The 69,429-nt window shown below is 55.0% G+C and overlaps 1 protein-coding gene across 2 annotated transcripts; it reads left to right on the top strand.

Moving 5' to 3' along the window:
• The first annotated feature begins 27,978 nt into the window (after window positions 1-27,978).
• On the top strand, window positions 27,979-62,419 carry SMOX (spermine oxidase). Of its 2 annotated transcripts, XM_062203910.1 has the most exons (8): window positions 27,979-28,135; window positions 50,026-50,259; window positions 53,551-53,777; window positions 57,405-57,578; window positions 57,728-58,487; window positions 59,046-59,206; window positions 61,432-61,521; window positions 61,916-62,419. In XM_062203910.1, the coding sequence occupies exons 2-8, from the start codon at window positions 50,052-50,054 to the stop codon at window positions 62,051-62,053; spliced, it is 1,758 nt and encodes a 585-aa protein (XP_062059894.1). In that variant the 5' UTR covers window positions 27,979-28,135; window positions 50,026-50,051; the 3' UTR covers window positions 62,054-62,419. The 2 variants fall into 2 exon arrangements, with proteins under 2 accessions (XP_062059894.1, XP_062059893.1); XM_062203909.1 differs by lacking the exon at window positions 61,432-61,521 and having other exon boundaries at window positions 61,916-62,416.
• The last annotated feature ends 7,010 nt before the right edge of the window (window positions 62,420-69,429 follow it).

Below are 69,429 nucleotides of genomic sequence, written 5' to 3'. Positions count from 1 at the left end.
GCCTGGGGCAGGGTGGACAGGGAGGGCAGGACATAAAAGGTCGAGATGGAAATGCAGTCAGGTATTTACAATGTTTATTTTTTTCCCTGAGAGCTGTGATTATAACTGATATCTATCTACATCTTTGTGTTTATTTTTGAAACTTTCTTCAATGAGAGTGAAGTACATCTACAATAGCAAAAAATGAAACAGAATAATTGTAAACACTCCACCTCTCTTCTTTGAGGACCAGCTTCCTCTTCCACTCCATGACCACGGAAAGACTTTTACTGCCACAATTTAGTGGCATAAGAAAAGTGGAAAAGACAGCATACTCACCCTTGTATGTATGCAACATACCACCACCGCGATCTGGAAATCGGTGGGAGTTGTTCATATTCCCAAAGTTTTAAAATATATACTGTTTTGGGGCCATCACTGTGGCTCGGCAAGTTAAAGCTCTGGCCTGAAGTGCCGGCATTCCATATGGGTGCCGGTTCTAGTCCCAGCTGCTCCTCTTCCAGTCCAGCTCTCTGCTATGGCCTGGGATAGCAGTAGAAGATGGCCCAAGTCCTTGGGCCCTTGCACTTGCATGGGAGACCTGGAGGAAGCTCCTGGCTCCTGGCTTCAGATTGGCACATCTCTATCCATTGCGGCCAATTAGGGAGTGAACCATTGGATGGAAGACCTCTCTGTCTCTGCCTCTTCTCTCTCTCTAACTCTGACTTTCAAATAAAATATATATATATATTTATATATATACTGTTTATATATATGTACATATATGCATATATATATATATACTGTTTCCCGAAATACTTAAAAGTAAATTGCCGATATCATGAAATCTCCCCTCTATACACTTCTTTTTTTTTTAAGATTTATTTTATTTATTTGAAAGACAGAGTTACAGAGAGAGGTAGAGACAGAGAGTGAGGTCTTCCATCCGCTGCTTCACTCTCCAGATGGCCTCAATGGCCAAAGCTGCATCGATATGAAGCCAGGAGCCAGGAGCTTCCTCCGGGTCTCCCATGCGGGTGCAGGGGCCCAAGGACTTGGGCCATCTTCTACTGCTTTTCCAGACCATAGCAGAGAGCTGGATCAGAAGAGGAACAGCCGGGACTAGAACCGGCGCCCATATGGGATGCCCCTATACACTTCTGAATACATGTCCTGAGAATAAGGACTATCTCTTTGTTCTCAACATAGCATTTTATACCTAAGATAGTGATGAGGCCACTGTTTCTCCCAGAGCCAGCGGATATTCCATCTCCCCAGCTGACCTGAGAATCCTTTGTTGCTGTCTGGCTTCAGCTGCAGGATCCAGTCGAGGTCCACCCATGGTGTCTGCTCGTCATGGATCTCCAATCTTTTTTTTTTTTTTTTTTTTTACAGGCAGAGTGGATAGTGAGAGAGAGAGAGACAGAGAGAAAGGTCTTCCTTTTTGCCGTTGGTTCACCCTCCAATGGCCGCTGCGGCCGGCACATCGTGCTGATCCGAAGCCAGGAGCCAGGTGCTTCTCCTGATCTCCCATGCCGGTGCAGGGCCCAAGGACTTGGGCCATCCTCCACTGCCTTCCTGGGCCATAGCAGAGAGCTGGCCTGGAAGAGGGGCAACCGGGATAGAATCTGGTGCCCCAACCAGGACTAGAACCCGGTGTGCCGGCGCCGCAAGGCAGAGGATTAGCCTGTTAAGCCACGGCGCCAGCCTCCAATCTCTTTTAATCCAACACACCCTCCCTCAACACTTTCCCCCTGAATACAAGAACTTTTCGAGGGATCCAGGCATTTCTTGTAGAATATTCTGCAATCTGGATTAGCCTGTTTCCTTGTGATGATGTTGTATTGACCCTTTATCCTTTGAATTCTCTGTGACCTGGAAGTGATCTTCAGAGGTCTGACTACATTCAAGCCTTACGTATGATTATGGGCTGGTCAGGCTGCGTGTTTTGGGCACAAAGATTCCATGGGCGGCTCACAGCGTCGGCTGTTCCTCTGCTTTTGATCACCTGGGGAAGTTTGTGATTTCTCACTAGCAAGGTCTGTTTGCGATTGTATTTTGGCGCCTTGTGAATATCTCATTCATGTCAACCTTTCACCTTCCAACTTTAGCATCTGTATAGGCCCATAGTGGTATATAGATAGAATTAAATAAATGGTGATTTTTTTGGGGGGATATCATTATGAATCTATGCATTATGATTCTTTAGACTATTACAATCATTGATCCTTTTGATATTCAAAATACCCCAAATTTTGCCAAAGGAAGCCCCTTCATGCTGGGTTGTATGTCTTTTATTTTATTTGAGATGCAGAGGGACAGAGAGACAGAGAGCTCCCATCCACTGCCTGTCCCCTAAATGCCCACAGAGTTGGAGGCTGAGCCAGGCTGATGCCAGGAGCCAAGAACTCGATCCAGCTCTCCCACATGGGTGGCAGGCACCTGCTACTTGAGCCATCACCATCTGCCTCCCAGGGTCTATGTGTGCAGGAGGCTGGAATCGGGAGTGGGGCAGGGGCTCTCCGACACCTGATAAGGTGTTCCAACCAGTGGCTTAGCTACTAGGACAGATGCCAGACTCTGCGTGCCCTTCTGACATGAGCCAATTAAATCTTTGCGTGCTTCCTTGCTTTCTGGGACACCATGCTCTAGGCTCACTTTGTATTTTCACAGAATCAGCCATTTCTTCAGAGTCCCAGTTCTTTTTTAGTGCAGAGTGGTACTTGGGACGCAAGATCTGGCTTAGAGAGGGGCTGATTACTATTGTGGAGGGAGTTGTTATTTCTAGGCCATTTCTTTGTATAGTGTTTGGAAACATATTTTTGAAAGCTATGAGGTCAATATATCCAAAAGAACTGAAATCAATCTTTTGAAGAGATGTTTATTGAGCCGTTATTCACAATAGCGAAGATATGGAACCCAGCTGAGTGTCCGTCAACGAATAAATGGAAAGAGAAAATGGGGTATATACACAATGGAATACCATTCAGTCATGAAAAGAATGAAATGCTATCACTGTAGGAGCATGGATGAATTCTGCGAAGTGAAATAGGCTGGCACAGAAAGACAAACATTGAATGATCCCCCCCTCCCCCTGGTGTGGAATCCAAAGATGCTGGTTTCATACATACAAGTGGAGAGAGGGATAGTGCTTCCAGAGGCTGGGGAGGGGGAGGGGAGGGGGATCAGAGAGGGATAGAGATTAGGCAATGGGTACAAAGTTACGGTTAGCAAGGAGGGGTAAGTTCTGGGGTTCTGTTGCACAGCAGGGTGGCTATAGTTTGCAATAGTGAATAGAATATGTCAAAATAGCAATAAGAAAGGGTTTGGAACATTCTTGCCACAAAGAAATGATAAATTCGAGGGGACAGGTATCCTAAATGCCCTTATTTGGTTATCACACAATGCATAAATGTAATGGACTGAAATATCACACTGTATCCTATAAATATGTGCAATTGTGATGTGTCATTTAATATGGAAAGAAAAAATTAAAGATTTTGAGTTCACATTGATATTTCTCACTCAAATATTATAGGGTTTTCTTTTCTATGGATTAATGTTTTAATAGAATTAAAATATATTTCCAATATAAAATAAGACTTGGATTTTATTCAAGGTTGATTTCCCAGTTACAGTATTAACTTCACTAATTCACTCTTTTCAGAGGAAGAGTAGAAATTCTGCTAAAATTTTACTAAAAGAGTAAAATTCTGGCCATTTGGGGAGTGAACCAGCAAATGGAAGAATCTGTCTCTCTCCCCCTCTCTCAGTAACTCTGCCTTTCAATAAATAAGTAAATGGGGCCGGCGCCGTGGCTCACTAGGCTAATCCTCCGCCTTGCGGCGCCTGCACACGGGGTTCTAGTCCCGGTCGGGGCGCTGATCCTGTCCCGGTTGCCCCTCTCCCAGGCCAGCTCTCTGCTGTGGCCAGGGAGTGCAGTGGAGGATGGCCCAAGTCCTTGGGCCCTGCACCCCATGGGAGACCAGGAGAAGCACCTGGCTCCTGCCACTGGATCAGCGCGGTGCGCCGGCCATTGGAGGGTGAACCAACGGCAAAAGGAAGACCTTTCTCTCTGTCTCTCTCTCACTGTCCACTCTGCCTGTCGAAAAATAAATAAATAAGTAAATGTTTAAAAAAATTAGTCTCTCTCCTCTCCACTTCCTCCACTAGTCCTGCCACTTCCTATTAGTAATTTTCATTTATTTATTGGTGTTTACCTCTCTGGTGTTTATGCAAAGTTAGCACAGACACTCAATATCTGTATATTTATCTTATTCACCTTTTATTCTTACATGATGTAATGGGACACATATTTTATATACTATTTCCACTTTGCATTTTTCACTTAGTCATACATCCCATAAGACATTCTATATCATACAAGAGCTCTTCAAAAAGTTAACAGAAAATGTCTATGATGAGAGAATTATGCGTGATTTAAAATTATTTGCAGCAAAATAATTTTATGTCCTTTAATTCCACTTTTCCATGGACATTCTGAGGTGTCTGGTGTATCGTTCTGATTCTCTTCTATGTGGATGTAAAGAAGTTTTATGTCTAATTCTTCAGTGGATTTCTTGTTTTGTGCTGGTGGAACTCCAACTACAGGGTAGAGTCTAAGGAGCAGAGTGCTGGGTCAAAAGCACATTGAATTTCATAGAATAGCTCTTCTACTTAAAAAAATTCATTCATTTATTTTTTATTTTATTTTATTTTTTTTTTGACAGGCAGAGTGGATAGTGAGAGAGAGAGACAGAGAGAAAGGTCTTCCTTCTTGCCGTTGGTTCACCCTCCAATGGCCGCTGCGGCCGGCGCATCTCGCCGATTCGAAGCAAAGCCAGGAGCCAGGTGCTTCTCCTGGTCTCCCATGCGGGTGCAGGGCCCAAGGATTTGGGCCATCCTCCACTGCACTCCCGGGCCATAGCAGAGAGCTGGCCTGGAAGAGGGGCAACCGGGATAGAATCTGGTGCCCCAACTGGGACTAGAACCCGGTGTGCCAGCGCCGCAAGGCAGAGGATTAGCCTGTTAAGCCATGGCGCCGGCCATTTATTTTTTATTTGAAAGGCAGAGAGACAGAGATGGAGATGGAGATGGAGACGGAGATGGAGATGGAGATAGAGATAGAGATAGAGATAGGTAGGTAGATATTTTCCATCTGCTGGTTCATTCCTCAAATGCCTACAAGAGCCAGAGCTGGGCCAGGCTGAAGCCAGGAGCCAGAAACTCCATCCAGGTCTCCCACATGGGTGGCAGGGGCCCACGTACTTGGGCCATTTTCTGCTGCCTCCTAGGGTAGACATTAGCAGGAAGCTGGATTGAAAGTGTGGGGGCTGGGACTTGAACAAGACACTCTAACACATGGTACAGGCGTCCCAAGTGGTTTCTTAACTGTTAACCAAATGCCTGCCCCAGGACAGCTCTTCTCAAATCTTGATCTGATCCTGTGACAATGACTTCTTGTGCCCAGGGTCAGGGCCTTACATTCTCGTGCTCCTGACCCTGACCTCTGCACCAAGCTGTGTTCTTCCCCGAGTGAGCGTGCACAGTCAGCTCTCCCTTCCAAGGCCGTTTTCCTCTCACTATGTCACTCTGGACTGCTTCACCTGTCCAGAACGTCCCCAGGTTCACAGTCCGTGTCAGTCTACCTCTTCTGGGAATCCTTCTCTGAAATGATTAACAATAACTTGATCCCCCCCCCCCAAGATTTATTCATTTATTTGAAAGACTTACAGAGGAAGAGAGAGAAAAAAAAAGAGAGAGAGAGAAAAAAGAGAGAATCTTCCATTGCTGATTCACTCCTCAGATGGCTGCAACAGCCAGGGCTGGGCCAGGCCAAAGCCAGGAACCAGGAGCTTCTTCTAAGGTTTCCCACATGGGTGGCAGTGGCTCAAACACTTGGGCCATCCTCACTGCTTTTTCCAGACCATTAGCAGGGAGCTGGATCATAAGTGGAGCAGCTGGGGCTCAAACCGGCACCCATTTGGGATGCCAGCATTGCAGGCAGCAGCTTTACCCACTATGCCACCCTCAGGTTCTGTTTTGCCATGGAACCCGTCCTTCAACATTTCCTGGGTGGAATAACTCAGAGACCAAGATCCAGCCCTGCTGCCCAGGGGCTTCAGCGTTGTGGGTGCTGCAGCAGCAGGAGGAGGGAAATCAGAGAGGCAGATGAGATCTGTGCTGAGACCTGAGACGCGTGGGAGGGTGCCGACCAGGGCTGGCGGAAGGGGACTCGGGACCATGTCCATGTTAGAAAAATGTCTCTGCCCACAGGATTGAAAATACTGTCTGAACGAATGACAGACTGAATGGGGAATGGATTGGAGAAGGATGGGCCTGGGAGGCACAGGGACTGTTTGGGCAGCTAATTGCAGTTATGCAGGAGATAATTACATGAGGGTTGCTGGGGAGACCCCATCAGTGGGGTTGGGTTTGGCCATTGATTAGATATGAGGATGTGAGCAGGGAGTTAAGTCAAACCTGGATGTGACCACCAAGTTCTGGTTTGAGCAACTGGATTGAGAGTAACGCCTTCCCCAAGTCAGGTGATCTTAAAGAAGAAACAGGATTCGGCTGGTGGGTGGGGAAATGCCCTTCCTTTCACACGGGTCTTGTTTGAAGTGCCTGAGGCTCTCATCCAAGTAGGAGCATCTAATAGAAGTTCATGGGCAAGGTCAGGGGACTTGGCTAGTCTGAAGGCACAGACGTGTGCATGATCAAGCATTTGGGTGGCAGACAAAGCCATACTTAGGAGAGAATGTGGCTTGAGAGGGGTGGGCTGAGTCCCACCCCTGGGGGAACGGCCACGTAGATGAGTGAGCTGGAAGAAGGCGCCTGAGGAGGAATGTCCAGAGAGGTGAGTAGAAAGCCAGGGGCTGGTGCCAGAGACCCTGAGTACGTGTCGGAGGAAGCAGGAAGTGGCGAGCGAGTCAGGATCCCAAGCAGGGTGGGTCAGACAAGGATGTACAAAGGTCCATTGAGGATGTGGTCATTACTGCACGGTCCCAGTGCGGCGATGAGGGCCGAAGCAAGACCCCAGGGGCCGGCCAGCGGGATAGGAAGAGCCCCAGGCTGGGAGACAGCAGTACGTGTTTGCAATAGGAAGAGTTGAGAATGGTGGGGTGGAGGGGCGGGGGAAGGAAAAGCCCATTCTCCTGTGTCACTCAGCACGCAGCTATGGAGGGGGAAAGCTGAGATGGGGTGGAGGAGAAATGTGACAACTGCCAAACAAACACACATGCAGGGCAGCCGGCCAAGGCTGCGCCCAGAATATCTGGAACGGAACCCATCTTCCTTCTGCAGCAGGAAGTGGAGTCGGGAGTCGAGTTGACTGTGGGATTTCCGAGCTTGGAGGATGTTCGTGGTGCAAGCTCTTTATTTATTTATTTTTTCATTCACGAAGAAAGAGTTGGAGTCAAACGATTCCGCCTCCCCCCCCCCCCCCCCGCCCCAGCCATTCCCTCCCACAGAGGAAGCGCTTAATTTAGCCTTATGTTCCCAGTTAAGAAAATATCCGTGAGGTTCGGAGGGTTCTCCTGTTGTTTGTCACCCTTGAACGTGGCAGGGCATTCAAAGCCGACTCCCTGGGTCTTGCCTTCAGCTGCAAGGACCCAAGAGAACAGGTGGCACCAACCCCATCCCAGTGCCAAGGGGAAGTCCTCTTAGAACACCTGCGTGGGGTGTAGAGAGAGCATCTGAAACCAGCTTTGGGGGCCTTGGATAACCTCTATTGCCTGGCCCATAAAAGAGGTTGGCGAGACAGAGAGAGAGTTGAAAATTAGAGAGTCCCTTTTGAAGCCTTTTTGTTATGGGTCTAACTCTCTTGTGATGACAGAGGGTCAAATGAGAGGTGCTTCCACGGCAGCACCGGGAAAGCTTGCCCTGAGCCCTGGGAGCTGGCAGGATACTGCAAACTGGCAACTGATTCATTCAAGAAATCTGATTCGTAAAAGAATGCGTCTAGGACTGAGTGGAAGTAGGGCTCTGTGTGGGAGCCAGCGGCAGCTCCCGAGGTGAGGGTCACAGGGCTTGTCTTCTTGTAACAGATACAGCCACACATAGGAGACAAAGGGATCATTCGGATCCTTCCCCAGAGGGCTGCCAGGCATGTGTAAGAGGTATGTGTAAGAGGTAGTTTGAGGGCTGATGTGGTGGCCTAGTGGGTAAAAGTGCCGCCTGCAGTCCTGGCATCACGTATGGGTGCTGGTTCAAGTTCAGGCTGCTCCATTTCCAATCCAGCTCCCTGCTAATGCACCTGGGGAAGCAGTAGAAGATGGCCCAAGTCCTTGGGCCCCTGCACCCCTGTGGAAGACCTGGAAGAAGCTCCAGACTCCTGGCTTTGGATCAGCTCAGCTCCTGCTGTTATAGTACTTTGGGGAGTGAACCCGTGCATAAAAGACTTTCTCTCTCTCTCTTTCTCTCTCTCTGCCTCTGCCTCTCTGTAACTCTGCCTTTCAAATGAATTAAAAAAAGAGGTAGCTTTGAAAAGACATCCCAAGCAAGAGATGACACTGGACCCCAAGGTCTCCCCAAGACTTCCAGGAAGGGTTCTTGGAGAACAGTGAGCATGTGACCAGCAGCAAAGTTTAGAATACAGCTGTTGCCTTATTTTTGCATACTCTTAAAGAAACTGTCATCAAGCTGAGTATAGGAGGATGTCACAGTATAGAAGCCAATGAATAAACACTAAGAGTTTCCTAATGTTAAAAAAAAGTTCTTTGGGTGAGATCACTTAAACAGTATATTGAGCATGAACAAATATACCCTGGACCTTCGGAGGGTTTGAAGGCGCTGGATTGCTGAGGAAACTCCAAACTTGGTCTGCCTTCCCTAAAGCAATCCCTGGTCCAACACCTGCAGCAGTAGGAAGCCAGCCGGGAAAGCTATGCAGAATCCAGCAAGGGCACACACTTCAAAGCCCACTTCACATCCCGAGGAATTGATCTCCAAGTGGGCAATGCCAAGGGCACCGAGGAAATGTGCAGAAGGAAGTGGCTCAGCCATGGGACTCTCCCACACCGTGAGATTGACGACAGCTGTGGACTGCTGACTGCCCCGGGGTGCAGTGATCTTGTTTTCCCTCCAGCATTGTACACATCATGAATCACACAGGGAGGTTTATCCAGCTCTGAGGCAAAGAGCTGCACATCCACCGTAGATCCTGGACTTTGGCTGGAATCATTGATTGAGTGGAACATTTGCGTTATCTCCCCTGCGGAGGGAGCAAGCGTTTTCCCTTTCATGAGCAGGAGACTTTGCATAGCCAAAGTGGTGAGCTGCTAAAAAGATTACTAAGTTCCACGCCATCTTCTCTGTTTCCCTTTCATTGGTCCAGGCTTAATTGCCCAGCTGTGATCCCGTTTCCCAGTTTCTCCTGCAGCTGGAGCTATGGCCTTGTGTCCAGATCAGTGGTATGGGAATGGAAGTGATGGGTGCAATTCCGTGCTGCATCCCTCAAACGACATCTACCTGTGTTCATTCTGCTTTAGCCTCCATTTCTGCAATGATCTTTTCTTTTATTTCAGATTTTCTTCCTTTGGTGCTGGCACCCTATTTCTATTTTTTTCTATGCTAATTTCTCAATGTCCTTTAGCTCATTTTGATTTAATAGATTAATTATATTTTAATCTGTTTTGTGGACACCATATTTTGGTTTGTGTTTATTGTCTTAAGGATATTATTTTACTCCTTGCTCTCTTTTTCATTATAATAGCATTGTGTGGGATTTGGCCTTGGTAATTTTCTATTGCTCATTTCCATGTGAAGTTGGTTTTTCTGAACTTTTAGAAGGAGGCTGGCCAGGACTTACAGTACAAGGTGAAGAGAAGCAGTGATAGTGGGTATCCTTGCCTTATTTCAGATTTTTTTCAGATCTTTTTAAAGATTTATTTATGGGGTTGGCGCTGTGGTGTAGTGGATAAAGCTGCCACCTGCAGTGCCAGCATCCCATATGGGCACCGGTTCCAGTCCCAGCTGCTCCACTTCTGATCCAGCTCTATGCTATGACCTGGGATAGCAGTAGAAGATGGCCCAAGTATTTGGGCCCCCACACCCATGTGGGAGACCCGGAAGAAGCTCCTGGCTCCTGGCTTTGGATTGGCACAGCTCCGGCTGTTGTGGCCAACTGGGGAGTGAATCAGCGGATGGAATACCTCTCTCTCTCTCTCTCTCTCTCTCTCTCTCTGCCTCTGCTTCTCTCTCTGTGTAACTCTGCCTTTCAAATAAAAAAATCTTTATTTTATTTGAAAGGCAGAATTACAGAGAGAGAGAAAGAGAGAAAGAGAGAGAGAGAGTCTTCCATCCACTGGCTCATTCCCCAAATGTCCACAACAGCCGTAACTGGGCCTATCCGAAGCCAAGTGTTTCTTCTGGGTCTTGAACCAGCTTCCATATGGGATACCAGCACTGCAGGTGGCGGCTTTACCCACTAAGCCACAGTGTAGGCCCCTCAGATTTTTTCATGTGTTTATTTATTTGAGAGGCAGGCAGAGTTAGAGAGAGCTAGCTTCATCCTTTGGTTCAGTCCCTAAATGCCTGTAATGGCTGGGACCAGGCCAAGAACTCAATCTGGGAAGGACCCAAGAACTTGAGCCATGACCTACTGCCTTCCAGGGTGTGTTTTAGCAGGAAACTGGAACAGGGAGTGGAGCCAGGACCACACACAGACACTCCAATACAGGATGCAAGCGACCCAAGGGGTATCTTAATCATTAGGCCAAGCACCTGAACCCAGAGTTTCCAAGATAAAAAATTTAGTGTTTCTCCACTCAGTTTAGTTTTTAAGAAAGGGTTTAGTGGGTGTATGTCCCCAAGTTTAGTTCCATCTAGGGGTTTTTGTTCTGAATAGTCATGCGTTTTAAAATAATTTCCCGGCTGGTGCCGCGGCTCACTAGGCTAATCCTCCGCCTATGGCGGCGGCACCCCGGGTTCTAGTGCCAGTTGGGGCACCGGATTCTGTCCCGGTCACTCCTCTTCCAGTCCAGCTCTCTGCTGTGGCCTGGGAGGGCAGTGGAGGATGGCCCAAGTGCTTGGGCCCTGCACCCGCGTGGGAGACCGGGAGAAGCACCTGGCTCCTGGCTTCAGATCAGCATGGTGCGCAGGCAGCAGCGGCCGTTGGGGGGTGAACCAACAGAAAAGGAAGACCTTTCTCTCTCTCTCTCTCTCACTGTCCACTCTGCCTGTCAAAAAAAAAATAATAATAATTTCCCTTCATTTGAGATAATTTTGTTCATTTTTAAGTGTTAATGCTGAGGGCACATATTGTGACACAGTGAGTTGAGCTGCCTCTTGAGACGTCTGCATCCCATATCTGAGTGCCTGGTTCAAGTCCGGCTACTCCACTTCCAATCCTGCTTCCTGCTAATGTGCCTGGGACACAACACATGCTGGACCAAGTGCTGGGTTCCCTCTGCCCACATGGGAGACCTGGATGGAGTTCCTGGTTCTTGGCTTAGGTCTGGCTAGCTCTGGTGGTTGCAGATATTTGGGAAGTGAACCAGTGGCTGATCTCTCTCTCTGTTTCTCCTCCTCTCTGTCTGCCTTTCAAAAACAATAGGCACATTTTTAAAAGATTTTAATAATGAGGTGAATAGTTAATTCAATTTAATATATATTTATATTTTTGACAGGCAGAGTGGACAGTGAGAGAGAGAGACAGGGAGAAAGGTCTTCCTTTTCTGTTGGTTCACCCTCCAATGGCCGCTGCGGCCGGCGCACTACGGCCAGCGCACTGTGGCCAGAGCACCGTGCTGATCCGAAGCCAGGAGCCAGGTGCTTATCCTGGTCTCCCATGCGGGTGCAGGGCCCAAGGACTTGGGCCATCCTCCACTGCACTCCTGGGCCACAGCAGAGAGCTGGACAGGAAGAGGGGCAACTGGGACAGAATCCGGCGCCCCGACCGGGACTAGAACTTGGGGTGCCGGCGCCGCAGGCGGAGGATTAGCCTAGTGAGCCGCGGTGCCGACCTTCAATTTAATATTGAACCATTTCTGGTTCCTAGAAGTAAGTCTAACTAGGGTATGAGGCATTGCCTTGAATACTTTGTTAGATCCAGTTTGTTGAATGTTGTTTTTGAGATTTGTAAGTGGTATCAGCCTATGACTTTTCTGCCTCATTTTATTCTTGTTGGCTTGGTTTCAAGGCTTTTCTAACCTCATAAAATGAATTGGGGCATGTTCTTTTATTTTCTGGAACAGTTTGTATGAGATTGGAATGATCTGTTCCTTGAATGCCTTAAAGAAACTGCTGTAAAACCATCACAGCCTAATTTTTAATAGACAGATTTCATACCCATGATTATATTTCTCAAATTATAAAATTATTTAGCTTTTATATTTCTTCTTGAGTCATTTTTGGGTGAATATATTTTCCAAGAAGTTACCAATTTTATCTAAGTTTTTATGTTTGGGGACCAAAAGTTATTCAAATTGTTTTAAAAAAGATTTATTTATTTATTTGAGAGGCAACATTACAGACTGAGAGAGGGAGAGAGAGCAAGATCTTCCATCTGCTGGTTCACTCTCCAAATGGCTGCAACAGCCAGAGCTGGGCTGGGCTGAAGCCAGGAGCCAGGAGCGTCATCCAGATCTCCCACGTGGGTGTAGGGGCCCAAGCATTTGGGCCATCTTCTACTGCTTACTCAAGCACATTAGCAGGGAGCTGGATTGGAAGTGGAGTGGCTGGGACTCCAATTGGTGCCCATATGGGATGCGAGTGTCACAGGTGGTGCACCACAACGCTGGGCCCGGCTGGGACTTTCACATCCCTGTGGGAGTCAGTGACTGGCCATTGGCTGTGGGAGTGGTGGGCGGAGCCTCCTTGCCCAGGTGAGCTGGCTCCCATCAGCTGAGGGCAGTTCCCCGGAGCAGGGGCAGCCGCAGGGTGGGGCACACTTTCCTGCAGAGGGACACGACCAGCAGCTGTTTCATTTGATGAGCTGTAGTGTTTTTGTAATTTCACATTTGGAGTGTTCCATGAATTTATATAGATTTAGTCTTTTATTTATAACTTACTTAGAGGTGTGCTTAAAAATAACTTGAAATTGTGGGGTTTTAGTTATATTTTTAAGTCAATAGCTTTATATTCAGAAAGTAGTCATGATGCACATCCTTTGCCATTGATTTCAGATTGCTCTATGGTCTATTCTGTGGTCAATTTCTGTAAATATTATATATGCACTTGAGAAGAACGAGGCTTTTTTCCCCAATAGTTGGGTGCAAGGTTCTATTAAGTCTCTTGTTTCAGGCTTACCAACACAATTGTTCAGATCACCTATATTCCTTAAAAATGTCAAATATTCTCAAATATTGACAGAAGTTTGTTAAACATTTACTGTAAATACATGAACTCAATTTCTTCTTACAATGCCATCAAATTGTATTTTACCATATTTCATTGATTCTTTTGGAAAGTGTTTTTATTAAGAATTAAAAGACTTTTTTCATTTGCTTATTTATTTGAAAGGCAGAGAGAGAGAGAGAGAGAGAGAGCAAGCTCCCTTCCACAGGTTCATAGCTGGGACTGGGCCAGGCTGAAGCCAGGAGCTGGGAACTTAATCCTGGTCTCCCACACAGGTGGCAGGTACTCAACTGCTTGAGCCATCACCTGCTGCCTCCTTGGGTGCACATTAGCGGGACACTGGAACCAGGAGCAGAGCCAAGACTCAAGCCAGCACTGTGCCATGGGACATGAACTTAACCGCTAGCCCAAACACCCGCCCTCCCAGACACACCCCTTTACAATGCTCTGTCACTTGCCCGAATTTCAGAAGCTTCTGAAGTGGAAAACAAAACCCCTGCTCCTGAATGCTTTAGGGAACTGAGTAAAAAAATAATTTCAAGGGCAGAATATTTGCTGCCATCAGAAAGACTATGGTGACCTGTAATTTGAAACATGTAGGGGCCAGTGCCGAGGCTCACCTGGGTAATCCTCTGCCTGCAACGCCGGCATCCCATATGGGCACCGGATTCTGTCCCGGTTGCTCCTCTTCCAGTCCAGCTCTCTGCTGTGGCCCAGGAGGGCAGTGGAGAATGGCCCAAGTGCTTGGGCCCTGCACCCCATGGGAGACCAGGAAGAGGCACCTGGCTCCTGGCTTCGGATCAGTGCAGTCATTTGAGGAGTGAACCAATGAAAGGAAGACCTTTCTCTCTCTTTCTCGCTGTCTGTAACTCTACCTGTGAAAGAAGGAAAGAAATAAAGAAAGAAAGAAAGAAAGAAAGAAAGGAAGAAAGAAAGAAACATGTGATAGAAACTGATGAGAGAAAAATGTGGCTTAAAGGAAACACAGGACAGAATTGCTTTTAAGGACTCTTCTGTTATGAAACTTTGGAACGTAAAAGGAACTCCTGGGCTGGCGCTGTGGCATAACAGGTGAAGCCACCACCTGCAGTGCTGGCATCCTATATGGGTGCTGGTTGAGCCCTGGCTGCTCCACTTCCAATCCAGCTCTCTGCTATGGCCTGGGATAGCAGTAGAAGATGGCCCAAGTCCTTGGGCCTCTGCATCCGCATGGGAGACCCAGAAGAAGCTCCTGACTCCTGGCTTCGGAATGTCTCAGCTCCAGCTGTTGCGGCCAATTGAGGAGTGAACCAGCAAATGAAAGACCTCTCTCTCTCTTTCTCTCTCTCTCTTTACCTCTCCTTCTCTCTCTGTGTAACTTTGACTTTCAAATAAATAAATTAATCTTAAAAAAAAAAAAAAAACTCCTGGGGACAGCTTTGTGGCAAAGCAAAGTAAGCCTTTGCCTGTGATGCTGGCATCCCATATGTGTCCCAGCTACTCCACTTCCCATCCAGGTCCCTGTTAATGCACCCAGGGAAGCAGCAGAAGCAAATGTTTGGGCCCCTGCTGCCCATATGGGAGACCTGAATGAAACTCCTAGCTCCTGGTTTTGGAATGGCCCAGCCCTGGCCACTGCGGTCATTTGGAGGGTAACTAGTGGGTGGAAGACCTCTCTCTCTGTCTCTGTCTCTCCCTCTCTCTATATATAACTCTATCTTTCAAATAAATAAATCAATATTTTCAAAAGAACTCTTGAAATTCAATTATAAAAAGACAAATAATCCAATAAAAATGGGTAGAGGATTACACAGACACCTCACAGGAGGAAGATATGCGAATAACAATAACAAAAGCACAGGGAGGGATGTTCATCATCATGAGTCATCACGGAAATGCAAATTAAAGCTGTTGTGTTGGGCAAGTTAAGCTGGGCTCAGCTCGTGATGCCTGGCATCCCGTATCTGAGGACTGGTTTTGAGTTCTGACTGTTCCACTTCTGATCCAACTCCAGGCTAACGCACCTGGAAAGGCAGCAGGTGACAGACCAAGTACTTGGACCCCTGCCACCCACAAAGCAGACCTGGATGCAGCTTCAGGCTCCTGGCTCTGTCCTGGCCCAGCTCTAGGTGTTGCAGCCACTTGGGGAGTGAGTTGGCAAATGAAAGATTCTCTCTCTCTCTCCTCTCTGTCTCTCTCTGTCTATCCTTCTCTCTCTTTCTCTGCCTTTCAAATAAGTGAATAAATAAATGTTTTAAAAGTTGAATGTAGTGAGATGCACTATATGCTACTCTACAAACTAACAACACAAATTACAGTATTTATCTAAGTGAAATAAAAACTGCGCTCATACACACCTCTATATGCAAATTGATAGCAGTTTTAGTCATAATCTCCCCAAACAGAAAACAACCTCAATGTCCTTCAACCAGTGAATGGACACACTGAGTATGCCCGTATCAGGGCGTAATAGTCAGCAATGAACAGAAAGAGAACAAGGAAGACTCGCGTCAACATGAATGATTCTTGGAAGTGAAGAACCAGACTTGGAAGGCCACATGCCATATGAAGCCATGTCTTCTGCAGGAGGCATGGAAAACACATCAGTGGTTTCCTGAATCCGGGGGCGGGGAGAGGTGGATTGCAAAGGCCCATGGGGTAGTATTTTGTGGGTGATGCAATTGTTTTATGTGTTGATTGCAGTGATGATAACGTAACTATATGATGTGTCAACACTCACAGAACTGCACACAAAGAAGGGTGAGCTTTACTGTATATAAATTGTAAGTTAGAAAATGAGGGAAAATGTTATCTGATTCTCTCTGACATGGGAGAAAATGTGTCTCACTGCATACCCACCACTCCCAACACCCACCTATCTCCTCCCTACACTGAAAACAGGGGTTGTTGTTGAGTCAAATTCCCAGGGTCACTTCCTCCAGCCCCCTCGGAACAGCTGACTTTCCCACTTCACCAAGAACTGGATCAGATGAACAAGTCCGACCTTTCTGTCTTCTCCGTCTCAAATTTCCTTTCCCTATTCATCTGAGGGCACAAGACGACCTCCAAGCAGCACAGGATGTTTGCATTCCAGTATGGGAAATCATTTTAAAAAGTATTAAAAAGTGGATCCACTCACCAAAAGCTACAGTGAGTTAGTAAGAACACTAGATACTGACAGCTCTCAGGGTTGCAGCATTATCTGAGGACTAATTAAGCACTGAAGGCCAAGCAGAAGAAGCTGATATCATGGGCAAGGAAAGCTATGGAGACAATGAAAAGATCCGTGGGTGCCAGGGGCATAGCGGGAGCGTGGGCTGAACAGGTGGAACACGGGGGATTTAGGGCTGTGAGACTATTGTTTTGTATGATGCAGCGATGGTGGATAAATGTCTTATACATCTGTGAAAACCCATGGAATGGGGAAGGCATTGTGGTGCAGCAGGGCGAGCTGCCACTTGCGACACCTGCCTCCCATATCTGAGCACCTGGGATGGAGTCCCTCCTGCCTTTCCGATTCCTGCTCTCTCCTAATGTGCCCGGGAGGCAGCAGATGATGGCCCAAGAACTTAGGTCCCTGCCACTCACATGGAAGATCAGGTTGGAGTTTCTGGCTCCTGGCTTCAGCCTGGCCCAGCCTTGACTGTTGCAGGCATCTGGGGAGTGAATCAGTAGAGGGAAGCTCTCTCTGTGTGTCACTTTGCCTTTCAAATAGATCTTAAAAACAAAACAAGACAGAAGACCCCAACATAAAATATACACTACCAGGAACCTTTAAATACTTTTTTTAAGATTTATTTTATTTATTTGAAGAGGTTGGCCGGCGCTGCGGCTCGATAGGTTAATCCTCTGCCTAGCGGCGCCGGCACACCGGGTTCTAGTACCGGTCGGGGCGCCGGATTCTGTCCCGGTTGCCCCTCTTCCAGGTCAGCTCTCTGCTGTGGCCAGGGAGTGCAGTGGAGGATGGCCCAAGTGCTTGGGCCCTGCACCCCATGGGAGACCAGGAGAAGCACCTGGCTCCTGCCATCGGATCAGCGCGGTGCGCTGGCTGCAGCGCGCCGGCCGCGGCGGCCACTGGAGGGTGAACCAACGGCAAAGGAAGACCTTTCTCTCTGTCTCTCTCTCTCTCACTGTCCACTCTGCCTGTCAAAAAAAAAGAAAAAGAAAAAAAAAAAAAAAGGAAAAAAAAAAAAAGAGGTAGAGCCAGAAAGAGAGAGGTCTCCCATCCACTGGTTTATTCACCAAATGACTGCAATGGTCAGAGCTAAGCTGAGCTGATCTGAAGCCAGGAGCTTCACCCAGGTCTCCCACATGGGTACAGGGGCCCAAGGAATTGGGCCATCTTGCACTGCTTCCCCAGGAGATAGCAGAGAACTGGATTGGAAGTGGAGCAGCCAGGACACAAACGAGCGCCACAGCACCAGCCCCAAGACTTCTTAAAGGTAAAGGTAAAGCCACTGCCTCTAGCACCAGCATCCCATATGGGTGTGGGTTTGATTCCCAGCTGCTCCTCTTCCAATCCAGTTCCCTGCTAATGAGCCTGGGAAAGCAATGGAATGGCCCAAATGATTGGGCCCATGCACCCATGTGGGAGACACAGAAGAAGCCCCTGACCCTGGCTTCAGTCTGGGCCAGCTCTGGCCATTGCGGTCATTTGGACAGTGAACCAGTGGATGAAAGATCTTTCCCTCTCTCTCTGTCTTGCCCTCTTACTGTGTCTTTCAAATAAAATAAATAAATATTTTAAGAAGTTACACTACCGGGCCAGCGCCGTGGCTCACTTGGTCAATCCTCCGCCGGCATCCCATACGGGTGCCGTATTCTATCCCGGTTGCGCCTCTTCCAGTCCAGCTCTCTGCTGTGACCCGGGAGGGCAGTGGAGGATGGCCCAAGTGCTTGGGCCCTGCACCCGCATGGGAGACCAGGAGGAAGCACCTGGCTCCTGGCTTTGGATCGGTGCAGTGCGCTGGCCGTTGCAGCCATTTGGGGGGTGAACCAACGGAAGGAAGACCTTTCTCTCTGTCTCTCTCTCTCACTGTCTAACTCTATCTGTAAAAAAAAAAAAAAAGTTACACTACCAACAGTGAACCCTAATGTAAACTATGGACTTTAGTTAACAATTATACAACAGTATGGCTCATCAGTTGTACCAATTGCACCCACATATGCAGATGTCAGAGAAGACAGGGATGGAGGTGAGGTGATAGATGGGGACTCTGTACTTCTCACACAAGTTTTTTTTCTGTAAAACTGCTAAAAAAAACCTACCAATTAAGAAAGCAGTAATGCCGAAGCAATGGACTTCATTGTGCAATTTTAGGAATACTTACTAATTTTATTTTGCTTAAATTTCCTTCTTGCATATGTGCAAGAATGATAAACCATAACTCATCGATCCTAAGTCACACATTTTCCCTTTTAATCTCTGAAATCAGGTTGCCTTTTAAAAAGAGGCATTTTGCCTGGGAAGGCAGCGAATGATGACCCTGGTATTTGAACCTCTGCCACCCACGTGGGAAACCGGATGGAGTTCCTGGCTCTTGGCTTCAGCTTGGCCCAGTCCCTGTTGTACTCATCTGGGGAGTGAACCAGCAGATTGCAGATTCTCTCTCTCTCTCTCTCTCTCTCTCTCTCTCTGCCTTCAAAGAAAGAAAGAAAAAAGGAAAGAAAGGAAAAAGAAATTTTTAAAAAATAAAAGAATGGCATTTTAGGTTTAATGAAATATGTTATGATAAAATACTAAATCCATGCATAGCTTTTTCATAATGCACATTTCCATGAACTTTTTGAAGACTCCTCGTATTCATGGATTTCAAAATGTTTTGCACCAAATAAACTTACCTTTTAATTCCACTTCCACTAAATTTTTGAGATACATTAAAAAATATTTAATGATTTATTTATTTATTTGGAAATCAGAGTTACAGAGACAGAAGGAGAGACACAGAGATCTTTCATCAGCTGGTTCACTCCCCAGATGGCTAGGACTGAGACAGGCTGAAACCAGGGGCCAGAAAGTTCATCTGGCTCTTCCACATGGGTGCAGGGGCCCAAGCACTTGGGCCATCTTCCATTGTTTCCCCAGGTCATTAGCAGGAAGCTGGATTGGGAGTGGAGCAGCCAGGACTTGAATCGTTGCCCTTATGGAATGCTGGTGTTGCAGGTAACAGCTTTACCTACCATACCACAACAATGGCTCCCTGAAGTACTCTTATCTATATATATATGTCTAAGTAAGTATGAAAGTTATTTCTGTAAGTATGAAATAAAACAATTAGAAAATACTCAGGGTTGTCATAGCTTAATTGGCAATAGTTGTCTTTCTATGTGAACTTAAAGGTAGAACATCCTGGGGTCGGCACTGTAGTGCAGTGGGTTAAAGCTGCAGCCTGCAGTGCTGGCATTGCATATGGGTGCCAGTTCGAGTCTCAGCTGCTTCTCTTCCAATCCAGCTCTCTGCTATGGCCTGGGAAAGCAGTAGAAGATGGCCCAAGTTCTTGGGCCTCTGCACCCATGTGGGAGACCCAGAAGAAGATCCTGGCTCCTGGCTTTGGATCAGCTCAGCTCTGGCTGTTGTAGTCATTTGGGGAGTGAACCAACAGAATGGAAGACCTCTCTCTTTCTGGCTCTACCTTTCTCTGCAACTCTGTTTTTCAAATAATAATAAAAAAGAGATAGTAATCCTACAATTGATAAAATTGATCAGATTAGATGAAATATGGCAGAAGTTTTACAGTTTAAGAACTGTAAAAATAGGTAAAATAGATGCATATTTAATTCATCTATTTTTTGCCTCTGGTGGCAGGGACTCAAAGAGGATTGTAATTTTATTTTTAATTTTTTGTTATTTCTCATGTTTAAAAATGACAAATCAAATGACATAAAATGTTAGCAATGATCAAATCTGAGAAGTGCAACCATGGGGTTATGTCTTTTTAATTTATGTATTTAAAAAACGTAAGCAACAAGGCAGAAATGCCTGAAAATATAAATTTGAAGAACAACTCTGAAACCCTCTTGCAGCAGGATGACAATCACGAGTTCTGTTCGCTGGAGAGCATGGGGGGCTGATGAGGCTTGCAGGGGTGCCTGGGTTTGAGTGGCGGCTCCACGCTTGGCTCCAGTTTCCCATCAGTGCAGAGCTTGCAGGGTAGACAGCAGGGATGGCTCAAGGAGGTTGGCTGGTGCCATTTACATGGAAGACCTGAATTGGGTTCCTGGTTTCTTGCTTAGGCCTCTTGGGCATTGAATGAGTAAACTAGTGGATGGAGCTCATTCTGTCTTTCAAGCAAATAGATTAATTAATTTTAAAAATAAAGGGGAGCAGGGACAAGGTGGGGTGATTTCCCAGCAGTGCTCCCTCTGCAAGCTCTCTGGGGTGCATGCAAAGTGCATAGGTAGGTGCAACTCGATCAGTGATTCTCAAAGCTCAGGAACCACACATTGGGTGCTATCCAACACCTGCTACTACCTGAGCAACTCTGCGAGTGGGGCTCAGTCAGCAGAGTTTCTCACAAGCTCTCCAGGTGATTCTCAAAGTTTGAGCATCTCTGAAGCAGGGAGAGCCACAGCACTCTTTTTTTTTTTTTGACAGGCAGAGTTAGACAGTGAGAGAGAGAGAGACAGAGAGAAAGGTCTTCCTTTTTGCCGTTGGTTCACCCTCCAATGGCCGCTGCGGCCGGCGCACCGCGCTGTTCCAATGGCAGGAGCCAGGTGCTTCCTTCTGGTCTCCCATGTGGGTGCGGAACCCAAGCACTTGGGCCATCCTCCACTGCCTTCCTGGGCCACAGCAGAGAGCTGGATTGGAAGAGGAGCAACCGGGACAGAATCCAGTGCCCCAACCGGGACTAGAACCCGGGGTGCCGGCACCGCAGGCAGATGATTAGCCTAGTGAGCCGCGGTGCCGGTGGATGAACCAGGCCACCCTCCTCCGAGCAGGGTGCCATGAGCTCCTGTGTCTTCTCTCTTGTTACCTGCAACAGACAGATGGATGTGCAAACCCTGGAACTGCTTGACTGGGATGCCATTCAAGTGAATGGCATCTTTAAAGTGAAAGAGTATTTCCCCAGGCAAACAGCAGCTTCCAGATGTGCTAGGTCTGGGTTTCCCTCCAAGTCTACACTCAGATATTGAGTTTTGTGTATCTTGATCTCCGCTGCTGCCCACAGTATGTTTTTGTTTTTTAATATGGCTTCTAGGACAATTTTCTCTCTCTCTCTCTCTTAAAGATTTATTTATTTATTTGAAAGTCAGAGTTACACAGACAGAGAAGGAGAGGTAGAGAGAGAAAGGTCTTCCATCCACTGGTTTACTCTCCAATTGGCTGCAATGGCCGCAGCAGCACCAATCTGAAGCCAGGAGTGAGGAGCTTTCTCTGGGTCTCTCATGCAGGTGCAGGGGCCCAAGGACCTGGGCCATCTTCTGCTGCTTTCCCAGCAGAGAGCTGGATAGGAAGTGGAGCAGCCGGGACTTGAACTGGCGCTCATATGGGATGCGGGCGCTGCAGGCCGGGGCTTTAACCTGCTGTGCCACAGTGTCCGCCCCAACCTCCACAGTGTTTTGAAAGCACCCTGGACTCTCTTTTCTCTCCCAGGTCACCTCTTCCAGGATGGTTTCAGGGACCTTCTTGAGGCTTGGCCCGTCTTTGCACATGGCTCAATTCCAGTTTGCAAGGCTCTTGGGAAATAGCAATGAACTAGCCCTTCTGTGAGTGAGGGCTTCCCCCTCTCCGCTGAAATAAAGACAAGAGTGAGTCAGCCTCTCCCAACCTCCAGGATCTCCTGGGCCTCCCAGTGACTCAGAGGATGGTCTGTTTAATGGTTAAACGCTCCTCCCAGGAAGTGGGCAGCCCCCAGCCTCCCCCTACCTGAGTCACCAGCCCTGGGTGGGTGGGCGGGGGAGGTCCAATCAAGGCATAGGTAGAAAATAAGGAAATTGTGTGAACTGCAATGTTGGTAGACTCAGGAGCAGCTCAAAGGAAAGATGAACCCAGCCCTCTGGGAATAAGTCTGCTGGAGGCGCACTTTGGGATTGTTCTGTGCCAAAGGAAGGGAGCCCTGGGGATGGCTTATCTTTGAGGGTTTCTAGGACAAGCTGTAGCCTGAGAAGGGCCTGGTAGTGGGTGGAGGTTTCTGTGGAATGAGGGGCAGGGTAAGGCTGGAAGGTGGGCTGGAGGATGGGTTGTTGGCAGGGGCAGGAGTGATGAGTGGGAGGCAGGCAGCCTGGTAAGTGCGGACACCTGGGGCACCCTCGGGGGTGCGCAGAACCTGTTGGAAACGGTAGCCCAAGGCCTTGAATCTAGTAGCCCCCGAGGTGTGGGCTTTGGCTTTCTTTTCTTTCCTCCCTTGCCTCTGTTCCTGTCCCTGTTTGTTCTTCTGTGACCCCCTCCCACTTCCTCCCCTTTTTCCTACATCACAGAGGGTGGCGAAGCGGCCCTCCTGTGAGCTGTTTCCTTTCCTGTTTAGGTGGTGTGTGGCATCTGTTTATGGGGGCAGCCCTCAGCTCATCCTGTTTACTTGTCACTGACACAGTGGGTTGTGGTGAAGAGCCGGTGTGCCATGGCCCCCCAGGGTGGGGTGGGGTCCAGGACGGTGACACACAGGCACGCACACCCGGCTGCGACCAGGTCAGCCTGCCCGACCGGAGCTCTCCCTGATGTCACGTCTGGCTGCCGTGGGTCAGCCAGCAGGCTCCTGAGGTTACCCGTCAACAGCTGGCCCGGTACATGTGTCCTGGCTCGGGGCTCAGAATCCTCCTGACTGAAGCCAGTGTACAGCAAGAAGGGCAGAGCCGGGGAGTGGGGATGACGCTGCACGCACTTGTCCAGAGCTCCTGGTTGGCATGTGGGAGTTAGCTGCAGATCCAGCAAGGGGCATGCAGGGTGGGTGCCTTTCTCTCATCTCCTCTGTCCTGCCTAATGGGGCCATTTCCTAATTCATGTGATTTGAGACTCACTTCTTAGTTTGTTTTCCTTGGTTGGCCCATCCTGTGCAGTTGAGTGTTGGGTTGAAATGGGCCAAGATTTCCAGGAGCCGGTGGTCTGGGTCAGGGAAGGGGAGAGGCCTGTGGGAGCAGAGATGGCGGTGCTGATGGGCGCAGAGGAACCCAAGGCAAGGAGGATGGTTCTGTTTGCAAGGCCCTTGCTGATGACCCAACTCCTAAACTCTGAACATCAGGGCCCAAACCAAGGTTGTTAAACAAAAACAAAGAAACAAGCAAAGCCCACAGATACAGATGCCCAGAGGCATGGCTTCTGAAGATCGGGGTGGGGGTGGGGTTCTTAGAATTCCTGAAGCCACCTGGAGTGTTGCAGGAGTCTGGCCTCCTGGCCCGACAGCACACTGGGGGTGACGGTGAGACACCGGACAGCTCTTGCTCATGGGAAGTTCTCAGGCCCTCACTGAATGTGCCTGCCCCAGGAAGCTGTTCTTGAAGAGAGAGGTATGAATCTGTTCTTGGAGAGAGTGGATCACCTGCTCAGGTGGCTGCTGTGGGCTCTTCTATTCCCAGGTTGAGCAGTGCTCTCTCAAAAGGATATGTTGGCGTTCTGATCCTCCGTGCCTCGAAATATGACCTGATTCGGAGATAGGGTCTTTATGGAGATAATCAAACTGAAATAGAGCACTCAGGGTGGGTCCTGATCCAACCCACTGTGTCATTGTGAGAAGAGGAAATGCAAGAGGTGGAGACACACACAAAGGAGGAACTCATGTGAAAATGACAACAGAGCCTGGAGTGATGCTTGCATACGTCAATCAACACCAAAGATTGCCATCAACTCACCAGACACCAGGAGAGAGGCACGAGACAGATGTTCCTTCCTGGAAGGAACTGACCCTGCTGACATCTTGAACTTGGAGTTCCACCCTCCAGACCTGTGAGACAGAACATTTCTGTTGAAGCCACTCAGTCTGTGGGATTTTGTTAAGAGGAGACCTGGCAAACAAACACAGCACTCTGCTCTTTGATCAAGAGGTGGAGGGCACTAACTCTCCTCTTCCATTTGGTCTAGCCTTGTGACTTTTGTTAGCCACAGAGTGTGACAGAAGTCTTCACTTCAAAGTTCTGGGCCTAGGTCTTAACATGCTTGGCACCTTCCGTTTTTACCCCTGGGAAGCCAAGTTACCGTATTGGAAGGGAGTCCAGGTCCTCTGGCTGGGAGCTCCCATGGATGGAGAAGACTTTTTGATTGTTCTTGCCCCAGCCAAACTTCCAGCTGATGTCCCTACTCAACATCACACACAGCTGACTGTCAAAGAACTGTGAGGAATAAGAAATCATAAGAAATTCACTCTTTTTTAAAAATTATTTATTTACTTGAAGGGCAGAGTTACAGAAAGAGGAAGATCCAGAGAGAGAGAGAGAGAGGTATCTTCCATCAGCTGGTTCGTTCTCCAAATGGCTGCAACAGCTAGGGCTCGGCCAGGCTGAAGCCAGGAGCCAGGAGCTTCCTCCAGGTCTTCCATATGGGGACAGGGGCCCACACACTTGGGCTGTCCTCCGCTGCCTTCCCTGGCACATTAGCAGGGAGCTGGATCGAAAGAGGAGCAGCTGGGACCTGAACTGGCGTAGGATGCCGGCCCTGCAGATGGCAGCTTAACCTGCTGTGCCACAGCACCAGCCCAGCCACTACATTTTGAGGGTGGTTTGTTGTGCAGCTGTAGACAGCTGAAATCGCATCTTCAGTTTTTGGGCAAGTTCTCCAGCACCTCTGCCACTGTGGCCCCCAAAGCCAGATGCCTCAAGTGCCACCCTTGCTATCTTCCTCTCAAATGGATTCTGGGTAACAGCTGTCTTCCTCACGCTGCTCACTTCCATGTGCCAATTTTCAGTGAGTGGAGCAGCTTGTTGGCAGGGCCTGGCTGATGCCAGCACCTGGGCTGCAGAGGAGATGGGAAAGAGTGTTTCTTGGTTTTGGAGGAGGCGTTGGAAGAGGATTCATGACATGGACACGTCCCCAAGTGTAGAAGCATGTTCAAGTGGTACTAGCATTCAGGAAACATAATGAAGGTCTTCAACAGTATGGGGGGGGGGGCTTCCTGTGTATTTTGCATGCACAGGGCTTAGGTGGGATTGTCTCCAGGGATGGGCATGAGTTTTAGGACCAATCCATGCAAACATCATTACTTCAATCATGGTTTGGTGATATATATAAACTTTTTTTTTTTTAAGATTTATTTATTTATTTGAAAGTCAGAGTTACACAGAGAGAGGAGAAGCAGAGAGATAGAAAGAGAGAGGTCTTCCATCTGCTGGTTCACTCCCCAGATGGCCACAATGGCCAGAGCTTTGCTGATCCAAAACCAGGAGCCAGGAGCTTCTTTTGGGTCTCCCACGTGGGTGCAGGGGCCCAAGGACTTGGGCCATCTTCTACTGCTTTCCCAGGTCATAACAGAGAGCTGGATTGGAAGTGGAGCAGCCAGGACTCGAACCGGCGGCCATATGGGATGCCAGCACTTCAGGCCAGGGCGTTAACCTGCTGTGCCACAGCGCCAGCCCTGATATATACAAACTTTTAAAATTTATGTAAATTTGAGGGGGAGAGAGCGAGATCGAGAGTGAGAAAGCACCTCCTTCACTGTTTTTGCTACTCAAATGTCTGCAACAGCAGGGCCTGGGGCAGGCCAAAGCTGGGAGCTGCGAAGGCAATCTAGGTCTCCCATGTAGGTGACAGGAGCTCACTCACTGGAGCCATCATCACTGACTCCCAGGAAGCTGGAGTCCGGAACTGGAGCTGGACACAGGTACACCAAAGTGGGGCTCAGGCACCTCACCCAGTAAACATACACTCCTGGAGATCAGCACAACTAGACACAACCTTGGCTTTTTGCTGAAAGAAATGAGGAACTGGGTTGAGGATGGTGCCTAGAGCTCTGGCTGCCTGCTTGCTCTGCACTGTGGCCAGGACCAGGAAGAGAGCACCAGGAGAGGAAGGCCACGTCTTGGAGATGCCTTTTGAGCCTCTTGCTCCCAAGATCAGTCATACTTTCAGAGCTTTCTGTCACATGAGTGTATGCTATGAATTCCTGAATTGCTGTTTGCATACAGCAAGCCAGTTTGAGTGATTTCCCACGGTTTGTCATCCATCAAGTTAATAGTAATGGTTTTATTTAATACACTAACTCTTTGGAGTGGATACTATTTATTAATGTCGTTGTGCAAGTTAGAAGACTGCAGCAAAGGGAGACTAAGTATCTTCCTTATGGCTACATGTGGCAGAATTCAAACCCAGAAAGTCTCATCCTGAGAGTCCACTCAGGAACATTCTGTTGAGGATGGGTTCACCCTGGAGGCGGTGACTTTATCCCCAAGAGGGCACAGGGGGTTGTGGAGAGGGGTGGAGGGAACAGCTTGGCCAATGTCAAGGCCTTTTCTGCTGAGAAGAAACCTCAAGTGCAATTCATGGGCCCTGCCCGGAATCCTGGCCTCTTGTAGGGGACATCCAAACCCATTCCCGCAGGGCCACCACTACCCTCTGGCTTCGGCACCCCGGGGCCTCTGCTCTGAACTTGACCCTGTGCTTCTAGGGCGGTCCCCGGGAAGGGGGGGCTAGGTCACAGGGGAGTGCCATCCCTAGCCTGAGATGGAAGGAAACAGAGACCTCTACTCTCCTCCCCAAACCAGAGCAAATGAAAAGTTGTACAGAGTAGCTAAGCTTGCAGAATCTCAAATAGGAAACGAATAGACACATACTTTCCAAATAATTCTGATTTTTTTTTTTATTTAGAAAAAAAAGTGACCCTCACACTTGACAGCAGCCCTAGTTCTTATTAAACCAAGGGTGTGGCATCGGGTACCAGTAAAATATACTTTTTTTTTTTAAGATTTATTTATTTGAAAGTCAGAGTTACACACAGAGAGAAAGGTCTTCCATCTGCTGGTTCACTCCCCAGATGGCAGCAACTGCCGGAATTGCTCAGATCCGAAGCCAGGAGCCAGGAGCTTTTTTCGGGTCTTCCACGCGGGTACAGGGGCCCAAGGACTTGGGCCATCTTCTACAGCTTTCTCAGGCCATAGCAGAGAGCTGGATCAGAAGTGGGGCATCCAGGACCCGAACCAACTTGCGTCCCTATGGAATGCTGACACTGCAGGCGGCGGCTCCACCCGCTACACCACAGCGGGGCCCCGGAAAGATACTTTCTTAAAGTGGCCACCTCCACTCGCTGCCCCGGACTGCGAAGAGAGCGCACGCCCCCCTCCCCCATCGGCTCACGGTGGGACAGATTCGGGATGTCTGGGAGGCGGTGTGCGTGGTGGTGGTGGGGCGTCGTGGCGGGTGTGGCAGCAGTAATGGGGAGAAAAAGGGATCTGAGGAGCTCCTCGGAGGCCAGCCCTCCGACCCCAGGGTGAGATTCGGGGAGGGCGTGCGCGCCCTCGCCTTTCCAAGACAGCGCCCGGCTGTCTGGGTAAACTGAGGCGGGAACCCAGGCCCGATGTTCTCGCAGAAAGCTTCATTTGCACGCCGTGCCCGGGCCCGGGCTCTCGAGGTCGCGCTGGCTGCTTGTCTCTGGGGCCGAGTGGGTGAGTCGGCGCCGGCGTGGAGGAGGTGTGGGTCCAGGGGGCAGCGCGGGACCGGGAGTCCTAGGCTCCAGTGGCTTCGGCTCGCCCGCCCCCTGCGGGGCGGGCCCGGGGCGGAGCTCGGTGCGTCCCCGCCCAGAGGCGGAGCAGAAGGCCGGGCCCGAACGGACCGAGCGGGGTGGGCCGGGGACGCGAGGCGGAGCGGGGCCCCACACAGGCCGCGGCGGCTGGCTCGGGCCCCTACGGTCCCGGCGGCGGCTGGAGGAGGAAGCCAGGCGACTGGCGGAGGAGGGGAGGCGGAGGAGGCCGAGACCGGAGCGCCGCTCGTTGAAGACTCACTTCCCCGGCTCAGCAGGGAAAGGTACGGCGCTCCGCCATCCGGCCCCGGCCCCGGCCCCGGCCCCCAGCTCTCGCCCGGGCGCAGGCAGGGGCTGCGGCCGCCAGCGGAGGGTGAGGGGCCCCCGGGGGCTCGGCCGGCGCGGCGCACAGGCTGGGGTGCGCGGCGTTCCCGGAGGCTCGCGGGGAGCGCTGGGCGCCGCGCCCCCCTGGCTGCCGCGGGCGGGGGGAAGCGGCGGTGTGATCCTCGGTGGCGGCGATCCAGGGGCGGGGGCTGCGGGGGCCGGAGCCGGGCTCCGGCGATGGAGGGCAGGCCGGACCCTCGGGCTGCCGGCGGGAAGGAAGCGCTCGGGGCTCCCGGCACTCGCGCTCCGTGGGCGCAGACAAAGCCGGGCGCGGACGCTCCGCGAAGACTCGGGCGGCCGGGCGGGTGGGCGCCGGGGAGAGAAGAGAAGGGACGCCGGCAGGGATGCGAGGAGAGGCTGGGCCGCGCTGCCTCGGGGCTGCGGGCTTCGGGGTGGTCTCTCTGGAGGCCCCGGGCCGGGTGGGGAGCCGCTCTCTCCGAGGGGCCACCTAGGGGTTCGCGGGCTGCCGGCGCCGAGGGGGTGGAGGCGGGAGGCTGAGGGAGGCCAGTGCCCTGGCGTGGGGGCTGGGGCTCCGGTGGAGCGAGTGAGGGTCCCCGAGGGCCCCTCCCCACACGGAAGCTTGCACCAGGAGAGGTCACGACCCGATGAGATAAGCGCGGTGGCTGTCACCTGGGGTGAGCTCTGCCGGCAGGTTGTTTGCAGAACCTGCTGCTGGTGGCACATCTCGGCCCGGTCTGTGCGTTTAACGTGGCTGGCAGCCGGGGCCAGGGGTCACCAAGGAGTGGCACGATTGGAGGGGACCGCAGGTGTTGGGCGGAAGGAGTGGCAGGGAAGGCTCCCTCATCCGCAGTCGGGCCCCTTTACCCCTTCCCACTTGTTAGGGAGGGAGAAGCAGCCCAGGGGCCCCTGCCTCTCCAGCTCTCTGTTCCCACCGCTCCGTTCCCTCGGCGCTACCCAGTGTTGGAAGTGTCCTCTCTCCTCTGGGTCCCCCCTGACAGTGTAAGAACAGGTGCTGCTCTCCCCACCCCACCCCAGCCTTGATGCCTCGCTCAATCGGACGTGGGAGGGACCGAGGGTCTTCTCACAGCAGAACTTGGGAGAGGGGCTGTGCTCCCCCAGCGGCTGCAGCCCCGGCTGACCCAGCCTTGACTTCACTGAAGCCACACAGTCAAGGTCGCCAGGGGTTTGCGCCCCCACACTGGGTCTTCACCCACTCCTGACCGTCAGTCAGTCTACAGCCGGTGTCAGGCCTCCCTGGCGCCCCCTGGGTTTCTTTTCTCACAGCTCCATCTCTGGGCTGTAAAGGTGGCCAGGCTCCCGGCTTGGTCCTGGGCCCCCTCCTCTCCTTGACTCCACTCTTTCCCTGCATCTCTGTTTGCACCTGCTTCCCCCCCCCCCCCCCGTGGTCACTCTTGCTAATGGCTGACTTTAAAAGTCAAACATGAATGTGTAGACACAGGGATCTTAGACGTACCTCCTTTTCAACCTCCTGATTTGAAGTAGTGGATTTTATCTACAACCCCAGCCCCTCTCCCCATCACCTACCTGATAATGTATGATGTGCTGGGTGACTAAAAGCTAATCCTGGGCCAGGCAGACCCCTGAGTGCCCTCCCCAGCCTTGCCGTCTCAGAAAATGGCCCACAATCCACTCCCTGCTCTCCCTAAAGCCAAGGTTAGGGTTAGGGTTAGGGTTGGGGTTAGGGTCCGCTTGATGCTCTGCACGAAGCCCATCTCAGGCCTGTTCTTCGTGCTCTGCCTCTGCTGGCACTGCCCCAGGCTGCTGCCCCGAGCAAGTCTCACTGGAACGCTGCTGCTGGCCTAGCAGCCGACTCCATCCCCACCCCTGCGCTGGCCTTCCTCTGATCCATTTTAACAGAACAGCGAGCATGAGATAGAAACTTTTGAGATCATCTCATTCCCCCAGAACTCTTGACAGTTCCCTATTGTACTTGAAGGAAACCTCAAAGCTCCCCCTGACCTCCCAGTCGCTTTGTGACCTGGCCACTGCTGACTTTCCCAGGCTGCCCTGACCAGGGTCCCCTCTGCATTCTCCCTGACTGACACATCTGAGTTGCTTCTGTTCCTTGAGCACCCTAAGCTTCCCCCGCCCACTGCCCCAGGACATTTGCTTGTGCTGTTTTACCTGGTATTTTCTTCCAGTGCTATTTACTAGGCAGGCTCTGCTCTTCTTTATTTTTGAGGTCTCCAATACTGCTCAGATGTCTTCCCCTCCCCTCTGCACTTCACCTTGACACCTGCTTTCCTTTCTTCATTATACTTGTCATGGTTCATAACTATTTGCTACAGTTGTCTGTTTACTTGGCTTTGCTCAAGGATGAGACCTTGGCCACAGGGCCCGTTGCTGTATCTGGAGCGTCCAGCACGGAGCCTGGATGAGGCTGATGCTCAAGAAGTTCTGAGCCAGGTGGGAAGGAGATAGGGCTGGGCTGGGCCGAAAGAGGTGGGTTTTGCAGTCAGCACAGGAGCCCCGTTAGCCCCCCAGTGACCCTGAGGATTTTTCTTTTCTTTCTGCAAAAGCACTTGTGCAGACTGCTGCAAGAATCGGGGGGGGGGGGGGCACTGGGATGTGAAAAAGGGAAGTGGAGAGGGTTCGGGTGACTTGAGGGCAGGCCTGCGGGCCCCGAGCATGTGGCGTCAGTGGGGGGTCACTGTAGGCTGAGGGGAATTGATTTCCTTTGGTGGAAATCCTGACTGGATCAACAGAGGTAGGGCTGTGTGTGTGTGTGTGTGTGTGTGTATGTCTTGGGTGGGAGGGGGGGTCTTGAACTCAGGAGATGCGAGCAGCCTGGGCAGCCAGGGATTGAGTTCAGTCTAGGGTGACTGCTGGGTGCCCAGCCCTGGAGGCAGGGAGTAGGAAGGGGCTGGGGGGGGGGTCTCTCTGCAGACCCTTCTCTTTCTGCCTATATAGCTCTCCCATTTGCAAAGGGGAGCCGGGTAAGTGCCGAGTCTTGTGCCCGGTACTCTGACAATAGAGGGCCGAGGGCCAGAGGACCTCAGATCTTGGCTCGCAACAGGGGGTCTTGGGGTGGACCTAGGTCACATCGTGTGGTGAGCACTGGAACTAGGGGCTGGCAGTCCAGGTCTAGGTCAGGCTGGTGTGCCTGGAGAAGGGGAGAAGGGCTGGAGCTGGCTAGATGGGAGAAGGAGGGCATCCTGGGTGGGACAGATCAGGTAGAGGCCAGGAGGGTAGGCCAGGGCCTTGGTGTACTCGCTGGCTACCAGGGTTGTTGTAAGGATTTCGTCAATATTAACTCTGTTCATCTACTCAACAGTGCTATAGGGTGAGCCTTGGTCCCATTTTACAGATGGGAAGACTGAGGCATAGCCATACAGCTAAATAGTGACAGAGTAAATATTGAGCCCAGTCAGTCTGACTCCTGAATCTATGCTTATAAACAGTGAACTCTGCTACTTCTCTGGCATCTCTCAAATCTGGGCCAGCCGGGGGCTTCTGAGCAAACCTTGAGGCTGGGCAGGGAGGCAGAAGGCACCATGAGGTGCCACTTCATGCTACACTTGTCCTCCCAGGAGGGGCTTGGGACCCAGGCCAGGTAGTTGGCCTCCTGCACACTGCGGGTTTTTTTTTTTTTTTTTTTTTTGGGTGTGTGTGTGTGTGTGCAGCAGTGGGGGGAGGTCTTCTGCTTCTGGAATAAAACCAGCTCCCTGCTGAAGATGCCATGCCCCCCCCCCGGGGGGGGGTAGCCTTGCCCTCCTCCTCTGCCTCATAAAATTCCCTGCTCCCGGGGAGAGGGCAGAGTGGCCAGGTCGGAGCTCCCCACAGAAGCTGGCCTGTTGGATTCCAGCTTCAGGCTTGGCCTTGGGAAACCCACACTGGGGAGCTGAGTTGGGATGGGCCGAGTGTGGAAGCAGAGCGGGGGCACAGAGAAACGGGAGCCGGACACGGCACCATCCCCAGCACTGTCAGCCCTTTCCTGGCCTTGTTTTGTCTGTCTGTAAGATGGGATGAGAGACTTTTCCGTGTGCTCCCAGGAGGCCAGGGCGGCTCCCGCAGGCTGCTCTGTGACTGCAGTGCCTTCTCCTTGTGGGAGGGGCCAGGAGGGAGGGTGCCAGGGGGGAGAGGTGGCAGCTCTGCCCTGCAGGTGTTCCTGTTTGGGCATTAGGAGGCCTCTGGGCAGGTGACCCGGTCTCCAGTGACGACATGGCTGGCTGCCTGAGGCAGGCCTTGCTGGCCACACGGGGTTCGGGTTTGTTTATTGCGAAGTCTGAGCCCCACCATTGAGGGAGTCTGCTCATGTACCTGGGCACATCCAGGAAGAGCTGGAGGCAGGGTCACTGGGCGGTTTCTTCAGCTTTGGGGAAACTGAGGCACGGAGACGGTGCCCTGGAAGCTGACCAGGTCATCAGGAGGCACTCCCTTGCCTGGCAGGGGAGCGTGGGACAGGCCTGCTCAAGCGCCCAAGTCCTTGTCTCACCCCAGACGCTGGCCTCCCAGCTGCAGTCCACAGCACCTGGCCTCTCCCGTGCCTCAGCCTAGGAAACACAGGGCACAATCCCCACTCTCCAGGAAATAGCAGCAAGCCGTGCCATGTGTGATGTAATGAGGTACAGTTCAGGTCACCTTCCTGGAGGAGCTGGTGCTTTGAGAGGGCCCCGAAGGACTGGGCAGCCCAGGTGATGGCGTCCCTGAGGGGGAGGGGAAGCCCAGGCCTAGAGGAGCTGGTTGGAGCTGGAGGCCTCGAATGCCAGGCTGCTGAGTGTGGACTTGATTCACCGGGTCCTGGGGAGCCACTGAAGGCTATACAGGTGCGATGGCCGGATGAGACAGGGGTCTATAAAAGCGCTTCTCAAACTTGGACACATGCGGATCCCGCGGGCACCTTGTTAGAAAAGGCAGGTTGGTCCTGTCTGATTCAGCAGGTTTGGGCTGAGGCCTGGCACTCTGCATTTCTAACAAGCCCCTGGAATGCTGTTGGTCCGTGGGCCACGCTCTGTGTAGCAGAAGCTTACACCGGGGTCACGAGAGACGGGCGCAGATTGGGAGGGACCTGCAGCAGGTCAGGGGACCGTCTGGGTTCCTGGAGATGTGCTGGGAGGCGTCAGAGCTGCTGGGGGTTGGGGGGAGCTCTTGGCGGAGATTCAGGTGAGGCCGGGGCACGGGGCAGAGAGAAGTGAGGAGGACCTGGGGTGTGAGGGTCATTCTGCAGGGGAGTTGGTACTGAGTGAGGGGGCTTGAGTTGCCGGCCAGGGATACTGGCCTGATTTCCAGGGCTCCTGACCAGGAGGATCGCCCAAGGCCACAAGGGGGTGTCTGGGATGACGGTGTCTCCGGGCAGGGTGACATGGAGGTGCCTTATCTCTGCCCGCAGCCGAGCCTGGGGCTGTAGGGAGCCAATCTGGGGAGAGCACCCTTCCTCCAGCCAGGGTGGGGCCGAGAGATTGGGGAAGAGCTGATCCAGCCCCCCAGCTCCAGCCACAACAGCTGCCTTCAGAGCCCTCGGCGTCACGCTGGCTGCGGGCCCTTCACCCCAGGGTGTGCAGAGTCCTCTGGGCCAGCCTGCGGGAGTCCTGGTCACTGCCACTGATGGTTACCTGAGCCGCTGTCTCCGCCCCGGTGTAGCTGGGAGCGGGGGCCTGCATGCTGCTCTCTGCTCTGCCCCTGGCTGGGCCACTTCAGGCAAGTACCTGCTCCTCTCTAAGTCCACTGATCTGCAAACTGAGGGGTCCAGTGCCCTCCCTGCATGGCACAGGGTTTATGGGGGGCACAGGCAGGCCCTGCACCATCCCGGAGCGGCAGCCTGGGGCATCCCCAGCTTGGGTGAATGTGAAAGTGTGCATGCTAGTGATGGGATGGAAGGAGCAGTGTGCATAGAGAAACTGCGCAGCTTGCTTTGGGGGTTTCTGCCTGGCCTGGGGCAGGTGTCCGAGGGCACTGGTCAGTTGAAGTCCCCTGGGGAGCTGGCAGGGGCAGCAGAAGGAGGCGGGGAGGGAGACAGTGAGGGTAAATGTGCCTTAGGCAGGGCCCTAGGGGCTGCCTGGGGCTCCCACACACCTGCTCACGGGAGGGCAAGGCTGAGCCAGTCCCACTGCCCTTGGGTCCTGCCCTGGCACCTTTCTGAGTGGCTCTAAGGGTTCAGGGGACAAGGAAGAGTAGAAACCGGCAAATCCCACCCTCTCTCCCGCACCGTGGGCCATTCAGATACAGTTAAGAGAATGAAAGGCCCTGACAAGTCCTGTAAAGCAAAATTGGTTAGTGTTTCCCGAACAGATTTGACAGTGGGAATCTGGTTTTGAAGATTTCCTGCCCAGGAAAGCCCTCGGGAGAGCTGATCCGGAAGGTGCTGCTTCTTGGGTGCCCACAAACAAGGGCGGCGGGCCTGGGCACGCCAGGGAGGAAAGGCAGGCTGGAGGCATAGCTTCCTGGGAGCAGGCGTTTGGACGGGCCATGGCAGAAAGGGGCACTGCTGTGGGAGGGATCGCATGGACGGGGCCTGGGCCCAGAGCCAGCTCTGGGCTTTCATGGCAACAGCTCTGTTTGTGTCGGTGAGGAGGGCCCTGGAAGGACCTGCCCGACGCCCAGGTCCTGACAGTGGCTGGGCTCAATCATCCGGGTCCTGGCTAGGCCCGCTGGCCTGTACCACCCTGTCATCTCCCGACTCTCCCAGGTTCCCCCCAAGCCTGTCATCTCAGGGGTTAATAGAGCAAGGCTGTGTTCTCTGGACAAGAAGCCAAACCTCTGTGTGCCTCAGTTTCCTCATTTGCACCCTGAGTGATATCACCCCCTGCGGGGTCTCTGAGACACTGGGACACCTGCTGGCTGCTCTCTGTTGCGAGGTGATCAGCAGGGCTGCAGGCCAGATCTCCAGGAAGGTCCCAGGGCTGGGGGCAGTCATGCCCAGGAGAGGCAGACAAGCCAGCAGGAGCTGCCTGAAGCTTGCGGGGGATGGAGGGGGGGACTACTGAGGCCGGAGCAGTCCTTAGGGGAGAAGGCAGGGTGAGGGCAGTCAGGGTTGGCTTCCTGGAGGAGGGGCCAGCAGGGTAGAGAGATTTGGGCAGAATAAGAAGTCAGAGGCTTGGGTCTGGGAGTCAAAGGAGGGTCCTGGGAGGTGTGTGTAGGTGATGGGTGGCAGGACCTGCCTTCAGTCTTTAGGCCAAGGGGAGCCTGGAGGGGGGTTGAGCAGGGTGGTTGTGCAGTCCCAGCAGTGCTTAGTGAGCACTGTGGTGGGGGTGTGCAGGGATGGTGGGCTGCAGGGCAGGGGGGTTGGCTTGCGGGACCCCCTCTTGCCACCCCAGAGTAGCTGTGCCCATTCATGGCTCAGAGCATGGGGAGGGGTCAGCTTGCTTCAATGACCTTTATCCTTGGGTTCTCAGAGCTCTGAGTCACTTTCCCAAAACCTTAGGAAGGGAAAGTGGCCTTCCTGGAAGGGGTGTTGCAAATGAAGGGGAGGGAGGGGAAAGCTCCAGGGTCCCCCCTGCTCCTGCTCCGAGGGCTGAGGGCCAGTGGGGACAGTCTGAGAGGCTCCCGCCTGGCTCCTGCCACACCTCACTTCCTCCACAGCCGCCCTGTGAGGACTCTTTGTTCAGCAGCTCAGGTGGGGGATGGGGTGTGGCATTTCCAACAGTCCTGGAGGAGGAGCCTCGGGAGCAGTGTCCATGCTGGCCGAGGAGGGGTGGCAGGGTCCCCGGGGAGGTCCTGGGAGAGGACACCTGGCAGGTTTCCCTGCCCAGCCCCAGGTACACTCTTGTCCAGCTTTGCCCGCGTTGCTTTCTTCTTGGAGCAAGTAGGAGCCCAGGGTGCTCTCTGAATCCAGGTTGGGAGGAGGGAGGCAGAGGGCAAGCATTTGGGTCTGCAGAGCAGGGTGGCCTGGCCAGCAGCACCCCTGCCTGCCTCAGGCCGGGTTCCTTTCTCTTCTGCCTGTTTCCTGCGGGGAGAGGCTGTGAGGCAGGTACGAGTTAAGACCAGGAGAGCAAGTGCTTGGAAGAGAGTTGTAATTTATTAGAAAACAGAACGAAGAACTTCGCCAGCCCTGTTGACTCTGGGCCAGGCTCTGGCACAAATTTCCTGTCCCCGCGCAGCCCTGGGAGACCTGAGCAGTACCCGTTTCTGAGACGGGGATGCTGGCAGGGTGGGAGTTGCACTCAGGTTCCAGGGCGTCTGGCCCCAAACCTCTGCCTGGCTTCCCTGCCCGTGAGCCGTCCCAGCTCAGCTGCCCACACTTCTGGTCCTGGGTGACTGGGCAGGGGAGCGCCAGTTCTTAGCAACACTTTACAGCGATGCCCTTCCGTGTCAAACACACAGCACCCCCTTACTCTCCTTTACTTTGCAAAATTAACTTAAAAAAAAAAAATCAAACACAGGGCAAAACTTTGTGCGTTAGCCTAAAAAAGGTTTGGAGTTTAGAAGAATAAGTCAGGGAAAGAAAATGAACTTGCCTGTTTCAGTGGCTTTACCGGAGAGGAAGGCCGGAGGCTTAGTGTCCGACCATGTCAGTCTGTGGCCCCTTCTGAGCTCCGGGCTGCCCCTCAGTAGCTGTGGGAGTGAGGATGAACCACAGTAGCCCACAGGAAGGGCTTGGCTCTGCACGCCGCGTCACGCATGCTCGGTGAAAAAGAGCGATCTGAAGACGATAGCGCTTCAAGCACAGCCCTTTCTTGAATTTCAAAGCCGCCAGGTTACTAAGGCTCTCTTTGAACTCAACAGAAGAACTTGAAGGCTATGTTTGTTGTGTCCAAAGTTGGCGCCTTCACTCCGTGGCTGCTTTATGGGCAAAGCCATGGGCCCGGGGCTGGGTGTGTTTGGACACGGACACTGCTGGCTTCTCCGACCTGCTTCCAGCTCATGCCCCGGGGCTGGGGACTATGCACTCATTAGGGGAGCACAGCTAAGATGCCCCAAAGTCCTCGAGACAGCACCATCTCGGGCCGGTGGGAAGGCCGCATCTCAAGGGAGTTATGAATCAGTCGCTCTTTGATTCTTCATCTTTGCTGGCAGAAGCAGTTCGACCACATCCCCTGCCCTATTTATGGAGGAGGATCCGAGGGACAGGTGCCCGGCCAACCCGAGCCAGCCCCAGGGGGCAGGGAGACCGTGGTGGCCCACGGCCCAGCCCAGGAAGCACCCAGGCCAGGGGGCAGGTGGCCTCCGGGTGGCAGCCCCAGGTTTTGGCAGTGCCGCTGGGGTGAGCTGCCAGGCTTTGAGCTGACTCCTGCCAGCGCTGAGTACCTTGTACCATGTGTGCAGTGTCAGTGCGGGGGAGGCAGGCCAGGCTCAGGGCCCGGCTGGCAGAAGTCCTCGGGCCGGCTGCCCCCAGGGGCTGACGGGGATCCGAGTACCCAGCAGGGATCAAGCAGAGAAAGGTAAATTGGGTGTTGTCAGACCCTGCTCTGCCCCTCCTCTGGGAGCCCCTCATCTGTGCCGTGGGCACAGGGAGTCTGTGAGCATGAACTTGTGCCATGAAGAGAAAGTGCCCCCCAGTGCAGGGCCTGGGGCAGGAGGGCGAAATAAACACAGGTTGCTTTGGGTTCATCTGGTGGCTGAATTTGGGGAAGGCTTATTTATTTATTTATTGTCATTTTGTGATCTTGCAGGCCACCCTTGCCCTGTAACACTGGCCTGGGGACTCCGGGAGGCAGACTTGCGGGGAAATAGTTTACCGTGGGCAGTGTCCCTTACCCCACAGATACCCCCTGGACCCAGCAGACCCCTCAGTGGGCCAGGAGCACGGGTCCCAGGCTGGGCAGAGCCAAGACCCTGTGGCTCAGGAGAGACGATGGGCTTTTGTGGCAGACCCCGCCTCTCCTCCCAGCGGCTGGAACCCAGCACAGTCGGGCTTTGTGCAGAGTCACGAGGGGCCGAGGAGGGGGACTGCACCACCGCCTGAGCCTGAGCCGCTCTCACAGCCCCAGTCCTGAGTGTTCCTGCAGGAGTCTGCGAAAGTGCTGACTCGGCGGCCCCCCTCACCCACGGCTGCCGGGCTGAAGAAGCCACCCCCTCATCTGCCAGCTCACCCATCCTGGGCGCCGAGTGCCCCATCCGTGCGGGTGGTGCCGGGCACGGTGACTCACGCCAGAGCCGGCCCGGGTCCTGCCTGCAGGTGCTGCCTGATGCTGGTGCTGCCGGGGGTTGTGGGGCTGGGTTTGGGGAGGCGCTTGGCCTTGTGATGGGGTTTGCTGTCCCAGCAGGGATCGGAGTTCGAAGAGCAGGGTCCCAGGCTGGCCTCCCGACCACAGCTCCTCCACCAGGGTGCTCCCCCATGGGTGTCTCTGTCTTGCTGATACCACAGGTGTGTTATGAAGAGCAAAGGAGACAACTGTTTGACATGGTTAGAGCTTGTCTGGGATCATCCCAGCTGTGTCATGATGCGTCCCAAGTCATCCGGCCGCCCTGGCCCTCACCCCACATCCTGCCATCAGCAAGTCCCCAGGAGGTTGCCACAGCACTGTCACTGCCTCTGCTGCAGTGTCACCTCCCCAGAGAGGCCTTCCCTGCCTGCCTACACAGCGGCTCCCTGGGCCCCTTCTCAGATTTCTCTGTGGCACTTTCCCCCTGCCCTGTCAGAGCCTTGAAGTGGAGCCTTCTGACAGGTGCTGCACCCACAGCAGTCACTAAATCTTTTTTTTTAAATGTTGATTGATTTACTTAAAGGCAGAGAGATAGGGGGAGACAGACACATGAGAGAACCTTCTATCTGGTGGTTCACTCCCCAAATGCCCACAACAACCAGGGCTGTGCCAGACCAAAGCCAGGAGCCCCAGACTCAACCCAGATCACCCACGCAATCACCTGCTGCCTCCTAGGGTGTGCATTAGCAGGAGGCTGGAATCGGAAGCCAAGCTGGGACTTGAACCCAGGCCCTCTGCTTTGAGATGTGGGTGTCTTAACAGTGCACCACACCCAATCCCAACTACATTCCCTCTGAGTGAAGGGAAAAGTCTGGCCCCTGCTCTGCACCCCCTGCCCTCAGCCTCACGTTCACTCAAGCTTTGTCTGTGCTCAGCCGCAGTGTCCTCAGCACCAGCCACGCTCCAGGCCTGGCGTGACCCCCCCTGCAACTTGACTTGGAACGCTGGCATCCTGCATCGGAGCACTGGTTCAAGTCCTGGCTGCTCGGCTTCCATTCCAGCTCCCTGCTAATGCAGTTGAGAAGACAGCAGATGACAGGGCCCCAGGTGGGAGACCTGGGTGGAGTTTGGGGCTCCTGGCTTCCGCTTGGTCCAGCCCTGGTTGTTGTGGCCATTTAGGGAGTGAACCAGCAGACAGAAGATTCTCTTTCTATTGCTCTCTCTGTCCCTCTGTTGCTCTGCCTTTCAAAGGAGGAAAGAAAGAAATTAAAAAAAAAAAAAAAAAAGAGGTGCAGCCCACACATTGCCCCGGCCCACATGTCCTGTGCCCGCCCAGCCCCTGTGAGGCTCAGCACCCGTCGTGCACAGCCTGTGGGGGCTGCTGCCTGTGCAGTCTGCTGAGTGGCTGTGTGGTCCACCTGCCTGCCCCTCTGCCTGGCTCTGTGGAGTTGTGTGGGACAGACTGGACGCTGCTGCAGGGTCTTGTGCTCTCCAGCAGGCATGCCCATCATGCCTGTTCCCTGGACACTCGGCACTCCGCGGAGCTCACCTGTTAGGGGTAGCTTACCTGTGCGGCTGAAGCATCAGAAGCTCAGAGCACGCCCTCCATGCCGAGGGGTGGGGCTGGGCGTGGAAACCTGGACACCTGGCTCTGAGGGCCACGCCCAGTTCCGGCAGCAGCTGTGGCTGTGAAGGGAGGTCAGGTGAGTGCAGCAGCAAGGCACTTCTCATACTGACAGCTGATCTGCGGGCTGTGCCTCTGAGCCTTTGCGCATGCGGTTCTTACTGTCCAGGAAATCCCCGACCCCTCCCCCACCCTCAGTAGGGTCCTCTCCCCGTGCTGCTCTCCTGAATTCACCATCATAACTCTTGTTGCTGCTCACACCTTTGAGTCCTGTGGCTGAGAGCACAGGGCAGGACCAGCTCTTTAATTCTTGCCGTGTCCTCCCCAGGGGCTGACGCAGTGCCGGGTGAGGCTGTGTCTTGTGGGAGAACATCTGGCCAGGAGCCTGGGACACAAGGGAGCTGAGCAGGTGTGATGGCAATGCCCCGTGTGCAGGCGAGGAAACAGAGCCCTTCCAAGATGGCTCAGAGCTGGACCACATTCTTTGGCCCGGGGCCTCTCTCTGAGCGAGCAGTCCTCTGCAGAGGACGGGTCTGAGCAGACCTTGGGCACGCGCAAGATGGGGCTGGGGCCTTGGCTGTGCGGCGGTGCACGGCACGAGCCAAGGCTGGAGTGGAGTTCAGAGGCCTTGGGCACCGCCTGGCCCAGCTGCCCTCTCTGGCCTCTCCTGTCCTTCACCGGCAGACCCCGTGTGTCGCTGGGTCGGCCGCGAGTTGCAAGGGAGCCTGCTCTGGAGCAGTGGTTGGCCCCTTGGCTGCCGGCCTCCTGGAGGGCCTGACCCCGGGGAGTCTGAATGATCCCGTGTGTGGCTGTTTGTGAAAGTCTCCTGGTGACTCCGATGTCCTGGTTGGGAGGAAGTTCCTGTCTCCTGTTAGCCGTCCGGCCTGGGCCAGGCTCCCTGCCCACTGTGTTTAAGGGAAGAGGGAGCAGAGGCCCCGAGTGGGCTGCGCACTTCCACGTCTGAGATCTCCAGGGGGAGAGCATTGCTACTCATTCCCTCTTGCTGGGTAACTGATGCCCCCAGACTGTTTTTACCCCAAACAGCAGTAAATGCTTATTCTCTTTGCAGCTCCCAGGGCCCGGGAGTTTGGAGCAGGTTTGCTGGGTGCCTGTGCTCAGAGCCTGTCGGGCGCTTGCTGTGTTGGCCAGGGCTGCCATCCTTGAGACTCCAATGGGCCTGGGGGACTGGTTGGCTGCTGGGGGGTTACCCTCTTGTGCTTGGCATGTGGTTCTGGTGTTGGCAGCAGGGCCATTGCTTTGCCTTGTGGGCCTGCCGAGTGTCCTTAGCACAGGCCCAGAGCAAGACGTCCAAGGAAGCACGGTGGAAGCCACATTGCATCAAGTCTGCTCTACCAGACAGCTCTAAAGTCAGCTTCCAAGGGACTTTCTTGGGGCGGGAATGCTAGCCGGAAGGATCCCTGAGTGTTGTCTGGGAGGCGGGGATCACACAGATTGTCCTGTCCTGGCCTGGCACCCGCAGCACGTGGGGTGGTGAGATGATCCTTCTTTGCTCCTCCCCGGCCATGCGAACAGAGTGGTTTCTCTGTGGGGTGGGTGGCTCTCTCTGAGGCTTGGTGCTGGTGCCCTGGACTTGTCATGCAGGAGGTTTTGTGACCGCTTTACAGCCTGGACTGTCCCCGTTCCTGGTCACCTGGCCCCGCCTTCCCTGGGGTGACTCCCACGAGTGTGCAGCCTGGGGCCTGTAGGACAATATGAGGCCTGTTGCTGCTCCATGCCTGGCTCTGGACCGAGTGCCTGCCTGCATGCCATACTCAACCCTGTGAGGCGGGCGCTCTTTAGCCCCATGTGACAGGTGGGAGGGTTTGGGGTGAAGTTGTTGGGGGCAAGGATGTCAGGGGAGGAAACTGAGTCTGATAAGAGGTGGAGATTCAAACTCCTGGTGTTCAAAAGCTGGGGTCAGACTCGTAAGGCCTGGGAGAAAACCACGCTACTCTAGGGTGTCCCCAAAGGAGGGGGCTATTTATGAGGTTGGGTCATCAAGTGAAACCCGTGGAAGTGTGCTTTTGTGATTGTGCCTGTGAGAGAGGTGTCTCTTCCCAGTGCTTCTCGGGGGCTGGGAGCCGTGAGTACCTTGGCACAGAGCTGGCGCCTTGGTCTTCTCCAGAACTCCTTGGGTTTCAGCCTTGGCAGCAGATCTTCCCAGGGGTACGAGCCGCTGTGAGCAGCATCTCCGCTGGACCCCCTGCCTGTGCTGTGGTCTGCTGTCCCCAGTGTACTCATCAGCACAGTGTCCCATTCTGTGATCTCTCCTACTTTTGGGGTTGAGTTCAGAGTTGGGGTGTCAGTTCCAGGCCATGTGATGCCAACCACAGAGCTGCTCCTGGTGGGGGTGGGGGCTGAGATGGAGTCTGCTGGGGTCCAGGAGGTTGGTGGACAGGCTCTGGGGTCAGAACTGCCCTCATTCAGGGTAGGAGTGATTGTCCCATTTTACAGATGGAGAAAATGAGGTCACACTGGCAACTTCATCATCTCCAGGAGTGGCAATCACCTGTCAGGTCCTGACTGCTGAGTGGGCGTGGGGTGTGCCTGCCTCGGGGGGGGGGCTGGCATCCAGTGGGAACAGAGTGAGTCCTGCTTGTGCAGAGGGCACTGCCTCCCTGGCCAGCCAGGACCTCCACACATACCCCCACAACGTGGGGGCAGGGGCAGCCTGGGGTTGGAGGTGGACACTGGGTTCCTAGGGGCTCAGAGTCATGGTGACCAGCTCCTGATCTCTACCACCAGACTGTGCCCACTCGCTAAGTTTTGCAGAAGGCGGCATCTGTAGGATGGGTTTGCGGTCAAGCAGTTGGGATATGGGGTACCAGGGGAGGAAGAGGAGGACCAGGCTCTGTCCCCACCTGTTTCTCTGGAGGCCCCCTGCTGAGCTTGATGTCCATCAGAAAGACTGCCCCTCCACACACCCCAGCCCTCCCCAGATTGTTTCTAAGCTGTTTTTCCCTCCTTCCCCGCCCACAAGGCTTATAGTGGGGTCCTCACCTGGGTCTGTCCCTCCTCCCAGGGAGAAGGACCCCGGAACAGTGAACCTGGGTGGTTTGCAGGTCTGTCCTGCCCTGCGGCATGTCCAGGGACTGGAGGCTGGTCCGGGTGCTCCCCTGTCCCCCTGTGCACCAGTGGGGTGGGGCAGGGTCTTTATCTCTGTCCCCAGGCACTGAGTAAGGGTCACCTCTCCCATACAGCACAGGTTTGCCAAGGGCCCCTGGCGCCCCTCTTTTCTCCAGAAATAGGCTTCAAAGCCTTTGAAAGTTGTGCTTTTAGGGACTTTACGCCTCGGGGCAGAGACTGGGTAACAAGACATTGCACTTGGAGACAAGTCCAGGTGCCAGGCAGGAAGAGGGGGCCTTTCCTATGTCGTCATCGGCCTGTGGGGGCTGAGGTTGTTGCTGGTGGGGGTGCTGTGCCGTTCCCTTTCATGAGCGTGGAGTTGGTGTGGTCTCTTGTGCTCCCCCTTTCCCCCCACGCTGGGTAGGATGCTCAGGCCAAGTCTGTAACGGATTGGGGAGCCAGGTCCCGGATGAGGCTGGGTTCTGGTTCAGGTCAAAGATCGGGTCCTTCTCGAGGTCAGCTCCTTGCACTAGCAGGGGTGACGCCGACCTCGGTCCCTGTCGATTGGGAAGTCCTTACTGGTGGCTGCACTCTGACCTCTGCTAAGCAGTCCCATCAGGTGGCTGTACCTCTCCCCATTTTACAAATGAGGAAATGAAGCGCAGGGTGACTGTCACCATCAGATGGGGCGTAGACCTGTGTGCCCAGGAGGTGGGGAGCAGGTGCTGTGTCCTCAGGGTCAGTTCAGAGGTGTTGGCCAAGTAGTGCCCAGAGAAGGGAAGCTGTAGGGGGCTCCAGGCCAGGGGAGACTGAGCTGGGGGCCTGAACCCAAGTCTCAGCGTCCTTTCCTCTCCCCGCCTGCCCCCGCTTTGCCCGCTCCCTGGCTGGCCGGGCTGGCTCAGCATATCCTGCCTCTTGTACTTCCTCTGGCTGGCTGGCCTGGGTGAGGAGGCTAGGGAGGGTCTGGCCGGGAGGAGGTGGGGCCCATGCTTTCACTTGGGTTGAGGGGGAGGGGCTTGTGGCAGACACAGAGCCCCTTTGTCTGGGCGGCCGTGCAAAGCAGCTGGTCTGGGATTTCTGGGTGTTTTTTAACATTGGAAGAATAATTGCATTGTCTGGGGGGCCTGGGGAACCCATAGCCCCTGGCAGACCTGCAGGCAGCCCAGGGATGTTCCCTGGACCAATCCCCAGTGTCCTTCCTGCCATGCCCCTCCCAGTAGCAGCAGTCTGAGGAGAAACTGAGGCAGGGCACTAGGAGTCTCTTGGAGCTGGGGGAGACATGAAGTCCTCCAGGTTGGCTGGGAGGGTACAGGTGAGCTGTCCCCTGCTGCATAGGGTTTGAGAGCCATGAATAGGCTCACGGGAGCAAATGTGGGCTTTGAAGAGGGAGGGAGTATGGTGGGCAGGGGTGGGCGCACTGTGGAGGGGCAGGAGTGAGGTGACCAGGGGGGCCTTACTCTTATTTCCTGGGGAGAGGGTGGGGAGCCCCCTGGGAGGACACAGGGATGCAGGCACACCTGAGGGTCACCTGTTTCCAGGTGGGCACAAGGTTTTGTCTGTGGAATGCGTCCCTGGAAGGGTGTGGGCTGCTGGGCTGGCCCCCAGGGCTACATTTGGCTGCAGTAGCTACTGCTGGGGAGGGGGCTGCTCTTTGGATTCTGGAGTGGGGCTCATCTGGACTCCGGTGTAGAAGAGGAAGGGCCGCCCGCTGCTGGCTGGGCCGGGGACCCCTGTGACAGTTCGGTCACTGGGTTCACCTCCGGGAGGGGGCATCAATCCAGCCCGGACGCTGGCCTTGCCCTGTGACAGCGGGGCCTCGCTCCTGAGAGGCAGGCAGCGGGAGGTGAGATGCCCGTGTTGTAGGGGCAGGCTGAGGCGTGGCAGTGCAGGACTGGCAAGAGGGACATGCCAGTGGCCGTAATGGGAAGAATAAGCAGGTGGAGCAGCACAGCCCAGCAGTTATAGCTGCGCCCCACCGCCTGGCATGTGGGAACCTGGCCCAGCCGTTTTGTCACCTCCAGGGAGGCGGGGCTGGGGAGGTCGGCTGGGCGGGGGGGGGGGGGGCAGAGCGCTGACCTGTGAGGCCCCTCCCCATGCCTGGAGCACTCAGCTAGCACGGAAAGCTCTGAGAGCATGGGGCTGTGGGAGTGAGACTGGGCCGGGGGGCGCAGAGAGAGGCCGCAGGGCTCTCGGGGACATGGCTGGGGTGGAGGGGACAGTGACGGGGGCTGTGAGGCTGACCTGACGAGTAATGGGAGGCCGTCCACTCAGGATGCCTCCGGCTTTGAGCCTTGGGACCGCTCAGCACTCCGCAGTCTCACCTGCAGTGCGGGGGGGCGGACAGAGAAGTGCTCGCTGCTCTGGGGCCAGTGCAGGGCATCTCTGGGAGGGGCTGGGCAGGGCCCGAGGTTGGCAACAGGACTGGACCAGGCATCCGAACCTGGAGGGTAGGCATCGGAGAAGCCGGTGAAGCTGCTGTGCCCACCCTGGTCTCCAGCCTCCTGATCTTTATCCCTTCTCCCTGCCTGGGGGCCGGAGTTCGCCGACTCTGTCCCTCTCTCCACTCCCTGCTGCCTTCCTCCTCCCAGGGGCAGTCAGGGTGGTGTGGGCGCTGGGTGGCGGGGGAGCCAGACAAGCCGCGTGCTAGGGGTTGGGGGGTGGCAGTGGGGCATCCTGAACAGAGGGGGCACTCGCACACCCTGCTGGCCTCCTTGGGGACATGGCAGCACAGCCCCGTGGGCCCTGGCACAGGCGCTGGGCAGGAGGCCCCAGGCCCCCACCCCCCTTTTGCCATGGAAGCCAGAACAAGTTGCTGGCACCTCCTTGCTCCTCCCCCTCCCCCTCCCCCTCCTCCCTGCCTGGCTGAGCCAGCACTTTTTTCTTCTCTCCTTTATCTGCTCAAAAAGTACAGGGTGTTCTGTTTCTCCTGTGCATACAGATCAAGGAACGGATGTTATTTCTCTTTCCCGAAGGCAGGCGGAGAGAGAGAGCCGGGCAGCTCCAGGACCACTGGAGAGAGCCCTGCCGGCTGTCAGAGCCTGCTCTCAAAGCTGTATGGAAAAGTAGGCTCACAAGGGACCGAAGATGGTGCAACGCGCCGAGATCTGTCTGCTCCCACCACACACAGCCCCCGGGGGGAGGGCGACGCCAGAGGCCTGGGGAGGCACTCGGAGCACACCTCGGCTGCTCTGACAGGGGACCCCGAAGTGCGAGGGCCCCCTGGGCGAGAGCGGGGAACACCTCTGCCTTGTGTGGTCATCTGTGGGCTTGTGCGTGTGTGTGTGTGGGTGCCTGTGGCTTCCTGGGGGGCACGCGGGTCTGCAGAGGGCTGACAGGGCTGCGGGATGAACTGTGAGGCTCTGGGGTGCGGGGGATCCACGTGTCCCCGGCTCCCACCTGGCAGCCCCCGCGGGGTGATGTCTGTCTTCACTTCCAAGTCTCTGAGCCCTGACCTCGGGAGGCCGGGGTCTTCTCCTGTCCGTCCCAGAGGCGGAGGAGCTGCCCCATGTCCCGCGGCCCACTGCGGGTGAACCCCGCTCCAGGGACCTGCAGGGGCCGCCGAGCTCCGGCCACGGCGACGAGGGCCACGTTCGCCCGTGACGACGGTGCAGGCTCGGCCAGGCGCTGCTGCGGCGTTCCTTCCTTCCTTCCGTGGGGTCATCGCCGCCATCCCTGAGCCCCCCAGGAGCAAGTCTGAGAATCACGCCGCCCTTCACCGCATCAGAGGCGGGGCTGGGGGCTGGGGGCTGGGGGCTGGCCAGGGGCGCGGCGCCACGTCGGCGGTCGCGGGGTGCCGGCGGCGTCACCGCGTGTTTACAAACCTGACGCGGCCGCGTCCCCGCTCGCCCTCCGGCTCGCTCGCTCGGCTGGCCGACATCCGGCGGCGGGCTCCTGACCCTTCCTCCCCGCCAGGCGGCCGAGTGCGGGCAGCCACATCCTCACCTCTAAATTTAGTGCCAGGAAGGAGAACCTGGGGAGGGGGGTGGGGAGAGGGCGAGGGGCGGGGAGGCGGGCCCTCGCGCCAGCCCTGACCCCGTGCTCCGGGGGCAAGACCTGGCGCCTCGCGGGGATGAGAAGGGGCCGGGGGCCGCGCCCACGGGACCCCCGGCGAGGCCGTATTCGCGCGGACAGCCGGGCCAAGGCTTGGCGGGGACGCTGCTTGTGAGGGGGCGCGGCTTCGAGCGCCACCTTCCGGCCGTCTGGGGAACTGCTCCGGCCCCGAGCCTGGCGGGCCTGGGTCTGCAAGGGGGCTGTCGGGGGTGCATTCCCACCCAGGTCCAGCAGTTGCTCCGGCAGGCAGGCGGACTGGTGACGGGGGAAGCAGCTTGTCGGCCTGAACGTGTCCCCTCACCCCCGAACCACCCCCCCCAATAGATCCTTTTGGCAAACCGACAGTACATTAGCTGTAGGGGACGCGTGCACGTGTAGGCGTGCAGGCCGCTCAGCGGTCAGACCTTGGAGGAGGCCAGCGCGCCGGCCTGTGGCTCTCTGGATGCCGGGAACGCAGGAGACTCGCAGTGGATCACACAGAGCTGAACTGTACAATTCAGCGATTCTCTGTGTTCCCGACGTGTGACCGCGGCTCAGACTGAGCCACAGCTCCCTTGGGCCGCAGGACATCCCTTTCCTGGCCATTGCCCCTCCTGCTCACCCTCTGTCCTCGCAGTCCGGATGTCGCCCGGGACGTGCCCTGTAGTCTCTGGCTGCCTTGAGGTGCATGTGCGCCACTGCCAGGCTGTCTCGGGGCTCCGTTTGCTGCTGCAGAATTCCGTCGTGTGCATGTGCTGCCTGCAGCGCCATGGTTTTATCAGTTCTTTCCTGGGTTGTCCCAGGCTTTTGGCAACTGTAGATAACCTGGATGTGAATTTTAAAATCAGGTCTGTTTGCTGGCGCCGTGGCTCACTAGGCTAATCCTCCACCTGCGGCGCTGGCACACTGGGTTCTAGTCCCGGTCGGGGCGCAGGATTCTGTCCTGGTTGCCACTGTTCCAGGCCAGCTCTCTGCTGTGGCCAGGGAGTGCAGTGGAGGATGGCCCAAGTGCTTGGGCCCTGCACCCGTATGGGAGACCAGGAGAAGCACCTGGCTCCTGGCTTCGGATCTGCGTGGTGCGCCGGCCGCAGCTTGCCCGGCTGCAGTGGCCATTGGGGGGTGAACCAACGGAAAAGGAAGACCTTTCTCTCTGTCTCTCTCTCTCACTGTCTACTCTGCCTGACCAAAAAAAAAAAAAAAAAAAAAAAAAATCAGGTCTGTTTAGTAGGTTGGCTGTCTCTCTTGGGTGGATCCTTGGGAGTGGGTTTCTGTGTATGGGTGATGGTGATTTATATGTTTATTTTAAAAATTATTTTTATTTGAAAGGTAGAGACAGACAGAGATCTTCCATCTGCTGGTTCACTCCCTAAATTCCCACAAAAGCCAGGCCTGGGTCAGATCAAAGCCAGGAACTGGGAATTCCATCTGCATCTCCCACGTGGGTGACAGGGACCTGAGTATTTGAGCCATCAACCTCCTGCCTCCCAAGGTGTGCGTTAGCAGGATGCTGGAGTCAGCCATAGAGCCAGGACTCAAACCTATGTATTCCTTTTTTTAAAAGATTTATTTATTTATTTGAAAAGCAGAGTTACAGAGAGGCAGAGGCAAAGGCAGAGAGAGAGAAGTTTTCCATCCACTGGTTCACTCCCCAAATGGCCACAATGGCCAGAGCTGTGCCATTCCGAAACCAGGAGCCAGGAGCTTCTTCCGGTCTCCCATGTGGGTGCAGGGACCCCAAGGACCTGGGCCATCTTCCACTGCTTTCCCAGGCCATGGCAGAGAGTTGGATTGGAAGTGGAGCAGCTGGGACTAGAACCGGTGTCCATATGGGATGCCAGCACTGCAGGCGGCGGCTTTACCCACCGCACCACAGCTCCGCCCCCCTCTATGTACTCTTGACAAGGGATACGAGCATCTCCTGTGCCAAGTGCCTGCCCCCAGGTCACAGTTTTTTATATGTGCTCCATCTGCTGCCCTGCGGCAGCTCTCCACCTGCCTGTGATCCACTGTTAGATTCTGTGACTTCAGCAGTGGCAACTGGAGTCTAAGTGGCTTGGGTCAGGGAAGGAGCAGGGACAGGGTCAGAGATGAGTGGGCCCCCAGCACCTCCAGACTCTCCTGCCAGTCTAGGAAGGAAGGATAGCAGCCTCCCCCAGCCTAGCCCTGGGCTCCTGGAGTCTGGCGGCTGAGTGAGCTGGCCCAGTGTAACTGTCAATTTGATGTCTGGCCTCTGGAGCCGCAGCTCCTCACGGCGCACCATTTCCTGGGCTCCGGGCTGCTTTGTGGTGGCGGAGGGGCTGGGTGGCTGGGGGAAACAGCCTACCAGGAATAGCAGAGGCTTGTTGGACACTGGCCTCGTGGCACTTTCTGGGGGGAGGGCGGGACTGTGCCCTGCCCACCAAATTGCCACCCTGATGAGGCTGTGAAAGAGCCAGAGAAGAGAAGGGGCGAGGGAGGGAGGGAGGGAGGGAGAGAGAGAGAGCAAGCTCGAGTGAACAAGAGAGCAAGAGAATGAGCTAGGCAAGGGAGGGGGAGCAGAGGGTCCGACGCTGTGTGGGCATCCTGGGGTCCATGCCAGTGTCTGGGGCTAGTGCGACTACTCTGGGGTCCGTGTGAGTATCTTGGGATCTGTGCAGATGACCTGGGGTCGGTGTGAGTGTCCTGGGGCCTGTGTGAGCATCCTAGAGTTAGCTCAAGCTGGACCCCAGCAGCCACGCCAGCGTGAGCTGATCCTGCCTCAGCATCCCCATGGTCACTCTCTTCTGACCTTGGCCTTCTTGGTCACCTCTTTGGTATTTCTTCTCTACTTGGGGACATATGGGCAGCAGATTTGGGTTCCGGGGGCTTCGGGTGGACTTCTGGGGCTCCTGCCTGTCGGTGGGGACTCACAAGGCATCAGGCCCTTCCTGCGTCCCTTATCCCTTCCTCCTGCACCCCCCCCCCCCCCGTCTCCCACCTTCCCTTGCCTCTTCTGCTCTGGAGGAGGATCCTCTCACCCAGCTCCTCAGGGTGCCGGCGCCCGGGAGTGGCTGCTGGGCAGCTGAGCCGTGACCCCCTGTGCCCGCAGGTTCCTAGGAGGTGAGTGCGGACGGTATGCAAAGTTGTGAATCCAGTGGCGACAGTGCGGATGACCCTCTCAGTCGTGGCCTGCGGAGAAGGGGACAGCCTCGTGTGGTGGTGATCGGCGCCGGCTTGGCTGGCCTGGCTGCGGCCAAAGCGCTTCTGGAGCACGGCTTCACCGATGTCACTGTGCTCGAGGCTTCCAGCCGCATCGGAGGCCGCGTGCAGAGCGTGAACCTCGGTGAGTGCCAGCCAGCCCGGCCCAGCCACCTCCCACCGCCCCTAACCTGCGGACCCTGCCTGGCGTCTCATATTTTCGCTTCCTTGCAAAATTGCACCACGTGTCCTGTCTGTGCATTTTCCAAAAGTTCTCTGTGCCATGGTGTACATGGTGGGGCCTTGACCTCTACTGGTGCGTGACCTGGGGTTCGTGCTCCTGAAGAGGAGGGCGACACCCAGAACCGAGCCCCTGCTGGGCACTGCTGGGCCAGTTTCAGTCTCACAGGAGGGGGAATTCTACAAGTCCCCACTAGCCTCTGCCTCCTGAGCGCGAGTTACTGCATCAACACCGAGAGCTAGATTTAGAGCACCAGGAGCTCAGGTTAGCATTGGCGAAATGGATTTTGGAGACCCTGGGGCTGATGTGCAGGTCTTGGGATTATCTGGGAAGAGAGTCTGTCTAGGTCGCAGATACTGAGGCCCCAGGAGGAAGCAGCCAGCCCAGAGGCTTGCCCAGGGCTGGGCAGGTTTTGCCGGGAGTCCTAGGGAGTGGACCTGGAAGGCAGCTGGAGGTCGGGGTTCCCAGGCAGCGAAGGGTCTGAGCAGTGCGGGGTGCAGCAGGTAGGGACCGGGGCGTAGTGGCTTGAAAGAGTGGTTTCGCTGAGCCTGCAGTGGGTTTTGTGTCTCCCTGCGTTCCCACACCAGGCAGCCAGGCTGAGCAGAGCCCCGTGCCCACCTGCTCAGAGCAGCGAGCAGCCAGGCTGAGGACACGCAGGGACCTGCTCTCCTCTCGCAGCGATGTCGGTCACACGGGGGCCTTCCCTAGAGCCGTGTCTGGAAGGCAGACGTGGGCTCGCCTGCCTGCTGCTCCAGCACACACAGCAGTGGCTGCTGGCAGGAGGGTGGCCGTGCCATCCCGCACCCGTCAACCTGGGAACAGCCGGGGAAGCTCTGAGAGAAGGGGGCGGCTCTGGTCTTGATGAGACCTCGGGTCTGATGGGAAGGCAAGAGATGGGAAGCGGCGGGGAGGCGGGAGGTCGAGGATATGTGACTGGTCGGTCATCATTGATCGATTGATCAGGTGGGGAGGCTTCCCGGGGCAGGGAGATTGGGTGGGCCTGGGTGATGGTGGGAGTTGGGTAAGTGGTGAGGAGGAGGGAGCGGAGTGCACAGAATGCTAAGTGTGAGGAATACGGAAGCACCTGCCACGCGGGGATGGTGTGTGTGCCTGTGTCACGTGCACAGACGCGGGGCTGAAACCCAGGCTGGAAGCCCTGCCGTGCGCAAAGCTGGCCGTGACCTTGGTGGTGGTGAGAGCAGGCGTGGAAGGCCAGAGGCTCAGACGGTGCTATGGGGCCAGCATGGAAATGGTGGCTGGTGTGCCCTTTGGATGCAGGGGTGTGGCAAAGTTGGCAGAGATGGAGGGGTGTGTGGGAGAAGGCATCCTTCGATGGGGCTCGCTCTGGGCCTCCCACTTCCTGGCCAACCCTGGAGATGGAGGTGGGTGCTGGCCTTGCTCCTTGCCTTGAACTGGTCACCTCTTCCTGCTTTTGCTGAGTATCAGGGTGGGGGCCAGGAAATGTGCCCCATGTCAGGCTGCCCAGTGGCCCTGTGACTTGGAACTTTCCGCTGGGCCCGGGAAAGGTTCAAGCCACAGCCCAGAGTGCCCGTCCCCTTCCCGCCGCTGTTGCGAGCTCAGACGAGGCCAGACGCTTTGGGGAGCCCCCCTCCCGAGGCGGAGAAGGAGGTTTGGTACTTGCAGGCCCTCACTGCCCACCAGGAAGCAGAGGGCTGGGCTTCCAGCCTGGGCTGCCCACTTGTCCTGGATGGATGGAGGGGCCAGTGCATTCCCCTCTAGAGACCCCGGGAGATGCTGGCTTGCTGGCTGAGCCATAAGGTTGACTGTATTTTCTCTGGCTTTTGGCACATACATGCAGATGGGGGGTTACTTTTAGTAACTAGCAGTTTAATTAGAAGCAGCCAGGGAGAGCAGAGGCAGGACAGAGAGGGCCACCTGACCCCTGGGCGAGGGGTGCTGGCACTGCCCAAGTGTAATGGAGAGCTACTGCCGCCTAACAAGCTGCCCCAAGACGCAATAGCTTAAAACCACGCCTTCTTATTTGCTCACCTGCAGGTCAGCGATTTAGCCAGAACTCAACTAGGGGATTCTTCTGCTGGCCTTGCCTTGGATCTTCCACTTGGCCTTGACCACCTGGCAGCTCGGCTGGGGCTAGTCTCTCCAAGAAGGCCTTTCCCATGTCCCTGGAGGTGGGCACAGGCTTTTGGCTGGGTTTCCTTCCATGGTTGTCACTTCTAGGATGGTGACAGTGGAAGCCATGAGGCCCCTGAGGCTGAAGCTGTGAAGCCACAAGCAGCACATTCTGTTAATTACAGCAAGTCACAGGGCAGCCCAGATTCAAGGGCAGATGTTGGCAAAGTCACGTTGCAAGGGGTGTGTGCACGAGGATGGGGGAATTACCCTGAGCATTTGGGGGAAAAAATGCCACACTTATCATGCCTGCAAACAAAGCAAAACAAAACACCAGAGAACTTCCTGTCTATCCTCCTTTCTTTGTTGCAACTTCCCTGAGAGGAGCTGAATGTGTCACAGGGAGAGCAGGGGGCCAGGACCAGAGGCTCACAGGGTGCTGTAGGGTCAGCTTGGAAACGGTGCCTACTGTGACCTTTGGATACCCTGTTCCTGCGGAAGGGGAAACTGAGGCCCATGCCCAGAGGGAGCTCCCAGATCTGGTACCTGTGGCTGGAGCTGGGGTAGTAGAACCAGTTCCCATGCCTGTCCCAACTGGGACCCAGGAGTAACCCTCGCCCCAGTGTCGCTGTCAGGGCTCAAGCCCCTGTGCCAAAGGATTCAGAGCTGAACTGTCCCTGGTCTGAGACTGCTTTGGGGAGGAGCTTTGCCTGTCTCTCCTACCCAGGCTGGGCTGGGAATGGCCATTTTCTGACCCGAAAAAAGCCTCTGGGGACACCAGGGAAGCTGAGGGATTAGAGGGAAGCCAGCTGGGCACCTTGGTTTTCCACTGGAACCACTGTGCCCTCCGGTGCCCACAGGGTCCTCCAAGAGGGGAGGCACCAGGGAGGAAGGGGGAGCTGCTGTCGTCTTAGAAGAAGCTGGGGTTGGAAGCGGAGACATGGCCACTGGGCAAGGCAGGCGGCTCTGGGGCAAACCCCAGCACCATTCAGGGCAGTGCGACCCCATCCCGGAACCCTGGGCCCCTTCCTGCCTTCCTGCCAGGGACGAGGCGGGGAGGCAGAGTCCCTGCCCCTCTGAGGGCCTTGTCCTTGTCGCCGTCAGGACACGCCACCTTTGAGCTGGGAGCCACCTGGATCCATGGCTCCCATGGGAACCCTGTCTATCATCTAGCCGAAGCCAACGGCCTCCTGGAAGAGACGACCGATGGGGAACGCAGCGTGGGTCGCATCAGCCTCTACTCCAAGAATGGCGTGGCCTGCTACCTTACCAACCACGGCCAGAGGGTCCCCAAGGACGTGGTTGAGGAATTCAGCGATTTATACAACGAGGTGAGTCATGGGGCGTGGGGGAGGCGGGGACCTGCTGGGGGCTAGAGTGGTCCCGGTGGTGGCTTTGCAGGCTCCCTGCTCCCTGGGCTCTGCATTTGGAACAACAGCACAAGGTGAGGTGAAATGCGGGGGAGGGGTTTGGGGAGGGTTCTCGGCAGGTGTCCTCCGATTCACAGGATTAAAGGTTCCTCCAGAAAAGGCCTAAACATGTTTTGTTTGATTTGTCACTGGCTACTTGGGTGGTAGTTGTTGTGGCTGGTGTTGGTTTTGGATATTCTTATCAGAGGTCATTTTTTTAAAAACTTCATCTTCTAATTATTGCTGGTTTATAGAAATATAACTGACTTTTATGTATGGATTTTGCTGAATTACCATTTTAATTCCAATAGTGTATCTGTTGTGTTAATTATACCCTGAGAAGATTTTGGGATTTTCTGTATGTAACCCTAAACCGAAAAGTGAGAATCATTCCCTTCCTAACCCTTAGACCAGCATTGCCCAATAAAACTTTCCACAATGTTTGAAGATGCTTTATTTATTACTTATTTATTTATTTAATGATTTATTTTTTACAAATTAAAAAAATATATCATTTAAGAAGCAGGGAAGCAGCAAGAGAGGGAAAGACAGGAGCTGGAGAGGGGGAGAGAGGAAGAGGTCCCACATTGCTGGCTCACTCTCCAGATGCCCAAATGGCTGGGCTGGGCCAGGCGGAGGCTGCGACCTGGGAAACTCCGTCCAGGTGTCCCATGTGGGTGGCAGGGACCCAACTGCTTGGGTCATCCCCTGCAGCCTCCCAGGGAATTGAGAGCTGGAGCCAGAACTCAAACCCAGGTCCTCTGGTGTGCAGCACGAGTATCCTAACCGCTGGGTCGAACACCTGTCCTGATGGGGAGTTCTAAGACCTGCGCCATGCGGTGTGGTGGCCACACACCACGCCTTTCTCTCGAGCTCTTGAGACGTAGCCAAGGAAGCTGACGGACTAAATGTTTCATTTTGTTTATTGGGTTGCCTCAGGGGCTACTGAATTGAATAAGACAGCTTTAGATGATGTTTTTCTTGTCTTATTGTGCTGCTTTGTATCCAAGTACTCAGTGTTGTGTAGAAGTGGCAACGGCGCACGCATCCTTGTCTTGTGTCTTAGTTTTTAGTCTTTTCTCATGGTGCCTTGAACAAGCAGGGTGCCTGTAGGCCCTGACTTCTGCTAGCTTATCATTCATCACCTGACGGCCTCGCCACAGGGCGTTTTCTGCTCTCTTGGGCATGGGCAAGGAGCAGTGACCTGGGTTTGTTTGGAGTGCTTCAAGCACAGGTGCTCCCAGAGAATGACTGTCAGGGCCTGGGAGTGAGTCTGTCCCCACCAGCGTCTGAGTGACGGAGATGGAGTGGATAAGGTGAGTCATCACCCTGGGTTGGGGGGTTAGAAGGAAGACTCAGCACCCTACGGTCTAGATACTCTCGTGGACTCCACCAGCGATGTCCTGCCTGAGGGTGACTCAATCAATTGTGTGACCCCAAAGATGCTGACTGATGGGTCACTCATGAATGTATTGTGCTTATTATAAATGTGCTCTGGTTATAAATGGACACGTGAGTTTGTAGGCTGGCGTCATAGAGCCTCGTCTCTGGAGTAAGATGACCTGGATGCAAACACCAGTCCTACCGTTTACGAGCTGTGTAATCCTGAGCAGGTTATTGGGCCTTCTTGGGCCTGCCTTTTCCTTATCTGTGAAATGGGTATGGCTGTTCCTACTTCCTAGGAGGAGGATTAAATGTGATCCCACTGAAGAGCTCTTAATGAGAACCGGGGTATTATGGGCTGTCACAGACCTGTCCCATTTACCCTAAGTCACATTAGGAAGCTGGAGAGGAGACCATATCCACGTGACAAACTCAGGTTCAGTGACGGCTGTTCTAGTTGGAGGGCCACACGGGACTCACACAGGCACGTGGGCTAAGGACTGGCTGCCGTGTCGCTTGCCACCCAGGGGAAGAGCCGGGGCCGGGCAGGGGTGAGAGCCTGACTGCTTGGCAGAGGGCCTGGGTGAGGAATTTGCTGAGGGCTCCAGTTAAGGCCAACCACTGGCATCTCGTGACTGGAGGCGGGGGAACGAGCAACTTCACTCATTTTCTTCCTCCTACTTTATGCTTGAGAGACGCTTGTAACTCATGGGAATGCCTCTCCCTGGGGTGGAAGGAAGGGGGGGGGGCGTGGCTTTGCCATCTTCCTCCTATTCTGGGACCCCAGGGCCCGCCCAGGGTCTCCTGCACATGTACGGGCCAGAGCCACACTCAGTTCATTCCGGACAGGAAATGCACCATCAGTTCAGCCATAGTTGCCGGCCCAAGGCGCTGACCCGTGCCAGGGTCCTGGCGACAGCAGTGGGTGGGGGCCCGCAGCTTCTCTCCCTTCTGCTCCTCATCCTTGCCTGTGAGGCTGCCCCCCCCCCCGCCGAAACGCCTTCCTGTCCCGCCCACTGCCCACGCCATCTCCCGGCTCTGCAGGGCCCCTTGGTGCCTCTCAGCAGCCTGGCTCTTCCCCGTGGCAGCGCAGCCCCTGGAAGCTGCGTGGTTCTAGAATGTCTGCCCAGCCTGGGTGGGGCCGGGCAGGGGGCTGTGTCTGTCATGCCCGCCGCTACTGCCTGGGCAGAGCCCCGAGCCCAGTCAGTGTGTGCTCAGTGAATGCTGGGGCTCAGACCTTCTCTGGGGACCCCAGGCCTGCCCAGCATGGGGTGGGGGTCATCGAGCAGGCCGGAGGGGAGGCAGAAGGACCCTGTTCCCCAGGGGCTTGCAGCTGCTGCTGAGCTGTGTCTCCGGGAGTATCGGAGGCCGGGAGTAAAGGGGTGCTTTGCACGGCCCCGGGCATGGCCAGGGAGGCATCTCCCAGGGACCACATTTCACGCGCCTTCTGCCCTCTGTGCCCCCAGCACTGGTTGGGCCCAGCTCCAGGCTGCTCTCTCGGGTGGCAAGGGAGGGCCCAAGTGCTTGGGTCTTTTTTTTTTCTTTTTTAGAGATTTATTTATTTATTTGAAAGGCAGAGTTACAGAGAAGCAGAGGCAGAGAGAGAGAGAGAGAGAGAGAGAGGTCTTCCATCTGCTGGTTTACTCCCCAAATGGCCGCAGTGGCTAGAGCTGTGCCAATCCAAATCCAGGAGCTGGGAGCCTCTTCCAGGTCTCCCACATGGGTGCAGGGGCCCAAGCACTTGGGCCATCTTATGCTTTCCCAGGCCATAGCAGAGAGCTGGATCGGAAGTGGAGCTGGTCTTGAACCGGCATCCATATGGGATGTTGGCGCTGCAGACAGCAGCTTTACCTGCTATGCCACAGCGCTGGCCCGGATCCTTGGGTCTTGTAAACTGGCAGGTGGAGCTCCTGCAGAGCCCACAGGGCCGGGGAGGGAAGGCAGTGCTTCCCCCACAGACAGTGCAGGCACCACGTGGGTCACTGGGTTCCAAGCCAGGGCAGCTCGCCCCGCCTTTGCCTTGCCTCTGGGGGTGCAGCCTGGGCGCAGAGGTCAGCCCAGCTTGGGGCATCTGGGAGCCGGCCACGTTCGGGCCAGGGCCCCACTCTCTGAGACAGAGGTGGGGGGAGGGTATGCATTTTCAGCGTCCCGGGCTCTCTCTGGCAGGTCTATAACATGACCCAGGAGTTCTTCCGGCACGGTAAACCAGTCAACGCTGAGAGTCAGAACAGCGTGGGGGTGTTCACCCGGGAGGAGGTGCGCAACCGCATCAGGGCTGACCCTGACGACTCCGAGGCCACCAAGCGCCTGAAGCTCGCCATGATCCAGCAGTACCTGAAGGTATCTTTGCTGTCGAGTATACTGGTGCCGGAGTGAGGACGTCCGATTCTGGGGGAGTCTGGGACCCAGGAGGGCTACAGCTGCTTGGGGGTCCTGCTCCTGCCCCTGCCCAGCCCTGGGGTCACCCGGCTCTCTGGGTCCTCCCGCAGGTGGAGAGCTGCGAGAGTAGCTCGCACAGCATGGACGAGGTGTCCCTGAGTGCCTTTGGGGAGTGGACCGAGATCCCCGGCGCCCACCACATCATCCCCTCGGGCTTCATGCGGGTTGTGGAGCTGCTGGCCAAGGGCATCCCGGCCCACGTCATCCAGCTGGGCAAGCCCGTCCGATGCATTCACTGGGACCAGGCCTCGGCCCGCGCCCGCGGCCCTGAGATCGAGCCCCGGGCCGAGGGCGACCACAATCACGACAGCGGGGAGGACGGCCAGGGCGGGGAGGGGCCCCGGGGCAGCAGGCCGGACGAGGACGAGCGCTGGCCGGTGATGGTGGAGTGCGAGGACTGCGAGGTGGTCCCGGCCGACCACGTGATTGTGACCGTGTCCCTGGGCGTGCTCAAGAGACAGTACCCCAGCTTCTTCCGGCCAGGCCTGCCCACCGAGAAGGTGGCCGCCATCCACCGCCTGGGCATCGGCACCACCGACAAGATCTTCCTGGAGTTCGAGGAGCCCTTCTGGGGCGCCGAGTGCAACAGCCTGCAGTTCGTGTGGGAGGACGAGGCTGAGAGCTGCACCCTCACCTACCCGCCCGAGCTCTGGTACCGCAAGATCTGCGGCTTCGACGTGCTCTACCCGCCCGAGCGCTACGGCCACGTGCTCAGCGGCTGGATCTGCGGCGAGGAGGCCCTCGTCATGGAGAGGTGTGACGACGAGGCGGTGGCCGAGGTGTGCACGGAGGTGCTGCGGCAGTTCACAGGTGCGCCCGGGCCTCCGAGCTGGCTCTCCCGGCCCCCGCCTCACCAGCCTCCCGTGCTGCTGTCCCCTGCCCGGGCAGCGGCCACCATGGGCTCCCAAGGGGCTGGTGCCTCCCAGTTTGGAGAAGGATGGGGTGCTGTGTCTCTTTGTCTCTCTGAGGGCTGATAGCTTCCTGCCCATGCAGTCTGGCTTACTGCTGGCCGTGTGTCTTCCTTTCTGGTTCTTCTACTTGGATATTTCCTGGCTCCCACACCTCCAGGAGGGCCTCCCAGGAAGCCCCGGGGTGACAAGGAGGAATGTGCATGTCTAGAATGCCTCTTTAGACAGGAAAATCGAGGCCCTGAGGTGGGGAGCTGTGCTGGGCTCGGCTGGGCTCACGTGATGTTGGGTGCACAGCTCGTGGCCCCCTCCGTCCCCTCCTCTCTGTCCTTGGTCTCCCCCTTTGGCCCCTGGTCTCCAGGGAGCCCCGGAGGTGGGGTGGGGTTGTGCGTTCAGGGCTGTCTTGGGTGCACAGCCATTTCTTAGCCTGCCTCCCCTTTTCTCTCCTGACTCCCTACAGGGAACCCCAACATTCCCAAGCCACGGCGGATCCTGCGCTCGGCCTGGGGCAGCAACCCCTATTTCCGCGGCTCCTATTCGTACACGCAGGTGGGCTCGAGTGGGGCAGACGTGGAGAAGCTGGCCAAGCCCCTGCCCTACACGGAGAGCTCCAAGTCAGCGGTGAGTGCGGGTGCGCAGGGAGCCCTGGGGCCCCGGGGGCTGTTCGGGGTGTGTGTGTGGTCCCGGGCGAGGGGGGTAGGGTGGAATGTCCACCGAGGGGTGCAAGGGTGGGGCAGGGATGGAGTTGCCCCCATCATGAGAGAGAAGAGAACATCCACTTCACAGCCGGAAGAAGAAACGGAATCAGATTGAAACATTTAAATAAACTGCTTCTTACATTTATTTGAGAGGTTCAGCGATGGGTGGGGGAAGAGAGAAAGCGAGCATCTGTCCACTGGTTGAGTTCACAAATGCCCGGAACACCCGGGGTGGGCCCAGGCTGAAGCCAGGAGTTGGGAGCACAGTCGTGGTCTCCCACATGGGTGGCAGGGACCCAACTCCTGGAGCTGCCAGGGTGAGCAGTAGCAGCAGGAAGCCGGGTCAGGATTCTGACCTGGGAACGGAATCCACTCACGGTGATCCGGGAGGCAGGTGTCCCAGTTGCCACCCTAAACACCTGCTCCTAAATTGAAACTTTAAATCCTTTCTTGAGGCTATGAAAATTGAGCCGTTGTATTTTGGGCCAGGCTATGTAATAGCCGTTTAACTTAATAATGATGTCATAAATTAAATGTAGATCAATAATGTAATGTAATAAATTGAATTTAGATCAATAAATTGAAGTTTAGCTCCCTGGTTGCATATGTCACATCCACATGTGGCTCATGGCTGCCAGACTAGGCCGTGTAGCCACAGATTGGCATCATAGAATGTTCCATTAGACAACACTGATTGAATGGAAATAAGTTTCCCTGAAGTATTTTTAAAAATGAAATTTAGAATATTGACATTCCTTAAAGTAATGTCAATTATGTACTCAGAGAAAGGAGGTCGGAAAGAAATAATTCTACATATTTTGACCCCCATGAAATAGATTTCAAATGATCCCATTCATGTGTACATCCAATAAATCGAGTTTCTCTCTGCCTGTTCACTCCCCAGATGCCTGCCAACAGCTGGGACTGGGTCGGGAGCCAGGAGCCCCATCATTGGTGGAGATTTCTGTCCATCACTGTGTCCTGTGCCTGCCTGGCTGTGCTGGGGTGGGGGTGGAGGGGGAGAGACAAAGAGGTCTCAGAAGAGGCCCTCAGTGCTGCCATGGCCACCCTCCTGGCGTACCTCTTGTCACCTGCCTCAGTTAGGATGAACACCTGTAACAAAAGGCAAAGCAAATACAAAACAACTGGCTTAAACAAGCGATCCATGTGGGAGGACGAGGCCCAGGGCCGCACCCTCACCTCCCCACCTGAGCTCTGGTACCTCCGGATCTGCAGCTTCGACACGCTCTACTTTTACCTTTATCACATGAGAGAAAATCTGGAGGCAGGTGTCATTAGCACCTGGCTCCCATCCTCAAGGCCACCTTGTGGTCCAAGAAAGCAGCAGATGCTCCAGCTCTCACAGCTGCCTCTCACGCTGGAAGGGAAAGGGCCAGGTTGATGGGCAAAAGAGGGGACCCTTTGGAGCTGAATCGGATATCTCAATCCAAGAGTGTACTTGAAGCCCGTTGGCCAGAACTCAGTCACATGATCACACCGAAGCTCCGAGAGAGGCTGGGCTATGTCATTTTTAGCTTGAATGGGAGAGGACCGAATCAAGGACGAGGGCTCTGTGACTGAGGAGAGAGGAGAGTGGGTGGCTGTGGCAGTGGGCAGCTTGTACTCTGCTTCCACGCAGGCTGCTTTCCAGCCTAGAAACCTCTGGGGGCTCCTCTGAGCCCCACTCCTAAGAGGGGCTGGCTGTGGGCCGGGGCTTGTCGGGGATGGACACTGCCCGCCTCCTGGGACGGCCGAGCCAGGAGCTCTGCACGCTGTCGGGGCCACAGCCGCCGCCTGGGCACGTGCAGCTGACGGGGCTCCGGGCTCAAGACCACATGCCGGAGCTCGTCCTGCAGCAGGACTTCCTGCTTCCTAGAGGCTGAGCCCTGGCCGTGCCTGGGTCCCCTCTGCCCCCATGAGGCCAGCCTTGGTGCCTCCCTCCCAGCCTCCCCCTGTCTGAAACGTCCTCGCTCGTCCGCTAACCAGCATCTTCTGAGAGCTAGCGCAAAGGCCCTGCCCCCTGGGGAGCTCTGTGGGGTTCCTTGATGCTGGGCCTCTTTTGTAGGCTGGGGGTGCCTCGCCCAGTACCCAGCATGTCACACACGACGTAGTTTAGTAAGTGGGTTTCCTGTCTGGCTTCCCTGCCAGCAGGGGAGCGCCACAAAGCAGCAGCCTGGTCACCTTTTAGCTTCCAAGTGCCCAGAACAGTCCCTGGACCCCGATAGGGGCTGCATAAAGGTTTGTTAAATCCCCACCTAACTATTGAGTGCCTACATGCTTCCAGGCTGAATGCTGTAGATACATGATTTCACATCATCCTTCAGGTAGATGGGATGTACCCATTTGACAGATGAGAAAACCAAAGCTTAGGGAGGCTCAGCCACTTGCCCTGAGTTCACTGCTAAGAGGCCGAAGGATCCTTAGAGACTGCAGAGCCAGGACTTCTAACAGCCCCAGGACAGCAAAAACAGAAGCCTGGATGACCAGGGAAGACACAGGGGAAAGTGGCCGATGGGACAGGCAACTCCTCCTCCTGCGGAAGCAGCAATACCTGCATCTGATGTGGGTGGGGGCTCCCGGGGCAGCCAGGGGTGCTGCTGCTCTGCCCTCATCTCCGCTTCTCCCTGCCCAGCCCATGCAGGTGCTGTTCTCCGGGGAGGCCACCCACCGCAAGTACTACTCCACCACCCACGGTGCTCTGCTCTCCGGCCAGCGCGAGGCCGCCCGCCTCATCGAGATGTACCGAGACCTCTTCCAGCAGGGGCCCTGAGGGCTGGCCTCGCGGGGCAGCATCCCGTGAGCAGCCACTGGCTGACTCGTGACTGCCGTGGGCTCCCGGCTCCCTCATCCTCTGTAGAGTGGATTTTTATCTCTTGTAGACTCTGACACCCTGACCGGCTCCAGACCTGGCCCTGTAGCTTTCCCTCCCTCCAGGCCGGGCTGTGACCAGGTGTGTCCTGTGGATCGCCCTCTGTGCTTTGACCACTGCTCCCTCCCCACCCCTGCCCCCTTGTTCTTGCAAGTGCCTTCAATACTTTGCATTTTGGGATAATAAACGAGGCGACCCTTCCCGTGCGCCTCAGCTTCTCTCTTCTGTTTGCATCAACCTGTGTGTGTGTGTGTGTGTCTTTAAATCACACCCCTAGGAGCAGGCATGGTGGGGGGGTGGCATGGAAAGGGTGTCCCCTCACCCCCACCTATCTCTGGCTGTCGCCTTCATGTCGCTCCCGCCCAGCCCTGCCCCTTCTGGAAGGCCTGGGTCTGCCTGCTGGTCCCTGGCCGGACTGTACCACTGGCCTCCCTGAGTGGGGGAGCTTCCGTAGAGGAGGACCGGGCTGAGGCTGCCTCCAAGCTCGGAGGGACTCATTAGTGGGCAGTGTCACCTGGCCGCAGGTGGGGAGGCTGGCCCTGGGCGGGGCTGCTTTTGAGCCTCTGAGGAGGTAAGTGGTTTGGCCATCTTCTAGGCAGGGGTGCGGGGGAGAGGGTTCTCCTAAGAGTAGCCCCCGCCGTGTTCCCAGGAGCTGACGCCAGCTGCAGGGGTGGGTGTGGGAGCAGAGGCTGCTGCTTTGTTGAGTGGAAGGTGATGTGATGTCGGCATCCTGAGTCCTGGCTGCTCTGCTTCCCATCCAACTCCCTGCTGATGGGCCTGGGCAAGCAGCCGAAGGTGGGTCAAGCATCTGGGCTCCTGCCACCCAATGGAGTTCCTGGCTCCTGGCTTCAGTGAGCTATGTCACCAGGGACGAACGCCCTTCAACTGTGGAGTGGATGGGGAGGTTGTAGGCACTGGCACAACAGAGCACAACGTGGCAATCCAGGCTGAGCGGTCCGATTGGAAAATCTAAAATCAGCAGTGCTCCGAAACCTGAAACTTTCTGAGCATCAGCCAGAGGCCACCGGGGAAGATTCCACACCAGGAGACTGTGGTGCACAGGATTAACATGCTGGATAAAGTCATCGTTCAGCTCTCCCTGTCTGTAAGGTGTATGTGAAACATAAGTGAATTTCGTGTTTAGACTTGGGTCCCCTTCCCAATCCCCCAAAGAGCCTGAAGTCTGAAACACTTCCCGGGCATTTGGACGAGGGATACTCAACCTATGGAGTAAAATGTACATGTATTTTTAATAACGTGGGTTAATCTCAAAACACTATGTTGAATGAGAGAGGCCAAACACAAGACTATAGAATGTATGGTTGCTAGCTTTGCATGAAGTTCAGTACTCTTACCAAACTCTGCAGTTAGAAACGGAGTTGGGGGGACTGGCAGGGAGGGGGGTGGTGGAACATTCTGGGGCTACATGAATGTTCTGTGTCTTTTAAAAAATTATTTATTTTTAGATTTATTTATTTATTTGAAAGGCAGAGAGAGAGAGAGAGAGAGAGAGAGAGAGAGAGGTCTTCCATCCACTGGTTTACTCCCCAGATGGTTGCAATGGCTGGAGCTGCACCGATCTGAAGCCAGGAGCCAGGAGCTTCTTCTGGGTCTCCCACATGGGTGCAGGGGCCCAAGGAGTTGGTTTATCTTCTACTGCTTTCCCAGGCCATAGCAGAGAGCTGGATTGGAAGTGGAGTAGCCAGGACTCGAACCAGTGCCCATATGGGATGCTGACACTGCAGGCGGTGGCTTTACCCACTATGCCACAGAGCCGGCCCTCTGTTCCTTGTCTTGACCTGAGTGGTGGCTGCATGAATGTGTACAAGGGGATTTCAAAAAGCTACTGGAAAACAGAATTGAAAGAGATTAGGGGCCAGTGTTGTGGCACAGCGGGTTACACCATGGTCTGTGACACTGATGTCTCAAACCCAAGTGCCAGTTTGAGTCCCAGCTGCCCTGCTTCTGATTCACCCCCCCCGGGAAGGCTGTGAAAGTGGGCCAAGAATGGGGGCCCCGCCACCCTGTGGGAGACCAGGACAGAGTTCCTGGCTCCTGGCTGTGGTGACGCCGGGAGGAGGGAAGCAGCAGATGGGAGATTGTGTGTGTGTGTTTGTGTGTGTTCCTCTTCCTCTCACTCTTTCAAATAAATGAATCTTTAAGAGAATTCATTTGGGTCCTTCCTTTTTCTTTTGGAAATCCATGCATATGAGAGGTCTTCAAAAAGTTGCTGGAAAATGTGTATGGTGAGAAAAACTGTGCATGAATTTCAAGGTTTGCGGATCAAAAGAACCTTGTCTTTTTTTTTTTTTAAGATTTATTTATTTACTTGAAAATCAGAATTACACAGAGAGAGAAGGAGAGGCAGAGAGAGAGAGAGAGAGAGAGAGAGAGAGAGAGAGAGAGAGAGGTCTTCCATCCGCTGGTTCACTCCCCAATTGACTGCAACAGCCAGAGCTGCGCTGATCTGAAGCCAGGAGCCAGGAGCTTCTTCCAGGTCTCCCATGCGGGTTCAGGGCCCCAAGCACTTGGGTCATCTTCCACTGCTTCCCCAGGCCACAGCAGAGAGCTGGATCTGAAATGGAGCAGCCTGGACTCTAACTGGCGCCCATATGGGATGCTGGCACTGCAGGTGGTGGCTTTACCTGCTATGTCACAGCACCGGCCCCAAGAACCTTGTCTTTCAACTGAACTTCGCCATGGGCTTTTTTATGGTCCCCTCATACGTAGGCAAAAATGCATTGAGGTATACGCTGCAGATTCACGCACCTTTCTGCGTGTGTGACTTAATTGAAACAGTCTAAAAACGCCACCCCGCCCCCGCCCCCAGCCCTCAACAGCTGTGCTGGCCCAGCTCATTTCCCCTGATGCTGCGACCTCCCCTCCTGAGAGCAGCTAAAGGGGGGAGGGACCTGCCTCTGTCCCACTGGCTGCCCCCGGGGTAAGGACTGGCCTGGAGTTCCTAGAGGGCGTCACCATTCACCAGATCAGTGCCTGTGTCCCTGGGTAACTCTTTGCCCCTGGAGCCACGTGAGAGAGCTAGGGGGTTTTCACAGCAGAGGAGGTAGAGGTTTCCAGAATGTGTGCAGCTGTGCAGCGCCATGTGCACAGCTTGCAGATGTGAGCTCAGTAGGGAGCGTACCTGCCAGGGACCCTGGGGATACCCAGCTAGGGGCAGGTGCAGGAGGGGTGACCCTGGGGTCTACCAAAGCAGTCAACCCCCACCCCCACCCAGTGTGCTCTCTGCATCACATCATTGCAGAATGGCACAAGCACTTAGGGATTACAGCGCCAAGAGACAGATTCAAGGCGGATGAACAAGGAACTATTCAGAAGGGAGGCGAGACAAGATGTGCCAGGAACGCAGGATGAGGTTCCCTGCCGCGACTAAGTTTCTGAAGCAGGCTTGGCGTTGACTGAACTCCACAGGGCTCTGCAGGGTGGCAAATGTGGGAAGCTTGGGCCAACACCCGTGGCCACAGTTGCTCTCTCACTGCCACCGCCTGATTGGAGTTTACGTAGCAAGTTCTCCCCTGCAGGGGGTTCTGTGTAGAATCGGGGCGGATGGTGTCTTGAGCTACAGGCACAGTCAGGCACTGAGCTGTGATTTGATGGAAGCCTCAGCCGCCTTCCTCCAAGAGCCTGGGGTGCGGTGGGACAAAGGAGCAGTGTGTTACCGCCCACGGGAGCCACCTGCAGTGTCTGCTCCACCCCCAAGCGAGTGTAGGAGGGAAGCTCCTGTGGCTGGACTCGCCCTGCTCCTCGGGCAGCCCCAGGGTGCAGAGCAAGGCCGGCTGCTGCTCCGTCCATGTCTAATTGACGGTCTCCCAGACTTAATGGTAGAGTTTCAGGGCCTGTGTTTTCCCCTAATAAGCAGCTGGGCTGTGAGTTGAGCCGTCTCCTGATTTGTGTACAGCAGTCAAACCACCCACACGCGGGAGGAGTCACTGCCCTCCTGTGGTGACCCGGGCATCTCACCTCATACCTCCTATGTATTCAGCATAGGAGGGAAGGGGTTGGGCACCACCCTGCCACACTGGAGACAGCCGACTACGAAAGCGCTGTTCGGCACCTGTTCTGCAGGTGTGTTCAGACCCGGATCTCCCCCGTGGAGGGCGAAGTTCATGCTTATTTTTGCAGACTCAGGGATTTTTTTAAATTAAAAATATTTATTTACTTGAGAGAGACTCAGTCTGGGCGACTCAGTCTGGGTCTCCCATGTGGGTGGCAGGGACCCAGTGACTTGAGACAGAGCCTGCTGCCTAAGCGTTAGCAGAAATAGGAGTCAGGGCTGGAGCTGGGGCTCAAACTTGGGTCCTTTGATGTGGGAGGTTTTAATCACCAGCCCCACGCTGGCTCCTAAGCTATTTTTGAGGGGTGTTTTTGTGAACCCAGGGAATTGGAGCTCATCTTTGATCCTGAGTATGATAGTGGATCTGCCCAATTGGGTGCCCCCCTCTCCATTTCATCCCATACCTAACCGTTCCTTTATGTCTCAGATCTGTGGGGCACACAGGGTCCCACCGTCACACCCCATCTCCAGTTCACAGCCACGGGGCCCCTGTGTCGTATACCTCCTCACCTGTGGGCTCCTCAGTGTCCTCTCCAGCTGCATGGGCCCTTGGCTCCCCTTCTTTTGCTTAGTGTGGGCTGGGCGTCGGTCATCTGTGACCCATCCTAATTAAATCAGTTCCAGAAGAGGGGCTTCAGCTCTGGTCTCTGATTTTACTTGATCTCTTTCCAATATCCCCGACTATCTTGCTTCTACTCAGGTAAAGCCAGATAATGCAATCCCTATCAAGAATCACACCATGGCTCTGTGTGGACCAGCGACAGTGGCCCCTGGAGAAAAACAGAGATGCACCTGCTATCCAAAATAAAGCGAGGAGAAGCAAACCAAATAACCTAACCTAAGGGTCTTTCCATGCTCTTAACATGTCCAACGCACAACTCTCTATTAGCTCCCTCCCAAGTCTGATCTACCCCAGCCCTCCCCCGCCATGACTAAGTGGTATCACCCTTGACTCCGGGCAAACCCCTGAGTCATCACCCACTCCTTGTCTGCCACACTCCACATCTGATCATCAAATGTGCCATCAGCGATCTCGTGGGCTTGACCTACAAAACAGCCCTGGATATACTCACCTCTGACCTCTCCTCCTACCGCCCCGCTGCCATGGTGACCCTTCTTCCATGCCTGGCCTTTCAACCTGTTCTCAGCACACAGCTGCCAGTGGGAGCCTTTCAAAAGTGTGGGTCCAGCCATGCCACCTCCTGGTCTCCAATGACAGCCATCCCACGACTCCCTGTGCTCTCACCTCCTGCCCCTGCCCCCTCCCCTTGGCCCTGGCTGTTCTCTCTGGAATGTCTCCCTCCTCCCTCCCAGATATTTGCAAGGCTCTTGCCTCACTGCTTTCAGATCTGTCACTTCCCTGGGCAGCCATTTCGGAGCCGTCTCCTGCCTGTTCACAACCATTCTCTTTCCATGATGTGATTATTATCATTTGCTTATTTGTGTGTTCGTCTATCCACCCCTCTGCCCACTAGAATGTACCTTCCCCCAACATAGTGCCAGGCATAAATAGTAGATTATCAATAAATATTTGCAGAATGAACGCGCTCGACAAAGAAGCCAAAATAAATGGTGCCAACCCAGAGATGCACCCTCAGTGATGCCTGGCAACCCCCGCGCGGCTTCCCTGGTCAGCTGCTCCGTGCCCCAACCCCGCCCCTCACTGGCCCCAGGTATCAGGGTCTCCTGCTTCACAGGCAACATGGGAACCACACGACCAGTCCCGTTCCGTGGGAGGCGACGCTTTCCTCTCCGCCTGTGCGCCCCCTGTCCCAGATGCACTGACCGTGCCACGTCCTGTCTGCTCTACGCGCCCACCCACATCGCAAAGCTCTGCCCACCACCCGCCTTCCTCCAGCTGTGTTCTCTACACTCGCTGTCCCCGTGTCCTCATGACCCTCACCCTAGCGGTCACTGGTGGGATTCTCAGGTTGCCCAGGAAAAGGTGGTGAGCAGCTCTCGCCGCCAGTCTGGGGCGGACCGGCGTCCTCTGGCGCCATCTGCTGGCCATACAGAAATACTACTGACTTGCGGCACTTGGTGCCCATCTGCCATTGTGTGTTTGAACTTTTCTGGGTTCAAACAAGCCAGCAAACACACGCAAACCACCTTACAGCGCAGGACGTGCCTTTAGCTAATACAGAATGAATTAAAAAAATAAGATTATAGCTTCTTCTGCAATATCTCCTTCCTTCCTTTCCCCACCAGTTCTGTGCTCTGGGTTGTAGCATGCCCAGTGTGGGACAGTCCTCCAAGTGGCCTTGGATCTACTCTGCTCCCCCCTTTCTCATTGTAGGTTTCTTTTTTCCAAGTTTCTTTTAAAAATATTTAATTATTTATTTGGAAGGCAGAGTGAGAGAGGGTGGGGGGAAGGAGAAGAGAGAGAAAGGAGAGAGAGAGAGAGAGATTTTTCGTTTCATATCCTGATTCACTCTCCAGTGTTGCAATGGCTGGGGCTGGGCCAGGACAAAGCCAGGATCCCAGAGCTCCATCTGAGTGTCCCACATGGGTGGCAGGGACTCAAGCACCCAGGTGCGTTAGCAGGGAGTTGGATTGGAAGTGGAGCAGCCAGGCCTTGAAGCAGCACTCTGATATGGGATGCTGGCATCACAAGTGGAGACTTCACCTGCTACGCTGCAGTGTCGGCTCCATTGTTGCACCTGCTATCCCCCCAATCTGGAATGTTCTTCCCCAGAGACTTGTATGGCTTGCTCTCTTACCACAAGACCAGCTCTAACACTGCAATCTCCCCTATCCCCAACAATTTCCCTTAGGCTTATCACCATCTAACCTACCATTTATTTTGTTTATCTTGTCTGTTGCCTGGCAGTGGTGTCCTGGTGTCCTGGAACAAGAACTCCATGAAGGCAGAGCTCTTTTTCCCTTCTGTGCATGTGTGTGTCCCCACCTACCAGGTACACAGTAGGTGCTCAGTACATAGCATCAAATGTGTGCATTACTCAGTGACCTCACCGGGCTGGCCGTTTGCTGCTATTTGGAGGACGCTGACCGGTTCAGTGGCATCAGCAGGCACCTAGGCCCCACCTGTGCAGGTGCAGGTCATGGCTAAGGTCAGGGGGACACTACCTGTCTAGTCTGGATGAGGCCCATGCATCCCACACTTGGGGGCTTGTCCACGAGGGGTGACCGCAGGTGTCCCCTTGACCTTCAAAATGAAAGTTCTCAACTTGTCTTCCGAGGACTC

Source organism: Lepus europaeus, chromosome 10, assembly GCF_033115175.1.
Source record: "Lepus europaeus isolate LE1 chromosome 10, mLepTim1.pri, whole genome shotgun sequence".
In the NCBI taxonomy this organism is placed as follows: Eukaryota; Metazoa; Chordata; class Mammalia; order Lagomorpha; family Leporidae; genus Lepus; species Lepus europaeus.
This window is presented reverse-complemented; position numbering and strand designations above follow the sequence as displayed.

Excerpts from the sequence above, each read along its gene's own strand:
- SMOX (XM_062203910.1), top strand. The coding sequence starts at position 50,052 with ATGCAAAGTTGTGAATCCAGTGGCGACAGTGCGGATGACCCTCTCAGT. Across the intron at positions 50,260-53,550 it reads CGTGCAGAGCGTGAACCTCG|GACACGCCACCTTTGAGCTG; the intron begins GTGAGTGCCAGC and ends TGTCGCCGTCAG. Across the intron at positions 61,522-61,915 it reads CCGATAGGGGCTGCATAAAG|CCCATGCAGGTGCTGTTCTC; the intron begins GTTTGTTAAATC and ends CTCCCTGCCCAG.